At 38.3% G+C, this 72,089-nt stretch overlaps 1 protein-coding gene across 1 annotated transcript; it reads left to right on the top strand.

Moving 5' to 3' along the window:
• The first annotated feature begins 51,425 nt into the window (after positions 1-51,425).
• On the top strand, positions 51,426-56,797 carry LOC125863092 (uncharacterized). Its single transcript, XM_049543240.1, has 8 exons — positions 51,426-51,613; positions 51,820-52,220; positions 52,306-52,364; positions 53,700-53,759; positions 53,830-53,899; positions 54,659-54,728; positions 56,337-56,363; positions 56,575-56,797. The coding sequence occupies exons 2-8, from the start codon at positions 52,008-52,010 to the stop codon at positions 56,622-56,624; spliced, it is 549 nt and encodes a 182-aa protein (XP_049399197.1). The 5' UTR covers positions 51,426-51,613; positions 51,820-52,007; the 3' UTR covers positions 56,625-56,797.
• The last annotated feature ends 15,292 nt before the right edge of the window (positions 56,798-72,089 follow it).

Below are 72,089 nucleotides of genomic sequence, written 5' to 3'. Positions count from 1 at the left end.
AGCTGAGGCAAACCTCACCATTAGAGTATAAGTGTTAAATTGTGTCGTGCCACGACGTTAACTAAGGCGCTATTTGGGAGGCAACCCAAAAGCCCTAAATGGTTGTAATTTGTTATTTTTGAAATAAAGGTGTGTTGATTTTGTAGGATTGGGCATAAAAAGTTTGTGAAAAGTACAGGATGAATTACACAAATCCAATTGGCGAATTATCGACTAGAACGACAACCCCAACAAAGACCGTTGTTTGGATCCTCACCTTGACTGAGGGTCCTGTAAAACTAGGCGAGGTAGATAAATACTCGATGGATCACTGAGTAGTGGAGCAAATTCAACTAATGTCGCCGAATGGGTGAGATCTAGATAGTTTTTATAAAGCCACGGGTGTAGACTTTCAATCTCTTCCATATTCCCTCACTCTCGATTTTTGCAAAATCGCACCCACTTAGTATTTTCAAACTCTTCGCATCTTGTGAGTAATTTAGCTGCTTTAGTAGTGCTTGGATACTTACTAATCTGCTGCCTAGCATCACAGTCTTGACTTAATCTACCTAAAAGACATGGACAAACCCAAAGTCGCACGGAGAAACATGCCACCCCGAAATAAGGGTAAGAGGATTAAAATCAATAAAGGTGCAGTTGTATCAAAAGGCAAGGCTGCAAACCCTTCCGTAAATGGTAAAAAAGGGAGAAAAAAGGGCAAGGCACCGACATCACTAGAGAGAATCTCTGACAGCAAGGGCATTTATGACATTTATCTCACTGCTTCTGGGAGTAATGATGAACAACAAGAAATCCAAAGCACAGCCTCTAATGATGATGAGTTGATAATGGCACATAGAGCTGAGTTGCGTTCTAAAAAACTGAATGATCCATTTAGGATCCGGAAGACTCCGCTGACCACTCCTATTCCCCAGTCCCACAACAAGCAATAGTGTTGGCATCGCCAAAACAGGGTCCTCCTCCCAAGTTAATGAACAGATTGAAGACGGAAGGATTACGGACAATTCTTGAAGAAAAACATATCTCCACTAAGGGAGTGATTGATAGGTATCCAGATATTATGAGATGTTTGAAATCACATAACTTCCAGATTTTCACAAAGCCCCGTGGCCCGTGTGTTGCAACCTCGGTCAGAGAGTTCTATAGTGCATACAGTGCATTGATAACACATGGGAAGAAACTGGCAGCCAAATTTGAAACCGGTTAACTATGTAGTTGTGAGAGGAAAGAAAGTGCATTGCGCCCCTCCTGCTATAAATGTTGTTCTGGGGTGCACCGCGACACTTGAGGACAATAGTCAAATCACGATCAGAAAAACGTCACTGGAAAGTATGATGGCTTGGTTGGCCCCATTGATATCCGATGGTACACCAAAGTGGCTTGAAACTGGGGTAGTTATCGAAAAAAAGGACCTGAATGTGGTGGCAAGATATTGGTTTGGCTTCATCAGTAGCACAATTATGCCTTCACGGAATGAATCTATCATTCGCCACGCAAAAGTAGCCTGCCTAGGTTGTCTCATTAAAGGAACAACAATAAACATGGGTACAATCACTGCTTCATAAATACTCATGCGTGCAAGGCAGAGCCAGACCTCACTTTCATTCCAGTATTGATCACAGAATTATGCAAACAAGCTCGGGTACCTCGAGATGCCAAGAAAGGTCAGAGGATTGAAGTCGAGTACCTAAAGGATCAAGTAGAAAGGAAGAAGGCAGCATCGGTGGAGTTAGTAAACACAGAATCATCATTTGCAGAGGTATCTCTGCCTATTCCGGCCACTGGGCCTTCAGGCTTCCTTGGCAAAGGCTCCTGTTGCTGGATCCAGTGAAGCTAGCTTTTCTAGGGTCACTCCAGGCACTGATGCCCAGACAGATGGAGCGACCACTTCGATAGGATCCCCTCTTTACCTCTGATATATCGTGAGTTTACGATATTTTTAATACATTTAACTTAAGATTTGTGTGTATCTAGGGACTTTTTGTATTGGTTTTTATGTGTTTTTATCATGTTTTGCAGGAAATATGTTTAGGCGCTGAAGTAAAGAGACAGCTGAAAGAAATGTAGAAAAAGGCATCTACGGAAGTGATATACGGACCGTAGGTCCACTCTCCATAGATCAGCAGGCAAGGCATGAAATGCAAATCAAGGAAATCTAACTAAGTATGGAACCACAGTAGCCATTGACGGTTTGTAGATTGATCTACGGATCGTACTGTTGATCTGTAAAATAATACTGTAAGGGTTACAGTACCTGATGTTTGAAGATTCTAAGTGTGGAGCTATGGAGAGGAATTGACGAACCGTAGATTGATCTACGGTCTGTACTGGAGTTACGTCGTTTGCTTCAGATAAGGTGATTTTTGGAAGCTAAAATATTTTCTAAGACCTGCCTAACGGAAGGGACTCACGGACCCTAGATCCATTGATGGTTCGTGAGTCAGTCTCGTGGAATGAAGACGCGTGCCTGAAAAAACTTTCCTTATTTTGTTTCCCTTTTAGTTTAGGACTTGTTTTCTATAAATAGGGTATGTAAACCTCATTTTTGAGGGTTAGATTTTGGTACTTTTATTCTATTTCTTAACTTGGGAGAATAACTTGCAACCTTAGCTATTCATAATTTCCTAAGTTCGTTTTGAATATTTTGGTGTTGCAATTCAAGTTGAATTTCTGGGTTTATTATTCTTCTTACGTAAGTTTATAATTCTTTCATCTAAAACAATGAATTGTGTTCATATGAACATGGTTAACTAAACTCCACAACTAGGGTTGTGGGAACCATGAACAATTAACAAAGTATGAATAGTAAATAAGCAAGACTTGAATAGTGTTTTGTGTGCATTGATAATTCTTTCGTTTAGAAGTCTTTTTAACGAGTGCACGCGTTAGAACTCACCTTGTTGCTACTTGCCAGACTAAAGATGTAATCAACAAGAAAAGAATTATCAACATCGATTTAGTGTGATACTATCTAATAGTATAGTGTCGATTGGTGCGAAGTAATAACTAAGCCAAACATCAATGTGATGTCTAATAAGAGGTAAATGCAAGGGTTAGTAAATTATACACACGTAGCCGGACCATGTTGCGGGGTGAAATTCTCTAGATGCCGAACCAAGGATTTAGAGATACCTAACTTATCACTTTACATGTAGTACACTAGGAAAGGATTGCTATTATTAGGATTACTGTGTTATGAGCTTGTGGGGAACACGTATACCCTAGTTAATTCTCTTATCTTCATAACAACCAAAATTGACTTTTGTTTACTGATAACTTACTTAATTCTTACAATTTGTTTCACAAATTCCCCCATTTTTAATTACTTGTGTCTAGAAGTAATTTGACTAAACGAATATAATTGTTGGTTAAAGTGAAGTCTAAACCATTTTCCTCATGGGATCGACCCCAACCTACAAGTTGGGTTCTTTACTTGATAACGATCGATTATGCTTCTTTAGGGAGGTGTAATTTGAGTGTATCAAATTTTGGCGCCGCTGCAGGGGAATTTGGCTTTTAGAATTATTTTAACGACATTATTGAACTTTAGTCAAATATTTCCTAATTTTACTTTTTCTTTTTCTTTGTGTCTCTCAGGTTCTGACTCTAGTGTATGCCAAGTACACGGAGCTAGGGTGAACCACTTACGCTTTACGATTCAGAGTTGAACCGAACATTGTGAAGAATGAACAATCAAGGAGTTTAATTTAATCCTATCAGAGGCAACCTAGGTGATGAAATCAAGTCGCAACCTCCGAGGGTAGTTGGCGGAGACAACCAGGTTTAAGCTGAAAATCAACTAGGAGATGCAGTGAGGGTGCATGGTCCACCAGACCCACAATTGCATGACAACTATAGGGGCAATGCCAATATTGTTGACTCTGATGGACCTCTTGTCCTACCCACTATGCCTCCGGGGCATACATTTGTAGTGACCAGTACCTTGATGCAGATGCTTACAACGAGAGGCTTGTTCTCGGGATCCCTATAGGATGACCCACTTGCTCACATAGCCAAGCTAAGGGTGGTTTGCAAAACCTGTGTAGGTCAACCAGACTTAGATATGGATGTCATCGGATTGTGAGTGTTCCTTCTATCACTGATAGGCTATGCTGCTGTATGGTTCACTGAGCTCCTTTATCACTCAATCTATACATGGGACCAACCAAAGGATGTGTTCTTAGCAAGATATTATCCAGTGTCCAAGAAGCTCAATCACAAAGATAAGGTCAACAATTTTGTGGCATTACCTAGAGAGTCTGTGAGTAGCTCTTGGGATAGATTTACTGCGTTTGTAAGAGGTGTTCCAAATCACTGTATTAATGATGACTCACTGAAGGTGTATTTCTATCGAGGTCAGAATGACAACAAAAAAATAGTGCTTGATATTATTGTAAGAGGATCATATGGTGAATGCACGTAGGCACAAATTGCAGAAAAGGTGGAGAAGATCTCTCGCAACAATAAAGCATGGAGCACTAGGAGGTCGGATACTGGGAGAAACACATTTGTCGTTCAATCTACAAATAATCAGTATGCGGATGAGATTTGTGAGGAGATGGCTCAGATGAGGACCGAGTTAGGGTTGGTATTGAAGCATTTGAGCAGAGGTGCAAAAAATGTAAATGCTGTGAACTACTTGACTAGAACTCCACCACCAGTTGAAGAGTGTTACTATGAAGAGGATGCTTATGCGGTGAATGATTAGATGGGGTGTTTCTGACCAAACTCCCAAGGATCCAACATGGAAAGTTGGCGCCAAGGTCAAGGAAACCAAGGTCGAAACTATGGCAATTACAACCGAGAGGGTCAATATGTCCGGGATGGGAACTTCAATCGCGACAACAACTACAACCGAAATAACTATGGCAACAGAAACGATCGGGTTGGACCTTATGTTCTTCCTCAAAATCAGGAATCTGGTACTAGGGAAGCTAGAGGCAATATGGCGTATATTGAAGATATGATGCAGAAGATGATGAGAAGATTTGATGCAACTGATGAGAATGTGAAGGAGATAAGAAACGACTTGTCTAGTACTGGTCAAAAGGTTGATGCCCATGCAATGTCAATAAAGCATCTAGAGTAGCAGATGAATCAGCTGCTAACTACAGTGAACCCACGTCAACCTAGCACTCTTCCTAGCAACACCATCCAGAATCCTAAGAATGATAGTCATTGTATGGCAGTTACTACTCGAGGGGGTAAGCAAACCATTGATCCACCTTTGTCGTCTGTTGTGGATGGTGAAATTAGAAAAGAAGATGATGTGGTAGAAGTTAGAGAAGAGTCTGAGAATGTAACAGAGAAAGAAGCAGAGATATCTCAGAAAGTGGTCCCCATACCTAGACCTCCACTACCTTTTCCACAGAGGTTAGTGAAGAAGACTGAATATGCTAAATATCGCAGGATTATTACTATGTTGAAGCAGCTTTCCATCAACGTTCCTTTGATAGAAGCTTTTGAGAAAATGCCTGGGAATACGAAGTTTATGAAAGATATGGTGACAAAGAAAAGGTTGTGAGTTTTGAAGATGATGATAGATTGCAGCATTGTAGCACTATTGCTACAAGGTCTTTTGTGCAGAAAAAAAGAAGACCCTGGTGCTTTCACGATCCCATGTATTTTAGGGTTGTTACACTTTGCTAATGCATTGTGTGATCTTGGTGCTAGGATCAACCTCATGCCATTGTCTATTTATAAGAAGTTGGGGGATCCAAAGCCTACTACGATGCGGTTACTTATGGCCGATCGAACCGTGAAAAGGCCTATTGGTGTACTCCATGATGTGCTAGTGAAAGTGGAGTCGTTCATCTTTCCAGCGGATTATGTGATTCTTGACTGTGAGGTTAATTTTGAGGTTCCCATCATCCTTGGTAGACTATTCCTTTCCACAGGGCATGCATTGGTTGATATGGAGAAGGGGCAGATGAAGTTCAGACTTAGCAATGAAGAAGCAACTTTCAATAGATGTAGGTCCATGAAGCAGAGTAATGAGCTCCAAACGGTATCTGCTATAACTTACAGAATTGAGAGTGGAACAGAAGTGCAAATTGAAAAGCGATTCGGTGTTGAGGCACTAGCAGCAGTTATGATGAATTTTGATAGTGCCAATTGAAGAGTACGATGAGTTGGTAGCTACACTCAATAGGTGCGAATATAAGTCAAAACCAAAGAAGTATGAGTTAGACATGAAGAATCATGAGTCTCTACCCGCTAGACCATCTGTTGTGGAGGCACCAAAATTGGAGCTTAAGGCTCTACCACCGCATTTGAGGTATGTATTCTTGGGTAGAGATAATACTTTGCCGGTAATCATTGCGGCAGATTTAAATGCGAGACAAGTAGATGTTCAAGCGAGCTATTGGGTGGACTATTGCGGTTATTATTGGGAATCCTCTCGGTATTTCTTCCCACAAAATCTAACTCATGGTAGATCACAAACCTAGTATTGATCACCAAAGAAGATTAAATCCGCCTATGCAAGAGGTAGTTAAAAAGGATATCATCAAGTGGTTGGATGCTGGAGTAATCTATCCCATTGCAGATAGTAGTTGGGTATGTCTTGTTCAATGTGTGCCGAAGAAAAGTGTGATTATTTTGGTTCCTAATGAGAGAAACGAGCTTATTTCGATGCAGCCCGTGACTGGATAGAGAGTATGCATGGATAACCATAAGCTAAATGCTTGGACAGAAAAGGACAATTTCCCTATACTATTCACGGATCAGATGTTGGATAGACTAGTTGGTAAGGGTTGGTATTATTTTCTTGATGGTTATTCGGGCTACAATCATATTTCTATAGCTCCAGAGGACCAAGAGAAGACCATCTTCACTTGCCCTTATGGGACTTTCACCTTCAAACGGATGCCCTTTGGGTTATGCAATGCTCCAGCAACCTTCCAGCGTTATATGATGTCGATATTATCTGATATGGTGGAGGACACTATTGAAGTTTTCATGGATGATTTCTCTATGGTAGGTGACTTTTTTGACCGATGTCTGGATCATCTGGCTGAGGTGCTTAAAAGGTGTGAAGACTGCAATCTGGTGCTAAATTGGGAGAAGTGCCACTTTATGGTGAAAGAAGGGATAGTTCTAGGTCATCGGATTTCTGAGAAGGGCATTGAGGTTGATAGGGCAAAGGTAGAGGTAATTGAAAAGCTTCCACCACCTATCTTTGTAAAAGGTGTCCGAATTTTTCTTGGCCATGCAGGTTTCTATAGGAGGTTCATCAATGATTTCTCTAAAATTGCACATCCATTATGCAAACTGCTCGAAAAGGTGTATAAGTTTGATTTTGATGATTCTTGTCTGAGAGCATTTTGAGAGCAGAAGGAGAAGTTGGCTAATGCACCTATCATTATTTCACCGGATTGGGGACAACCGTTTGACGTAATATGCGATGCGAGTGGAGTGGCGCTTGGTGTAGTATTCGGACAGAGGCAAGAGAAAATTCTCCATCCTATTTACTATGCTACCAAAGCTCTAAATGTGGCCCAGAAGAATTATACTGTGACTGAACAAGAGCTTTTTGCGGTGGTTTTCGCATTCAAAAAATTTTGATCCTACCTGCTTGGTACTAACGTGATAGTGCATACTGACCATTTTGCATTGAGGTATTTGATGGCAAGAAGGATGCAAAAATGAGGATGATTATATGGGTATTGTTGCTGCAAGAGTTTGATTTTGTGGTAAAAGATAGAAAAGGGACCGAAAATCAAGTTGCCGATCACTTGTCCAGATTAGAGGAATAGGCTATGCTTAAGCTTGATGATAGGGGTGAAATTAATGATACTTTTCCAGATGAACAGGTATTGGCTGCTTCTCATGATCTGATTCCTTGGTTCGTAGACGTTGCTAATTATTTGACAAGCGATTTGGTGCCCTAAGACTTATCTTTTCACCAAAGGAAAAAGTTTATGTATGATGTGAAGAAATTATTTTGGGATGAGCCTTACTTGTATTATTCGTCATTGTTTGCCCGAGGTTGAGATGTTGAGTGTATTTGAAGCATGCCATTCATCGCCTATTGTTGGGCATCATAGTGGTATTCGGACTGCGCATAAAATTTTGCAGTGTGGGTACTGGCCTACCATCCACCAAGATGCTCATGTATTCGCCAAGTCTTGTGAGCGTTGCCAAAAAGAAAGAGGGATTTCCAAAAGTCAAGAGCTTCCTATGAATCCTATATTAGTGATAGAGTTATTTGATGTATAGGGCATTGATTTTATGGGTCCATTTGTGAGTTCACATGGGATGAAGTATATTCTTGTTGCAGTTGATTATGTATCGAAGTAGGTGGAAGTAGTTGCGCTCCTCAACAATGAAGTTAAAAGTGTCACCGCATTCTTGAAAAAGAATATCTTCTCCAGATTTGGTACACTGAGGGCGATTATCAGTGATGGAGGTTCCCACTTTTATAATAAGTTTTTCAAGGCACTACTTGAGAAATATGGTGTCTGCCACAAGGTAGCCATTCCTTACCATCCACAGACTAGCGGAAAAGTTGAAGTGTCTAATAGAGTGATCAAACAGATTTTGGCAAAGACTGTGAATGCTAATAGAACAGATTGGTCAAAGAAGCTTGATGATTCTCTATGGGCCTATCGCACTACATACAAGACCCCAATAGGTATGTCTCCTTACCAACTTGTTTATGGGAATTCTTGCCATTTACCGGTAGAGCTAGAGCATAAGGCTTTGTGGGCGATGAAGAAGCTAAATTTGGATTGGGGCGTCGCATCTAATCAAAGAATGAATGACTTGAATATGTTTGATGAGTTTCGCCTAAAAGCTTATGAAAGTGTAGCCTTGTACAAGGAGAAGATGAAGAGGCATCATGATCAAAGAATTGAAAAGCGAAAATTTGTTATGGGTGATCTTGTGCTTCTATTCAACTCTAGGTTGCGCTTGTTTCCGGGAAAACTCAAATCCAAATGGACCGGGCCATTTTTTCTCACAAAAGTGCTTCCCCATGAAGCGATTGAGCTTGAGAACAGTGAAGGAACGAGGTTCATGGTTAACGGGGAAAGGATCAAGATCTATCTGGGAAACGCAGAAAGTGTGCAAGAAGTTGTTGAGCCCTATCATCTTGATGAAGTCTGAGTGATCAAAAATCATGTGTCGTGCCACGACGTTAAATAAAGCACTGGTTGGGAGGAAACCAAAGATGTAAAATCTAGCCAACAATAGGTTCTTGTTTTCCGTTTAGTAATTTTCTTTGTTTAATTGCTTCTCTATACTTGTTTAGATAGTTGTTTTACTTTTGTTTTAGTGTTGGCTAGACATAGCATAGGATCCGTGTCTAAAAAGTGTCCAAAAATGTAAAAAGAACGTGATAATGGTTGCTACATGTGCNCTTCTCTATACTTGTTTAGATAGTTGTTTTACTTTTGTTTTAGTGTTGGCTAGACATAGCATAGGATCTGTGTCTAAAAAGTGTCCAAAAATGTAAAATGAATGTGATAATGGTTGCTACATGTGCAGGGGCAAAAAGCAGAATCTGCAGGAAAAAGGTCTGGCGCAGCGGTCTATGAACCACATTGACGGTCCGTGGTTCAGTCCACGAATCATCAATAGTGTCAGTAGATCCCAGGTAAGGTTTCTGAATTTTTAAGTGCAAGTTTGATCTACGGTCCCCATCTATGGACCGTAGACGGGGTATCGTGGGTCCGAAACCATAAATGTTGCCTGACCCGACCCGGACCAATCCTATTTAAAATCCCCCAATTTTAAATCATTCCCACTTCCCTCCATTTATCACCAAACCGTTTCTAAACTTCCCAATTCCTTAAATCACTCTATAACTCCCCATTAAATCATCCCTTTCCTCTCCCCTTAAACCTAATTTTCTTTTCCTCTCCAACCTCCACTCATCCAAGAAATTCCCCAATCTCTCTCAAATTTTTTTCCAAAACTTCGGTGTTAGGTTTCGGCATAACGAAGTGATTAGTGTGGTCTTGCAAAGCTTAGTGTCATCACGCAATCACCCCACTTCTCATTGCTTGTAAGGTAATAGACTTTTCCCTCACATTGAATTTTGGTTCATAGATTAAGTACAGAAAGTTGGGAGTCGGGTCTTGACTTTGGGTAATTAAGTGTATGTAATTGCATGCTAAAAATTTAAGTACTAAAACCCTTGGGACGATAAATTGTGATTGTGTTGCCTTGATAGTGTGATAAACCTATCTAAATGCTAGTCTATATACAAGTTTTGACTTAGGGTTCCGAATCATCTATGAAATAATTATCAAATTGAGTAATTGGAACCCTTAGAATGATGAACTATGATTAAATATTGAAATGCATGGTTCGGCTAGGATACTGTTGAACATGGTCAAATATATGGGCTTCAAATTAAAAAATGTCTGAAACCTGGCACAGTCATGTCCACGAGACCCCGCCTACGGACCATAGATCAATCTACGGACTGTAGATCAATCTATCGATCATAGATTAGGTTCATGGTTGGATGCACTTGAAATTTCACTAAATGTGAAGCCACAGATGTGGACAACGGTCCGTAGATCAATCTACGAACCGTTCTGTACATCTGTGGTTTCCATTTGCGACCAATGTTGTTGGTCCTCTAATCCACGGAAGGGTTCCACGGACCGTAGATCAGTCTGCGAACCATAGGTCCCCTCCGTAGATGACCAATGTAGCCGTTGTTTGAATTTTCTTTTGGGTATTTGTTGTTGTTCATTTTTAGTTATAAAAATTTTTCGAGTGTGTTTGTAGTTAGTTTTGGTACTAATAACGGTTCCACAGGTACTATGGCAACCAAGAAGCTAGTCACCTATACAAAAATGGCAAGTCAAAATTTGTTGCCCCTAGCTTTAGGTTAATCGATGAAGACACGGACGCAAAAAAGGGTACAACATATGTTCCACTGGCCACGAGGACATTCCCTACTGCACCTCAGGCTACCCAAAATACGTCATGGTAGGTGGTCACCGACGTAGTCACTGTCTCCTAGTCTAATGAGGATAACATACTAATCGAGTAACCGATTTGTTCTGCCTCCGGTTTTGAGGCTGGTTCGGCTTCCGGTTCTGAGGCTTGTTCTACTTTCTGCTCAAAGTCTCCCTCTGCTTCCGGCTCTAAGCCCGCCCATGCTTCTAGCCCCCGTTTTGGATCCGCTATAAGCTCAGGATCACATGACAAAGCTACCTCGTTTGATGAGGCCACCAGTTCGGGAGAAGTCCAGGTGCAATGAAGTTATGACCCTGATCCGGTGGTTGCGGAACCAAAGAGATGGTGTGTTGAGGGGCAATGGCAAATCTACCGGGATGCCAGAATGTTGAATGAGAAATAGAAGATGGCCCATCTTATTACTGAAGAGCGCAGAGTCCTCACGGGGAGCTTACACACTATTCTCGACATCTACTCGCTTTTTCAGCTTCACAAATGCAACTGGATGGCTCGAGACCCTGGGACTTATATCGAGGAGATTGTGTGGGAGTTTTATGCCTCCAATGCTGCCACTCTGCAAGGTTCGATTGACAAGAGGTCCAAGACCACAGCCCAGGACCCTATCACTTCTACTATGGTCCGAGGCTTTCCACTGGACATATCACATGCAACCATCAGCCCATTCCTCTATGGCCCTGGTCCTGATCACACTTGGGCTCTCAACACGGCCGAATTTGATTACAGATGGGATGTTGTGACGAGTGGAGCCTTCACGTGTAATGTAGAGTAGAGGGTAGTCGTTATACTTTGGTTGGCTATATACAATGCTGCAGATGGCAAGCATGTGGAGTGGGTCACCGCACTATGGTTGGGTGTCCGTAAGGCCACATTAAATTTTGTGGCCAAGTTTTTCTTGTTGTTGTGTGTAATAGGGTGTCGCCTACAAAAGCTGACAACCAACTCACATAGGACAGAGCCTTCATGGTTGCAACATTAGTAGCAAGATTGGAGATTGATGAGAGGGAATACAAGACCTCCACTACTTACCCCTTTCCATGTTTAATTTTCTAATTATGCAGGGACTCCGGAGTGCCGATCTGGCACTGTCATAGGTTGATCCACCTTACGAGGACCATAGATGTTGGCCTGATTCGGGATGAGGCAAATGTGGCAGCACATCGAAGAGGGTCGCGGATCGATGTGCCATTGTGTACGGATTTAGTAGATGTTGCGGAGCAGATGCAGGGTGATGAGCCTGCCCCTCCAGCCCACACTAATGATGCCCCAGCTTCCTCTTCTCAGGCTGCTAGTCAGGCCCCCAGCTCATCTAAAGCCACCCCACCTTCTGGAGCCACTGTTATACCACTGGTTCGAGTCCAAAATTTTGAGGCTCCGATGGCCACCTTGCTGCACCATATTAAGCCCTGGATGCGAAAGTTGATTGCTGAGTCCGAAGAGGATGGAAGCGAAAACGAACCAAAAGGTCCAAATATTTCATAAGCGTCTCGATGCCTTCTAGTTGGGAGTTCTATAGAGGCCAGCTCCCACTACTGATATGTCCTCTTTTCGGACCGATCTAGCTAGTCTCCGGGGTAATGTTGACGCCATCCTAGCCACACCAGTTGTTGAACCATAGGTTGCACCCTCTGCATTAGGCGATGATACAATCCTGGGTGCACTATTCAGTGAGATGATTTGGAGGAGCAGCCAAAACCTGCACGTGCCCGCGGTAAAAGGCACTGATCTAGTCACAAAACTGAGCTCACTGAGGATGAAAACGATAGCGAAAGGTAGCGCAAGTAGGAGAAGAGGGCACAGAAAGCCTCCATAATTGATGAGAAGCTAAGGCCACAGAGGTCCAGTGAGATGATTGCTGGGGCGTCGAATTCCATGCCCATGGGGATTGATGTAAGTACCACTGTGGGTGCAACTAGACTGATAGATAGCACTACTGATGGTGATGTCCTTGTTGATGCGGGCACTATTGAGAGTGACCTGAGTGTTGATTTAGCGGGCTCTGGGAAACTGCACCCACCTGTTTATTGATGAGTCTTTGGCACTATGCGCCACAGGCTTGCTTCACCCAATCCATTATCTTTTATTGTTTTTATATACATTAGGGACAATCGCATCTATTTTTTTTTGGGGTGGGGTAAATGGATTGTGAGTGATAGGTGAAGTTTGAGTAACCCAACTCATAATCCTCTCTTGGGGTTTTCTTTCCCGTGGTCTTTTCCCTCGAGAGACTGTTTAATTTCTGTTGAATCGGCATGTGTTAGGATCGTTTGTGCAGAAGCATTAAAAATAATGAAGGATGATGGCATATGAAAAATAATACCCGGCCAAATTTTGTGATGTGTGCTAGAATTTGTAGGCTAAGATAAGTTGAATGTGTTGGCTCTGAGTATAACATGATAATGAATCAACATGATGGCATGACTTAAGCTAAAACTTGAACTGGGTAATCTGATAATCTGATAATGAAACTATGTGCCAGGAGTGTGTGAGAACAGTTTATTATCCAAACAATTTTGTGTCAATCTAGAACCCTCCCGGTTAGTCCTCCTAAGACAATCTACTCTAGAGCTAGGAAGTGATCATAGGCCCTAGTTCTGATAAGTCCACAAATTTCCTAAAAGAAGAATCAAACCAAATAAAATAAATGCTCCCTTTGATCCAAATGCATTGAGCCTAAATTAAGTCATTTCTTTCTAAAACCCTAACTCACCTTCCCATAATCTACTATGTTGGCCTCGGTCCCTCCTTGGACATGTGCACTTCGACTTAGGCCAAAGCCTAAGTTTAGGGTGGCTAATGTAAAAGTAACTTCAATCTTGGCCCTGATCCAACATCGGGTATTGTGCATCTCAACAAATGGAAAATCCATAAGTTGAGGGTGGCTATGTAAGAGGAAACCGAAAGAAAAATGGGTATGAAGAGAGTTTGATGTTGAAAAAACAAGGATGTGACTTGTTGAAAGCAAATGAAAAGAATAAAACGCAAGAAAAAAATGAAAGTGAAAAATAAAGAGCTACAACGTCTTAAGTCACATCCATGGTTGAAGAAAATCAAGGAAAAGATGGTAAAATGGTAGGATGTCAAAATTAGGGCTAAATGAGGTTGAACGCATAGTGTAATGTCAAGGAAGGCTGAAAGTCACTAAGAAGTACCCAAATGTNAACGTCTTAAGTCACATCCATGGTTGAAGAAAATCAAGGAAAAGATGGTAAAATGGTAGGATGTCAAAATTAGGGCTAAATGAAGTTGAACGCATAGTGTAATGTCAAGGAAGGCAGAAAGTCACTAAGAAGTACCCAAATGTACCACACCTGACCCTGGGCCTAGGTTACAAGCTAAGAATGTCCTATAATGATCCTAGAATCTAGTTTGGAGAGTCTAAGCAGTAAAAATAAAGGCAATCCTATGGTTTTAAGCACTAACTGTGCTTGAAGTTACTTCTGAGTGTGAGTGTTGAATGAATCCTTGTACTCACATTCATATTCATTGTGTGAAAAAGGGATTTCGTTTAAAGTAAGGGCACTCGTTACATTGTCGGAAAGTTGGTACCTTGGAGATAGTGAAACAGTGTATGTTGTGTGTTGGTTGGTCGATCTTTGTCATATTTTGATCCGCATGAATTAGCTTGTAGAGTCTAAGAGAACAGATTTTGCACCAAAAAAGAGAGTTGGGATGGAGAGCCATGTGATTGTTTGTGCTTAAATTACTTGCTTCTATACAAGTGTCGTTTAGAGTCTTAGTGTGTCGCTTGAGGACAAACAATGAATTTAAGTTGAGGGTGTTGATATACCGTGAGTTTACGGTATTTTTAATACATTTCACTTAAGAGTTGTGTGTGTCTAGGGACTTTTTGTATTGGTTTTTGTGTGTTTTTATCCTATTTTGCAGGAAAGATGTTTAGGCGCAGAAATAAAGAGGCAGCTGAAAGAAATGCAAAACAAGGCATCTACGGAGGTGATCTACGGACCGTAGGTCCATTGACGCTCCGTAGATGGTGACCGTAGATCATTAGGCAAGGCATAGAAGGCAAATCAGGGAAATCTGACCAAGTGTGGAACCACGTAGGCCATTGACGGTTCGTAGATTGATCTACGGACCGTACTGCTCATCCGTAGAATGATAATGTGAGGGTTATAGTACTTGATGTTTGAAGAATATAAATGTTGAGCTATGGAGAGGGATTGACAAACCATAGATTGATCTACGGTTCGTACTGGAGTTTCATCATTTGCTTTAGAGAAGCTGATTTTTGAAAGCTGAAATATTTTTTAAGTCCTTGCTGACGGAAGGGACTCACAGACCGTAGATCCATTGAGGGTCTGTGAGTCAGTCTCGTGGAATGAAGACGCGTGCCTGAACAAACTTTCCTTATTTTGTTTCCCTTTTAATTTAGGACTTGTTTTCTATTAATAAGGTATGTAAACCTCATTTTTGGGGGTTAGATTTTAGTACTTTTATTTTATTTCTTGACTTGGGAGAATAACTTGCAACTTTAGCAATTCTTAATTTCCTTAGTTCGTTTTGAAGATTTTGGTGTTGCAACTCAAGTTGAATTTCTACGTTTATTATTCTTCTTACGTAAGTTCATAATTCTTTCATCTAAAACAATGAATTGTGTTCATATGATTATGGGTAACTAAACTCCACAACTAGGGTTGTGGGAACCTTGAGCGATTAACAAAGTATGAATAGTAAATAAGCAATTCTGGAATAATGTTTTGCATGCATTGATAATTCTTTCGTTTAGAAGTCTTTTTAACGAGTGCACATGTTAGAACTCGCCTTGTTGCTACTTGCCGGACCAATCAGGTAATCAACAAGAAAAAAATTATCAACATAGATTTACTGTGATACTATCTAATAGTCTAGTGTCGATTGGTGCAAAGTAATAACTAAGCCAAACATTAATGTGAAGTCTAATATGAGGTAAAGGTAAGGGTTAGTAAATTATACACACGTAGCCAGACCAAGGTGCAGGGTGAAATTCTCTAGATGCCGAACCAAGGATTTAGAGATACCTCACTTATCACTTTGCATGTAGTACACTAGGAAATGATTGCTATCATTAGGATTACTGTGTTATGAGCTTGTGGGTAATAGATATACCTAGTTAATTCTCTCATCTTGATAACAACCAAAATTGACTTTTGTTTACTGATTACTTACTGAATTCTTACAATTTATTTCACAAATTCCCCCTCCCCCCCCTTTTAATTACTTGTTTCTGGAAGTAATTTGACTAAACGAATATAATTGTTGGTTAAAGTGAAGTCTAAACCATTTTTCTCGTGAGTTCGACCCCAACCTACAAGTTGGGTTCTTTACTTGATAACGATCGATTATGCTTCTTTAGGGAGGTGTATTTTGAGCGTATCAAGCTCCCTCTCTGTCTTTCTTTAATTGACTTGCTGGATACTTTCATTCGTATTTGAGGACAAATGCTTTGTTTGTGGTGGGGTGAGGTCCACACCTTTTGTGTGCTACTTTTGTTAGTATTTTATGCTTATATTTGGGCTGTTCTGTTTAAAATTGTGTTAATACTGCTTTTCTGTGGATATTTGAGCTTGAGGCACCTTTTATTTTTAAATTGCAATTGCCTAATGATTTTGACCTTTCCGAAAAAAATTAATTTTTCACACATTTTTGCCACCCTTTATATGTTGTTGAAAGTGGCTATCCTTGGCAAATTTGAGTGTCGATTTCAATCAATACTGATGACTTGAATAGTGCTTACAATCGAACGAACATAAATGTACGGCTACGATGAGGCCAAATGAAGTTGCATAGACAATATGTGAACTCTTTGCATCTCGTTGTGATTAGCCATTTATCAAATCGATTCTTTTGTGATAACCGTTGCACACTAGCGAAAGTGTGGAGTCTTGTTTGACTTAAGTGTCTATGCCTTGTGTGATAAGCATACTTGGAACCATGCATGACAACGCCTAGAGTTTGCCTTGTTGGTCTGGTTGACTAAGTAAGACTTTCTCTTGATATGATCTTAGGCAACTTCGAAGAATGTCAACCAATTTGACATATACCTCTTTTGTGACCTACCTTGTGAGTGTGTGAATCTCTCTTTAACACCCCTTGAACCTTAACCTTCTTTGGAAGAAACATAATGAAAACTAGACCTCTCTTAATCCATTACTTGTAATCCTCTTAAATTGTGGTTAATTGAATAGCCAACTTAGGCCAAAAGCCTAAGTTGGGGGTCTGGTGAAATGAAAAGGGAAAGTCAAGAAGTGCAAGGAAAGTCTCCTTTAACCCATGGTGTTGAGAAAGAGAAAAAAAAAGGAGCGAAAAATAAAGTTTTGGAATATAGTACCAAAGAAATAGGGTTCCGAACAATCCATGGGAAGCGAATAATAGGATGACCTATGATGAACTATTGAAAATGATGAAGGGAAAAGAAAGGAACTATTGAGAGCACCACATTTCATGAGGATAAAAGTCACTGAGCCTAAATGACCATACATTTGCACTCTGCCCCGTTACAAGCCTTGTTAAGACCTTTGTGATCTTGAGAAAGTCTAAACAAATGTTGATTGGAAAATAGGGGCAAACCTATGGGTGAAAGCATGCATTGTATTCATATTTGTTAATGTGAGCGTTGTATCTTATCCTGAACTGTATATTGATTATACCTTTGCGTGTGAAAATGGAATCATCATTTGTGTGAGGGCATTCGAAGGCTTTTGTTGAGTTTGAACTTGAATTTGAAGCAAGTATTGCAAGCTTGAGAATCTTTGGTAATGGTATGTCACAACTTGAATCTTTGTGTACACATTTGATCCTTTCATAAGTAAATTGAATCTTGTTGTGTACATTCATAATTGAGTCTTGTGTAGCACTGTTTGAGACATCCTTGTTGAACTGCTGAACTTGAGTTTTACTTGAGGACAGGCAAAAGTTTAAGTTGGGGGTATTGATGAGTCCACAAATTTGACTCATTTAGAGCTATATTTTAATAGAAATTGAGTCCTCAAATGCTCATTTTATCTCAATATCTGATGAAGACCTTTAAGTTTCAGGTATTTGGAGTTTGAAGAAAATAATGGGCACTACGTCGCAAAAAGGAACGAAAAGGCTGAAAAGAACGAAGAAATGAAGGCCTAAGGATCGCCGAGTCCACTTGGCAAGTCGCCGAAAGGTCTTTCTTCTCCTTTTGTTCAAGTGTGCTGAGCCCTGAAGGAAATGATCAAGTCGGCGGGAAAAAGGAGCAGTCGGCACATCACCAAGAAGTTCCACTAAGTAGCACCATGTCGCCCAATGACCTAGAGCACGACGATGCTGAAGGCTGGTGCAAGACGGCAAAGAACTACACCAAAGGGTTAATCACCGAGTTGATCAGCGAATTCAACTAAAGATGTCGAATGATCCGCTGCAGCACATATCTGTGAAAACTATAAATACTAGTTAGAGTTGTAGTTTTAAGGGTCGAACAATTATTATAATTTTCATATAGAATAGTACTTTTGATATTTTTGCTATAAGCCTGAGATGGTTTTGAAGACTTGAAGATCCAAAGGGTTTCATCTACAAGATTTGGGTTTGGGTCTCTTGGATTCTTCAATTTTGGCCTGTATCAAGACTTAATTCTTTATACCCAATTCAATGCAAGCTCAATTTGGTATAAATTTCTATCTCTTATACATAAATGGCTAAAATCCCCAATTCTTGGGGTGTGATTTAACGAATATTGGTTAAGATAATTGTTGGGTCTTGCTTGCTGACAGTTTAATCATAGTTTAATTGTGATTTCGTTTAGTGGTTATGAATGAACTTAATGAGGTTGTAGTTACAAATATAATCTCATATATGTGTTTTCGGCTTGCGAGAGAGAGAGGTCGTAAAACTAAGACCACCAAATTGATGGCCAATGCGAGTGGGTCGACATGAGGTTCAGCTCGAGAGAGTGAACCCTAGTCCCATGTCCACACACTTAGCTCGAGAAAGTGAGTGGGTTAAGGCGGAGGCTGTTCTTCATGCAGCAAGTGGGTGTCTGAGAGGAACCCGCTTGAAACGGGGTAAGTATCTTGAGAGAGAGCTTATCCCCCTTAAAGTCTAGCCTAGTCATAATTATTCTATGAATCTTCTATTGAAAGAATGTACCCAATAATCTAGCTTAACCCGTATTCCCGTCACATCCCAAGGTTCCGCTATCATTACTTAGAAACCCTCGTTTATTTTGTTGTTTTTACTTACTAGTGAAAAAAAAATCCATTGTTAATTGACAGTCTTGTGTCCGCCTTTAATTTACAATGTTTTTAATCGTAATGTCTTTAGCTATGACTAGTTAGAACTAAGTTTTATTTTTCTATTAATTCTCAAAACCACTCTCTTGGGAACGATCCCAACCCTTGGATGGGTTACTAAACTATTGTACGATCATAGACACTTGCATCGGAGGTTGTGTCTTGATTACGCAAACATCATCCATTCACGGACCGTAGGTCCCAAGCGTAGGTCATGCCTGTAACACTGTCCAAGTTCAGCCAAGGTGAGCGTAATTAGGTAATTTCCTAGATTAGTTAGTTAAGTGTGAAGTCATTTTATATTGTTTATTTAGACCTATAATAGACATTTTAAGCCTTTAACCACCTCATATACTTCATAAATCCCAAACCAAAAAATCCTAACCAACTTAACCCTCTCCAAAAATCTTCTCTCTAAAACTCCATAGAAGAAGAAGAACAAGAACAAGAAGAAGATCAAGTTAGGGCTTGAAGAAGAAATATTTTTTACTCGAATTTGTTGGATTTATTCACCTAAGGTATGGTAGTCTTTGATTCGTGGAATGCTTTCATCCATGAAGTCCTCAAACTCTCAATTTCAAAGTCGAAAGTTCTCCAAAACCTAGGGTTTCCACTCCAAGTCATGGATTCTTTCTAAAAACGTTTTCAATGATTTAATTATCTTATATTATGATTGAACTTCTGTTTTATGGTTGTTTTATGATAAAATCTCCCATGAATATATGAATTCTCCATAACCCTAATTTATGACTTTGTTATGTGTGTGAATTGTAGTAAGGTGAATACTATGAAATTGTTCTTGTATTAGTTTAGTTATTTGAATCATGTTATTATCAATGCCTAATTGTAGTAATTCTAGGTGTGTTGGTGAATTATGACCCATGGTCCTTGAAGGGCAAATTATGAGATTTTGTATAATCATGATGTATGTGTACATTCTTTGTGAGTACTTTGAAAGTAATGTGATCATCACTATAATGCAATTCTGGTGTTGTTGAAAGGCTATTTTCAATTAGACATTTCTGAATGATGATTACATGTTGTGAATGGTTTTCTCAATGTATAATATACATTGAATTGGTAGGTTTAGGTCATCCCCTTCATGTGTAATTAATAGTGATCTTGATTGATATACCTTGAATTGGTAGGCTTAGGGTGTAACACCCCGAAATTTAGTGAGTTCTAGGGCCTTTCGTAAGAGTTTTTGAGTGTTGTATGACGGTTAAAACCACAAGAAATGGTTCACATACTTAGAATAGGGGTGTTAGGGGTTAAACGTCCGGGTACGACTCCCCAAGGACCACCCAAGGGGTCCTTGAGGAGGACCCCAAAACAGGCCTCAAAACAAGCCCCAAAAACAGACTTTTTGTGACCTATGGATGGCCATTCAATGGCCAGTAGATCAGACAACGTCCCGTAGGTCATGGGCGTAGGTCAAGTCCTGAGTTTCCTGCAACATTTAGGCCTCATACACCAACCACGAGACCAAACCACGGACAGTAGTCCCATCCACGGTCTGTGGATGGGGTGGATGTGAGTCATGACAGTTTTCAACTTTTAGTTTTTAGTTAAGTGCTTAGGGGTTAAGTTGGTAATTAATTAGGGGTTAAGTAGGTCGGTTAGTTAGTTAATTTACCACCTATATAAGTATAATACACCCCTAAACTAATCACTTTAACTTATTCATCAAAAGACCCCAAATTACTCTCCAAAAAATCCTCTCTCTAGAAGAAGAAGAAGAAGAAAGGAAGTTGGAGCAGCAACTTACGGCGATTTTAACCATTGAATCAAGCTTTGTTTGGGTATTTGATTGAAGGTATGTAAAGCTTATTCATCCATGGGTTCTTCCACCCATGGAGCCCCCATAGTTTCCCCCCAATTGTGAACTCAAAACAACACAATTCTAGCTAGGGTTGTGATTACATTGTGGGTAGGGCTTGGGTGTGATTCCAATCTAGTGGATAGCACCCAATTATGATTGATTTAACTTTGTTTAGTGTTATAATTATGAATTCATGTGATTTATATAGTAAAACCTAATCTAAATTAATCAATGTGATCTTTGTGGATTGATGCCATTAGAGGTGAAATTGAAGGTCCATGAGTGATCTTCCTAAATCAATGTTGTGTGTAGTAATTGATCAATATTAGGAATACCTACACATGAATTAATCTAGACTCTATATTACATGATTAATCTTGACTTGTAAAGATGAAATTGAACCTTTAAGGCAATTTATGACTAAGATCACCTAGTATCAAAGAATGTGATTGAATGTCTTGTAATCTAGGTTCATAATATGCTTTCATGATGTAGAGTCACTGAGAATGAGGAGTCATAGTAATGAATGATGATCATTAGGGCTTAAGCAAGAAGCTAATATGATTAACTTTAGATCCTAAGGCTTTGAGTGTAAAACCTACATATAAGTCCAAGGCTAATGAATAGGATTGTGTTGAGAGACCTTTACCTACTTAATTCACCATATGAATCATAGATGGTAGGAAGTGATAGGATCACTAAGGTCATGATTATATCCTTGTCTAATGAAGAATTCTAGACATGATGCTAAACATGAATATGAACTTAACATGAAAGACTTCTCACATAGTAATGGTTCTAAGGTTGAAGGACTTCTCCTAACTAATTGAACCTAAGGCTAGAGGGCCTTTATAACTAGGTCATGGATGGTGATAGTTTCTCACACATGGTCTAATAGAGGTATTAGCATGGATTGGTTTTCAAGAACACCTTTCCATAAACTTAAGTCAAAGTAGAGACTTAATGATTATCTTGTGGAATTTATGCCTAGCACCAAGTGGATATTGAAATGAGATGGAGGTTCCCACCTAGTTGAGTTTGGGCTTTCATGGAGGTTCCCACTTAGTTTAGTTTGGGCTTCCCACATGGGATCTCCCACCTAGAAGAGTATTGATTTCCTTAAGTATGTCTCATGAGATGGAAGCCTCACCTAGTGGATTTTGTGTTTCTAGGAGCAATCTTTGTATCCCATAACTACATGCCCCGTAGGAAAGTTAGCTAGTGGATCCGACTAAGCTAGCAAACCGGTCTTACCTTGTCAAGTGGACCAACCCTTAATGGTATGGGTAACACCATTGGAGATTATGTGATAACTCATATGTTTTCATGTCGGTTAAGGTTATATCCCAATTAAACAAGATTGGTAATGAACTAAGATTGTGCTCAATGTAGCATCTCCTAGAGTTCAAACCTCATGAACTAAGATCATGTACAATGTAGCATCTCCTAGAGTCCAATGAAAATAATGGTCTAAGATTATGCTTGAAGGAGCATCTCCTAGAGATTAACTAAGTGAACTAAGATGTACTTAATGTAGTATATCCTAGGATTCTAAGAAGTGAGGGACTAAGACAAGTTAGTAAAGGACCTCATAATGTTCAAAGTATAAATGGACTTAGATATGCTTGAGTAAGGCCTTATAGAGTCCATAATGATAAATGAACCTAGACATGCTAAAAGGAGTATCTCATAGGGTCCAACTTTATAATGAACTTAGATTATGCTTTAAGTAGAATATCCTAGAGTTCAAACATGATGAACTAAGATGTACCTAGTATAGTATCTCTTAGGATTCAAAACAAGAAGAAACTAAGATAGACTTAGTAAAGTGTCTCCTAGAGTTCCAGTGCTTTAAAAAGAGGGCTAGTCTGTAAGTTAAGGAACATGAGTATGATGACCTAAAGAAGTACTTAGTATGAGTAGTTGTATGGGATGCTACTCATGCCTTGCACAAGTATGACTGAAGGTTACCTTATGAGTGTTGTCTTACATGAGTGATGCTTGATGGATTGTTGCTATAGATGCCTTCCAAGATTGGATTGACTAGAAGTGATAATTCATTTGTCTACATGAAGTAAGGCAATAGTGATACCAAAGGACGGTGATTATGACTAGGATGAATTCAAGGTAGTGCTTAGTGTGAAGGGTAGTATGGGATGCCTTTTATGCATTGCACAAGTGTGCCTTGAGGTTAGTTAGCAGTATGGTACCCTTATGGTAGAAAGGTTTAAGACTTAACTATGCCTATAGACCATGATTAGGATGACCAAAAAAGGATACTTGGCTTTGGTGGTGTTATGGGATGCTATTCTTGCTTTGAACATGTATGCTTTTGAGGTTACTTGAGAATGGTTCTACTATGGTATTTGTGACCAAGAGTCAATTGTGTTTATATTGTTATGACTTATCTCCTATGCTCATTAACTATGTCTTATGTTGACTTGTGTTCATATGATGCTTATATTGGAGATTTTTCTATGACTATGATGATTCTTTTATTATCTCTTATGTTTTTGTCCTATATTGACTAACCATTTTGAGATGCTCTTATGATGTTGTGCTAGCTTTTATACTTGGTACATTTTGTACTAATGCGTATTGCCTACATTCTAATCAAATATAGGGTTGAGGAGATTGAGTTGCTTTTGGAGGCTAGGTTCCTAAGGTGCAAGAAGAGTAGAAGATTTTGGTGAGTCCTTATAAGCTTCGAGGACAAAACTCACATTACCTTTCGGTCTTTTATTTTCAAGCTAAGACTATTGTATAGGCTGTGTCCAAGAGTTTATTCCAAAAATTTGTATTAGATGGTTTGAGACAAAGTGTAGAAATTATTCCGTTTGCTTTTATGAAAAATGACTTTGATTGTAAAAGTTTTAAATTTTCCCGTATTTTCTATTATCATGTGTTAAGAATGTGCTAAGGTCTTGTATGCCACCCCTTCGGGGTCAACTACGCCATGTTATGTCTAAGGGGTACCCCCTAGGTTGTGACATAGGGCATCTTCTTCATGTCTGTAATTATGAACCTTTAATCGGTAGGTCAATGGCATCCCTTTCATAAATGACTAATAAAGTATTCTAAGGCTTTGTCTTGAATTGGTAGACCAGTGGTATCCCTTTCATGATGAGTCTATGAACTACTATAATGATGAACCTTGAATTGATAGACCAATGGTATCCCTTTCACGAGGATTTGATGAGCTATTTTAATGATGTACCTTGAATCGGTAGGCTAATGGCCCCCTTTCATGTGAATAATGTACCTTGAGTTGGTAGGCCAATGGCATCCCTCTTATGTGTAATATTGACAAAAGAGAATGAACTACTCTATGGGAATTTAATGCTTAGCACCGATTGGATATTGTGAGTGGAAGCTCTCCCTATGTTAGGTCGGGTTTCTAGTAACAACCTCCTTATCCCATAACTATATTTCCACATAGGTTACTATCTTGTGGATCCGCCTAAGATAAAATATTACCAGTTCTACCTTAGGCAAGTAGACCAACACTTTACGGTGTATGATAGACACCAGATTCCATGCTTTTCTCACATGGTCTTTGTCGTTTAGGGCTTATTCCCATCATGTGAGTTATCTACTATGGTTACTCAAGAAGTTCTATGAAGTGTGGGTAGGGGTATGGGACTTCATCCATGCATTGCACGAGTAGGCTTTGAGAGTGGTCATGGTGTGTTCCTCAAAAGCTATAATGTCTAATGAAATTAATATGCTTTTAATGATGTTGTTGAGAATATTGACATGAAGGTTAAATGAAATGATGATTGCTTAACTTGGATTGTTGCTATGAGTTGCTTACCTCTACATGACTTATTAAATGTGAATGTACCTTGTATTTAAGTATTAACTAAAGATGGGATCAAAGAATGGTAAACAAGACCATGGTGGCCTAAAAGGAATACTTACTATGAGTGGTATTATGGGATGTCATTCATACATTGCACAAGTATAACTTAGGGTTACCTAAGATATGATTTTATTATGTTATAATGATTTATATAGTAACACCCTGTATTCTACGTGTACGAGTTCTATTTATATGACGCTTATAAATTTTCCTTGTGGTATAGTTATGGACTCAGTTCCTATGCGACTAGTGACAATAGAATAGGTTTATAGTGAACTGCCCGTAGATTTTGATGCGACCCGATTAAGTTGACGTCGATGGAACTATTTAAACATGAGATCATAAGGTGGAATTAGGGTCTAAAGTTTAAATTGACATAGTGTATATAAGTTTTAAGTTAAGTTAAAGGTATTAAGGTCTAAAAATGGAATAAAATATTGAGGTGCTTGCCTGACTTAACTAAGCTAATAGGTGACAAGTAGGTGCATCACCTACTTGACTTATTGACCAGCCCAAAGAACCAAGCAGGTGCATCACCTACTTTGACTTATTGACTAGCTCAAAGGACCAAGTAGGTGCATCACCTATTTTGAATTATTGACTAGACCAAAGGACCAAGTAGGTGCATCACCTACTAAGACTTTTTTGACCATGTTATTGGGCCAAGTACACTACCACCTACTTGCATTAATCTGGCCCAAGTTGACTGGAAGAATAAGGGGAAAATGGACAGCCAAGGCCCAATCTTTCCAACCCCACAAGAAATACTTTGAATAGAAAAGTAGTGCATCACCTACTTAAATGTGTGGCCTAAATTAAAGACACATGTTGGTTGCAAATGAAGTACAACAAAGGTAGCAAAAGGCCCAATGTTCTTAAGTCCAAAAATGCCCAAGTGACAAGTCCAAGTAGGTGGGTCACCTACTTGACAAATTATGGCCCAAAATGAGTGAGAAAATTGACCAAAACAGGTCTCTGTAAAAGGATTGATATAAGATGTTTCCAACCATTTTTACTTTGACAAAAAAAATCTGATTTCTAGAGCTTTATCTCTTCTCTCTCTTAGATTCATAAAGCAACCATTAAATACCATTAGGGTTATTGAATATTAGGTAGTTCAAGCTATTGGAAGGTATAATTTAAGACACGTTAAGGAGGACAACCTTTACCTTGAATAATCCAAGTCTTAGCAAGTGGTATTTATGTCCAGCAAGGTAAGCTACTGCAATTTCTCCCTCTTGTGCTTCAGTTAATTAGGACACTTGGTATGTGTTAGTGAGTTGGAAACTGTTACTTTTACATGGTGTAATTTTGGGGAGGATGTTCTGGTGATTAGTGCATGTTGGGACAACCATGGAGGGGAGTCCTCTTTAAATTCAATTATGAGCTTGTTTGAGCACTTTAAAAGTAATGCTAGCTCTTCAAGTGCTGGTGATCAGAAACCATGATTCATATTGCTTATGTTACATTATTATGTTTAAGGAATGTTTTATGTATGTTATGATAAGGAATGTGACTAGAAGTGCGGGGGAGTTATGAAGACGTTAAAGGACTTAAATATTGTAGGAAGTTTTGGGGAGGACCTGATACGAAGGTTATACAATATATAGATGTGATTAAAGGGATGGCCGGCCTATATATATTTGAACGAAAATGTCGTGTCGTCCAGCGGAGCCTCATGCTTACTGCATGGTTACTATTTGGGTGAGACCAAGTAGCTCAAATTGATTGATTAGCTACTAATACTAGTCTTACAACTTATTTTATTGTAGATTAGTAATCTGAAGAGAGGGAGCTTAAGTAAAACGTTTTGAATTGCATAGCAGGGTATGTAAGGCTATTCGGTTTCCTATTTCTTTGACATGAATCCAACACTTGCATTACAAAAAGTAAACTTTCTAAGTGCCTTTGGTAGTGACTGATCCATAGTTGCAGTTCCTACTCCCTAGAGCATTAATGTGAGCACTCTAATATGAGTTTGTTACTAAATGTACGTGCTTACTCTACCAAGTATTAGCATGCAAGGTTTAAACTTATTTAATCGTCAAAGTACCCTTGGCACGTATTTACCTTATATAAATCAAAATGATCCTAGATTACACATGGTAGATATTTTTATATGATGGATATAGAATCTGTCCATATCATGCCAACTTGCTTCAATTATCTATATATATGGCATCTTGTCACATGTTCATATGTTCCCTTTATTGGTTATTACTCCCATTGTGTTAGACTATAATGTTACCTCACAAGATCCCTATTTGCTCTATTGTACATATTATATGTACTTACTTGGAATATGTATCCGTCCTTAAGTTGAATCTGCCCACGTTTTCCCTTGGTTCCACTTTCATGTATTCCTTGCATTTGATATTAGTTAGTGAGTATTTGGCTACCATATAGAGTTCAAATCACGTTGATGAATCTTAAAGTCTTCACGTGATATGTGCTTTAATTGGAGATGTCAAAATGCTTATTGAGTCATATAAGCTCCTAAGTATTACATGTTCATGTCACATTTGCTTCCCATGTCATTCTTATTGTCGTAAGTCCATATTCATATTTCTTCTACCACTGGTCCATAGTTCCAAATCTCTGCAATGACTATGACCACCAAAACAGCAATCTCAAAAGATTATGAACATCAAAACAACAATCTGAAAGATTACGGAATCTAAGTGAAGCATTTTGTATAATTATGGGTGGCAGCCCAGGAGAAAATATCTAGCATGGGTCGATCTCAATTGGTGTAGAAAGGTGGCAGCTCAGGGGCAAAAGCCTAGCATGGGCCGATCACAATTGGTAGGGAAGTGTGGCAGCTCAGGGGCGAAAGCCCAGCATGGTCCAATCCCAATTTGTGGAATTATGAGGACAACATCCTAGGGTTTAAATGTCTAGCATGGGTCATCCTATTCTACCGCTGATCAGCTGATCATTTGTATCATATATCTTATAAATATTATAATGCACAGAAAAGTAGAGAAAAGAATGTAACATACACGATTCCACGTGTATAAGCAAAGCTGGTCTCTAATCCTTATCTATTGGTATTTGGTTTCACTTGAGCTCTCATTTTACATATGGTTGTATTATGCCTTACATATTCAGTACATTCTTTCATATTGACGTCCCTTATTGAGGACGCTGCATTTCATGCTGCTGGTAGATGCACTCAACTAGTAGATCTCCCTAATAGAAGCAAATGACTCAGCGTTTGTTGGTGAGCTCTAGGTTGATTCGGGGCTTTGTCGAGTCTTTACTATGATTTCATAGTGGTACCATCATGGACTCCAGTAGAGACTTTGTAGACATTGTAAATATATCATTTGTATTCATAGTTTCACTTGTCACATGTATCGGTTCAGCTAGTCAACATGTGTTGTATATGAAGCTTCTCATCAGTAAATCTATCCGTATAGTAGTTTACTTTCTCATCATAGGTAACTTGTAATGCATGTGTTCATATGGTACTTGTCCGGCTCACCTAGGGTTGGGGTGCCAAACTATCAGCTTAACCTATCATTCGAGGATGAATGATCATAAGGGGGGGAGGATGTAACACCCCGTATTCTACATGTACTAGTTCTATTTATATGACGCTTATAAATTTGCCTTGTGATATAGTTATGGACTCAGTTCCTATGCGACTAGTGACAATAGAAAAGGTTTAAAGTGAACTGCCCATACATTTTGATGCAACCCGATTAAGTTGACGTCGATGAAAGTATTTAAACTTGAGATCATAAGGTGGTATTTGATTCTAAAGTTTAAATTGACGTAGTGTATATAAGTTTTAAACTAAGTTAAAGGTATTAAGGTCTAGAAATGAAATAAAATATTGAGGTGCTTTCTTGACTTAACTAAGCAAGTGAAATAACCCAAAAGGTTCTTAAAAATGTGCTTCGGAAGTTACCGGAAACTTGTTTAGCTATATCAAATAAATCCATTTTGTTTTTCGAAAATCCGACTTCGTATTCTTGTTTAGGGGGTCAAATTGAGTGGGAGATGGGTCTAACCCAAATTTTAGAGCAACCGTATCAAAATCCGAAATTTCCAAGTGAAGCCTTTTTCGAGGGTCTACTTTGGAGGGTCATATCTCCTAGCACACAAATAATTGGGTGGCCCATAACATATCCAAGGAAAGCCCTTTGAGTTAGCTACCTAACGCACTTCATTTCACCTCATTCGGAGTTCGGACGAAGAAGTTATGCCCATTTTCGTAAAATCTGTCCGGCAGGAAATGCAATTTCCAGTGAGCGTTTTTACTGTTCACCCACCTATTTTTTTTTTCTAAGTGTTAGACCATTTTTCCAAAGGGCATATGTTATTTCCTATATACCATTAGTTCAATTTCCATCTCTAAAACATTTCCCAAAATACCTCTTCCATACTTAGACACATTTTCTCTCAAGATTCTCTCAAGAACCCTAATCCAAAACCTTCCTCAAGATTGAAGAGACTCTTGCTCCAAGTTCCAAGCTTCCATTGAAGACACTCTTAAGCCCTTCATAAGAACTCAAGGTATGTGGTGTTGAACTCATGGGTCCTTCCACCCATAGTGCCTAGACTCTATTCTACTCACTAATTCATGGTTTAAGTTAAGATTCATAAATTAGTCTTGTTCTTTGTAATAATTTCCTGCACATTGAATTTTAAACATGAAAAGTGATTGTTTTGAGCATGTTGTGACTCTAGAACTTGAATCTAAATTTGGAATGGATGTGGAGATTTTCATGTGGTATTGTGGGTGTTAAAAGGTGTTGTTGTAGGTTGTTCACTGGTTTGGCTGCATAATTACTACCCTATTTTCCATGCTCTTTGATTCCATTACATGCCTTCAAGGTGTTTGACAAAATGTCCAACTATGGAGAATTGATGAATCGATGCTTTAAAGCTTGAGTTATGAGATGTATGGCAATCCAGAGATGTGTTGATGACAAACTAAGCTTGTGTATATGTTCATTCCATACGTGAGATTGCATTAGAGCCTAATGGGAATTTCCTATATAAAGTGTTGCATGACCATGCCCGGTCCGGGGGAAAAGAACCGGACAACCATGTGAGAGGTTTATATCTCACCACCTAGGATGCTTGGGGTGTGACCAACATCAACCATGTGAGAGGTTTATATCTCACCACCTAGGATGCTTGGGGTGTGACCAACATCAACCATGTGAGGGGTTTATACCTTGCCACCAGGGTGTCCGGGTGTGAATGGCATCCCCCATCCTAAGTTGGGGTTATAGATTGGTTGGATCATGCATACACATATGATATCTACTATTAGTATAGATTTACTTAAACATGTTTTGACTTCACTTTGATCATACATCCTCATATTGTTATTCATAATGCCTATGAAACTATTTCTTGTATTTCGATTGTGTCCTTGTCTATTGTTGTGTTGCACCCCGCATACTTAGTACATTCCAAGTACTAACGCATATTTTGCCTACATGATGTCACCATGTAGGGACCGGAGCTACTCTTCATCCTTCTCTCCATTCACGTGGTTAGTACGGTGCTTATCCGAGTTTGTTGGTGAGTCCTCAATGATTCGAGGGCTATGTTATGTTTCTTACTCCTATGTTTTGAGACTTTAGCTTGCAATTGTATTTTGACTATGAGGGGAGCCGGTAGTATGTCATGGCCCCCGTCCTATCTGTGTATGTAGAGGTGTGCGTTGGACAAGAATTTTGTAAATGAGCTTGACTCTTGTTCTATAATGTCATTTTGAAATGGTTTGCCCTTAGTCCCTATTTCCCGTTAATTAATGTTGAATGTGCTTCCGCGACCGATGAAGTGTGATGACAAGTTTGAGAGGCTTGTTTGGGGTTCCTTCGGGTTCCTCATTCGCCATGTCACGTCTAGGCCCTAGGCTTGGGTCGTGACAGCAAGTAGGTGACAAATAGGTGCATCACCTACTTGACTTATTGACCAGCCCAAAGGACCAACCAGGTGCATCACCTACTTTGACTTATTCACCAGCCCAAAGGACCAAGTAGGTGCATCACCTATTTTGACTTATTGACCAGCCCAAAGGACCAAGTAGGTGCATCACCAACTAAGACTCTTTTGACCATGTTATTGGGCCAAGTACACTACCACCTACTTGTATTAATCTGGCCCAAGTTGATTAGAAGAATAAGGGGAAAATGGACAGCCAAGGCCCAATCTTTCCAAGCCCACAAGAAATAATTTGAATGGAAAAGTAGGTGCATCACCTACTTAAATGTGTGGCCTAAATTAAAGATACATGTTTGCTACAAATGAAGTACAATAAAGGTGGCAAAAGGCCCAAGTGAAAAGTGCAAGTAGGTGGGTCACCTTCTTGACAAATTATGGCCCAAAATGAGTGAGAAAGTCGGCCAAAGCAGGTCCCTTTAAAAGAATTGATATCAGATTTTTCCAACCATTTTTACTTTGACAAAAAAAATCTGATTTCTAGTGCGTTCTCTCTTCTCTCTCTTCGATTCATACAGCAGCCATTAAATACCATTAGGGTTATTGATTATTAGGTAGTTCAAGCTAGTGGAAGGTATAATATAAGACAAGTTAAGGAGGACAACCTTTACCTTAAAGAATCCAAGTCTTAGCAAGTGGTAGTTCTGTCCAGCAAGGTAAGCTACTGCAATTTTCTCCCTCTTGTGGTTGAGTTAATTAGGACACTTTGTATGTTTTAGTGAGTTGGATATTGTTACTTTTACATAGTGTAATATTGGGGAGGATGTTCTAGTGATTAGTGCATGTTGGGATAGCCATGGAGGGGAGTCCTCTTTAAATTCAATTATGAGCTTGTTTGAGCACTTTAAAAGTAATGTTACCTCTTTAAGTGATGGTGATAAGAAACCATGATTCATAGTGCTTTTGTTACATTATTATGTTTAAGGATTGTTTTATGTATGTTATGATACTGGATGTGACTGGATGTGCGGGGTAGTAATGAAGACTTTAAAGTACTTAAATATTGAAGGGAGTTTTGAGGAGGACCTGATACGAAGGTTGTACAATATATAGACACGATTAAAGGGAAAGGGAAGGAAAGAAAACAATGGCTAGATAAATTGCATGCTTACTACTTGGTTATTATTTGGGTGAGAGCAAGTAGCTCGAATTGATTGATTAGCTACTAATACTAGTCTTACAACTTATTTTATTGTAGATTAGTAATCTGAAGAGAAGGAGTGTAAGTCATACGTTTTGAATTGTATAGCAAGGTATGTAAGGCTATTCGATTTCCTATTTCTTTGGCATAAATCCAACACTTGCACTACAAAAAGTAAGCTTTCTAAGTGCCTTTGGTAGTGGCTGATCCATAGTTGCAGCTCCTACTCCCTAGAGCATTAAAGTGAGCACTCTAATATGAGTTTGTTACTAAATGTACGTGCTTACTCTACCAAGTATTAGCATGCAAGGTTTAAACTTGTTTCATCGTCAAAGTACCCTTGGCACGTATTTCCCTTATATAAATCAAAATGATCCTAGATTACACATGGTACATATTTTTATATGTTGGATATAGAATCTTCACATATCATGCCAACTTGCTTCAATTATCTATATATATGGCATCTTGTCATATGTTTATATGTTCCCTTTATTGGTTATTACTCCCATTGTGTTAGATTATAATGTTACCTCACAAGATCACTACTTGCTCTATTGTATATTTTATATGGACTTACTTGGAATATGTATCTGTCTTTAAGTTGAATCTGCCCACATTCTCCCTTGGTTCCACTTTCATGTATACCTTGTGTTTGATATTAGTTAGTGAGTATTCGGCTACCATATAGAGTTCAAATCTCTTGATATGTGCTTCAATTTGAGATGTCAAAATGCTTACTGAGTCATATAAGCTCCTAAGTATTACACGTTCATGTCACATTTGCTTCCCATGTCATTGTTATTGTCGTAAGTCCATATTCATATGTCTTCTACTACTGGTCCATAGTTCCAAATCTCAGCAATGACTATGACCACCAAAACAGCAATCTCAAAAAAGTTATGAGCATCAAAACAACAATCTTAATGATTAAAGAATCTAAGTGAAGCAATCTGTATAATTATGGGTGGCAGCCCAGGGGAAAATGCCTAGCATGGGTCGATCCCAATTGGTTAAAAGGGTGGTAGCTCAGGGGCAAAAGCCTAGCATGGGCCGATCCCAATTGATATGGAACAGTGGCAGCTCAGGGGCAAAAGCCCAGCATGGTCCAATCCCAATTTGTGGAATTATGAGGACATCATCCTAGGGGTTTAAATGTCTAGCATGGGTCATCATATTCTACCGCTGATCAGCTGGTCACTTGTATCATATGTCTTATAAATATTATAATGCATAGAAAAGTAGAGAAAAGAATGTAACATACACGATTCCACAAGTATTAGCTAAGGTGGTCTCTAATCCTTATCTATTGGTATTTGGTTTCACTTGAGCTCTCATTTTACATATGGTTGTATTTTGCCTTACATATTCAGTACATTCTATCGTACTGACGTCCCTTATTGGGGACGCTGCATTTCATGTTGTAGGTACATGTACTCTACTAATAGATCTCCCCAATAGAACCACATAATACTCCGCGGTTATTGGTGAGCTCCAGGTTGATTCGCGGTTTTGCCGCAGCTTTACTATGCGTATTTTCATAGTGGTACCGTCATGGATTCTACTAGAGGCTTTGTAGGCACTGTAAAGATATCATTTATATTTATAGTTTCACTTGTCACATGTATCGGTTCAGCTAGTCAAAATGTGTTGTATATGATGTTTCTCATTAGTAAATCTATCTACATAGTAGTTTACTTTATCATCATAGGTCTCTTGTAAAGCATGTGTTCATATGGTACTTGTCCGCCTCACCTAGGGTTGGGGTGTGACATATATGATGAACATGCTTGTGACTTGTGTTTTACTCTAAAAGTGCATGATGATTTTCAAACTTGGTAAATGCATACTTTTCAACTAAAATGTCCCTTTTAGGATGTTTTCAAGGATTTTTTGCATGGCTATCATACTTAGTGCATTTTTGTACTAACCCATATTTTCTACATTTTTCACAAAGTGTAGGTTTCCGCTCGTAAGGTGATCTTCTTTTGGATTCAAGCTTGGATCGACTATTCTCCTAGCTTATGGTGAGTCCTCAAGATTTGAGAACGTATGAGTTACTAGTAGTTTCTTTGTAGTCGTTTTATGTTTCGGACTATGTTGAAGGGTTGTAACCCTATATTTTATTCAAAGATTGTATTAGATGGCTATTTGAGACAAGTTAGACTTCCGTTTGCTTTTATAAAAGACTTTGATTGTTTGGATAAAAGTTTTTAAATTCCACATCATTTCTTATGTCTTATGTTATGATATGCTATGAGGCTTTTCAGAGTCTTGTACGCCATTTCACATCTAGGGGGTACTCCTGGGTCGTGACAAGAACCCATGATTTGGAGACAAACCCTAGCTTCTGGGGAATTTCTATCTTTGAAATTGGGGTTTTGAAGGGACTCCATGGATGAAGAGTTGTCATACCTTAGCAATGGAATCTAATGAAATTGAGTAGAAAACCTTGCTCCTTAAACCCTAGCCCCAACCTCCTTCTTCTTCTTCCTTGAGAGAATTTTTTGAGAGGAGATGAACTTTGGGAAACACTTGGGTGTTGTGAAAATATGACTTAGTTAAGGTGAATTTGACTTAAAAATGACTTGTATAGTGACCCTAAACTTAGAACTTAAACCTGAATTTCCCGAACCACCCCTCACTTAAAGTGAACTGCCAGGGACCACGTGGGGATCCACGACCGTGGTCCCCTTCGTGGACTTGAGGCAGGGGTTAGGAAACAAGTGCCTTCAGCCCACAAACCCAAGTCACCTCCACAAGAGGCTCCACGAGCCATGGTGCAAGCCACGAGCCGTAGTCCCTCTCGTGGGCCTTGAGGCAATGGCTTGCCAACATGCCTTGGCCTCTCAAGTGATGAAGGCATCACCACAAGCCTACCCACGAGCCATGATCTTCACGATTGGCCGTGAAGTGGCTTGTGAAAATGAGCCAATGTTGGGAAGCCTTAGGGAGGATAATTTCTCACCACCACGAGTGGCACCGTGAGGCGTGGTGGCAACTGCGGGTCGTGAAGACCCTCGTTGTCATGGCAGTGCCTTGGCAAAGGCTTGGCCAGCCTTGGCTCTTACCTTGGCCCTTGGCCTTTTGCCTTGGATTTTTCCCTCCTTCCTTGACTCTAACCTTAACGTTTAGCTCTAGTTTTAGCCTATTAATTTCAGGGGTGACACACGTTTATGCTCATATCTTCCTTTGTTCAACACAAACAACACAAACATAAAACAAATTAAGTCGATTCAACTATAACCAAAAAGATTACAATTCAACTTCAATAAAAGAATTTCAAACAACACCTCTCCCCGGTAGCGGCGCCATTTTGTTTAACGTTTCAAGCACACCTCAGCCAATTTTAAGTGCAAACGATCATTAACTAGTATAAAACCCAACAAAGAGTTGGGGTAGAACCCACAGGGAGTGGTACGTGTTTAAATTCAGTTATAACGTAGAAATGTGGTCTAATTAGTTATAGGAATAGAAATTATCGAAAAAGACATGCAAACAAGTCTAAAGGGGGTGACAACGAATGACAGATGAGGGGTTTTGGTTTGCAATTATCAGCTACAACACAATCAAAACTAAGATATAACATTATAAAGAGGAATTCTTGGGAAGTGATAGATTATAGGAAAATTTCACTATGTGGGTAATTGAAACTACTAATAAATAGCCAAATAACAGTGGGTAGGCTAGGTTATAGGTGAGATAGCTTTCTCTCAAACAACTATCACGAATCAAGTTAATTCTTTCGATCATCAACAAGCTTAGAAAATAAGAACAACCCACACCATAATTCATCTACTCTTTCAAGCAAGATAGGTAGAGTTGGGGTTAGGATCTACTCTTTCGAGCTAAACCCATATCAACCCAATAACTACAATCAACAATTGAAAGCTTAGATTCTAAAACCCCTTTTTCAAGCAAGCCTTGCATTTGCAACTATAACTCTTAGATTAAACCATAGCCATCAATTAAACCCATTTATATTAAGCATTTAAAATAGTAATAATCAATACCCATAAGCTAATTCAACCCACATTCACATAATCACATCCCAAGAATTGGGTTTTTATCTAAATATTATAAAAAGGTAAAAACAATTACCAACTCCATTAGCCATCAGCTGGGTAATAGTCTCCAAGCCTTTACAATGTTTTCCAAAGGTTAAATTCAAAGACCCACTTGATAACATTTAAGTTTGAGCCTCAAAAAGTTTCAAAGTCTACACTGGAACTCTAAAACTCAAAAGAAAACTATACTCCATGATCTAATGCCCATAAATTTATAGTTCAAAACTCAATTTATAGTTGCCCAAAATTTGGCCTGAAAAGGCCATTAGGCGAGATAAGTCGGACTCGCCGAGTGGTTTGGTGATCCACCCTTTGCTCTCTTCTATCACCATTTTGCATTGGTTCTCAGCATCCCCAAGTCCTATAACTTTGGGCAATCCATTGCATCATCACGAAACCGATTGGCGATTCGCCGACTGCCCATTTACGTTGCCGATTTGGATTCTTCCACAGGGCTGGCACACTGGAACTTTAGACGACCTGAAGAGACACTCGGCGGCTCACCATGTGGTCTTGGCGATCACCATGATCACTTTTTCTCCACTTCTTCAGCTTGTTTTGCTCCTTTTTGCCTAGTAGTGTCCTTGCCCTGCTCTGTAACTCGTATACCTGAAAATCAATGCTTTAACATAAGTTTATAGCATAAATTAGGCATTTGAGGACATTTAAACCATCAAAACAAAGCCCTAAATGAGTCAAAATCTCAGACTCATAAACTTGAGGGAGGTCTATTGGTGGAATCGGATGAAGAAGGATATTGTAAAATTTGTAGCTAAGTGTTCTAACTATCAACAAGTAAAAGTTGAGCATCAGAATCCGGGAGGTTTTTCCCAAGATATTAGAATTCCTACTTGGAAGTAAAAAGATTTGAAAATGGACTTCATTGTTGGTTTACCCCGCATGCGGCGACAACATGATTCGCTTGAGGTTATAGTAGATCGAGCGGTGAAATTAGCTCATTTCATTCCCGTCAAGGTTTCTTATTCGGCGGAGGACTATGCTAAGCTGTACTTGAAATAAATGGTTAGGTTTCATGGAGTTCCCTTTTCCATTATCTCCGATCGTGGTACCCAATTAACTTTTCAGTTTTGGAAATCTTTCCAAAAGTGGCTTGGTACTCGTGTTTAGCTTAGTACGGCCTTTCATCCACGAACCAATGGGCAAGAGGAGTGTACTATCAAAACTTTGGAAGATATATGTTAAGAGATAGTATAATTGACTTTAAGGGTAATTGGGATGATCATTTGCCTTTGATTGAATTTGCGTACAATAATAGCTATCACTCAAGCATTGGTAAGGCTCTATTTGAGGCTCTATATGGTAGGAGGTGTAGATTTTCTATAGATTGGTTTGAAGTGAGTGAAGTTGCGTTGATAGGTCTCGAGTTCGTACATGAGGCTATAGAGAAAGTTTGGCTTATTATAGAATGGTTGAAAATGGCTCAAAGTTTGCAAAGGTCCTATGCCGATGTTAGAAAATGAGATGAGTTTGATGTGAATAATTGGTTATACTTGAAGATTTACCCATGAAGGGTATGATGAGATTTGGAAAGAAAGGGAAACTTAGTCCCCATTATGTGGGCCCATATCAGATTTTAAGGCGTATTGGTAAAGTTGCTTATGAACTTGATTTGCCTAAACTTGGCATCGGTGTATCCGGTTTTTCATGTCTTCTTGTTGAAGAAATCCATTGGTGATCCGACATCAATAGTACAATTGGAGAGTCATGGTATTAAGGGCAGTCTTTCTTATGAAGAGGTTTTGGTTGATATTCTGGACTGGCAAGTAGGAATTGAGGAATAAAGAAACAACTTCTGTAAAGGTTCTTTGGAGGAATCAGTTAGTTGAGAGTACTACTTGGGAGGACAAGGCTAATATGATGCCCCTTTATATTTATCTCTTCCCACCATTCCTATTCTAGCTTGAGGTATTCGATTCCTTCTTGTTTACTCTTTTGATTTCATGTGTCTTAGATATTCCCATGATTCCTCATTTATGCATGTTCATGGAAAACTTTATTTTTTGAGAAAATGAGTTAGCTTGATTGATTTCTTGAGTATATGTTGCATATAGACCTTATGAAATGATGTTTTGAATATGCTTTAGCTTGGAATTAATGGTTCCTCTTCGGATATGTGCATTTATATGATTGCATGCATTAGGGTTATTAGATCTAGTTCTTACCCTCCTTATGATGTCTTAAGTTCTATTTGAGGATGAATGTTCCCATAGGAGAGATATTGTAACACCTCATATTCGAAATGAAGGAAAAAAATTATTGCTTTCTTAGATTTGGTGCAAGTACAAACGGAACCACCGACGGTCAAACCACGAACTGTATGGCGAGTTTAACTAACTTAAAATGTTAAGTCCCAATATATTTTTTACGGTTAACGAGGAAGATCTATCGTTCAATGTACGAGTTGTAGGTATGTCTCCTAAGTGAGTCCAAAACATAGTGAAATTTTGAGAGTCAAAGTTGGGACCTACGATTGGTATGTACAATTCGTAAGTGGACCTTTGGACCGTACATGGGTCCCATCATTGGAGGTTCAAAAGTTTAGTCTCTGAACCCAACCAATGGTTGACCAGGACGGTCCGTAGTTGGACCTACGAACCATGGGTTCAACCATTGATATGGTCCGGCAGTTATTTCAAAGGGGATTTTGAGTCATTTCCTACTTATTCTAACCCAAAACTATGACATTTTAACCTCTACCCTAGGCCCTATATAAATATTTTTACCCCCAAATCACCCAATTCAATTCAATCTCCTAAATTCCTAAAAGTTGATAAAGTTCATCCTCTCAAATATTTCTCTCTCCAGGGAAGAGAAGAAAAAGAAGAAGAAGAGTTAGGGTTTCCATTCAAGTCTCAATTCCCACCATAGATTTAGGGCTTTTAACTCAAAGGTATAATAGTCTTCACCTATGAAGATCTTTCCTCCATAGGGTTTCTAAAACCCCAAATTTTTGTAAGGATAGATTCCCCAATCAAATTAGGGTTTTATTCAATTGCCATGGGTTCCTTTCAATGTTTATCCATTTGATTGTTTTATGTCTTCTTATGCATGAATGGAAGTAATTGCATGTTTTAAGTTGAATCCCCCATGAACCCATGCATGACCCATGAATTCCAAATTATGTTGATATAATGTGGGTTTTGAACTATAAAAGATGAATTTATGAAGATATGCTTCTTTTTTTATGAAATTGATAACAATGATTTAAGGTCGCTTTGGGAGTAAAGTTGTTGTTGTTGTTGTTGTGAAAGGATATCTCACATACTACTCAATACATGAATCTTAAAGGGTTTCTCACATAAAGGATTCATCAAGTTAAAAGGTTTTCTCAACTAAATTTTGAATCAAGATTTAGGAGCTATTCTAATAAAACCTAGCTTGGATTGGCTACTTGATGTGCCTTCCATTATTAATACAAGTGTCGATTACCCATGTCTCTTAGTGATAAGAAAAGTTAAGACTAATGACTTTTCTATGGGATTTATGCTTAGAACCGAGTGGAAAAGAAGCGATTACCCATGTCCCATAAACTATGTGTCACCATAAGTTTGTCTTATATAGACTAAATGATGGTAGATCCACTTAAGCTAGAGTTTATGGTTCTTACCTTGGCAAGTAAGGACATCTCTTTTCCGTATGGTATAAACACTGGATTCCATATTATAGCTCACATGGTCTATATGCCGGTTAATGGCTACTTCCCATAATAATGAAATAAGGTTACTTCTAGAAGTATATCTCGTTTGTTTAAAGATGATTTAACTTGCATTTACAAAGATCACAATTATGTTTTCCAACCTTTTATCTTATGTTTGAATTTGATCATTGCATGTCATGAAAAGTCCTTTTAGCATGATTTCATGAACTCATATGCATTTCTATCATACTTGGTACAATCTATGTACTATCACATACTCTTTCCAACGTTGTTTCGCTAATGTAGGGTCCACCGCTCCTATTATGCACCCTCGTGGCTAGTGATTACCTTAGTAGCTTCTGAAGATTGGTGAGTCCTCATATTCCAAGCACCATACTCTTTATTGTTTATTTTCTTAACTTTCACATATTGTATGTGATGTATGGATTGCGTCCCAATCACTCTTTGATGTAATAGATGGCTTTGAGACTATGTAAGACTTTCACTACGATTTTGTCAAATTATTTATGATATAAACTGTATTTTGAACTATTTCTATTCTATTATCTTGTATAATGTATGCTAAGTGTCTTATGTAGGGCCTCTCAGGATCTTATACGCCATGTCACGTCTAGGGTGTACATTGGGTCGTGATGCACCAAGTCTTCAATGATCAATTAATCTACTAGCAACAAGCGGGAGAAGAGAAGCGTCAGATCCTACATTATTAAATAATGTAGGCACAAGTATGCATTATTACATGAAATATACTTAGTATGAGGGAAATGCACAAAAACATAAACGTGACAGTATGAGAACATTTAAGCATGATATATGGCCAAAAAATATCTTTGTAAAACCTTTAAAGATAAATCATAAATAATGAAATGGTCAATGCATCTTAAAACATAATGAAAGCTTTTCATAAAATCGATGAAAGTAACTTAGTTCGTTTTGTGGGATGTTTACCATTAACTGACATAGACCATGTGAGCTATAATATGGAATCTGGTGTCTTGCTGCCACACCAAAAAGAGATGTCCTACTTGCCAAGGTAAGGACGCTAAACTTCTAGATTAGGTGGATCCACTAGCTATGTCACTTAAGACCAATCCTACGGGGGAACGTAGTTAGGGACACAAAGATTGCTATTAGAGACCTGACCTCTACTAACAGGAGAGCCTTCATCTCAATATCCTCTCGGTTCTAAGTAAAATTCCAATGAAATTATTCATAAAAATATTCATACCATCATATTTGGAAAGGCGCCATTTAACTACTAATTCTATCATAAAGTCATTATAAATTACCTTCTTTAAACCACAATTCAATATATATGAGAATATCTTTCACAACCATGATTTCATACTATGTGAGAGAACCTTTAACAACCATGATTTCATACTATGTGAGAAAAGAGAGACTTGAAGCTTGAACCCTAGATTTTTCTTCCTTGAAGCTTGAGATGATTTGGAGAGAATGAATTTTGATGGAATTTGGGGTTTTGAGAGAATGAAAGAGTTTTGGGTAGATTTAGGAGTTGAAGGGTATTTATAGGTCTTAAAATTAGGGTCAAAACCACATAGTATAGGTAATAAATGAATAGAAAAAGACCCAAATACCCTAAATAATTAATTGTCGGAAGTGATATATAGTTTGTCTACGGTTCGTACTACTCAATCGCAAAACCAACTTCAGAAATCCAAACTTCATTCATTTCCCACGAGATCTTCCTACGGTCCATTCAACTTCCTATAGCTCGTAGAGCCTACTCATAGAATCCAATTTTAAGCACAAAAATTCACCAAGTCTGAGACCCTTCTACAAAACTCATTTACGACCCGTAGTCCAAACAATGACCCATTCTATTTACTCGTAGGTCCAATATTAGGGATTCAACATTTCCAAAAACTCAACTCAACTCTAAGACTTTATTCCTTTGGCCTGTATGACTTCCTACGGTCCACAGATAGGACTATAGTTCCTGTACCAATACCAAAATCTAAACTTCTCCCTTTTTAATCTAATTTCCAATTTCTGAGGTGTTACACTCAGTATTTTTTAGCGAGGTCCTGCCCTTTTGGCAACTCAACATTCACACTTGGCGAATCACCTCTCGCACTTGGCGAGTTTCAGCTTTGTCTTTTTCTTTGTATTTCTATGTTTTGGCTTCTTTTTGCATATAATTATCCTTTCTCCGTCCTTAAGACTTCATAGATGCAATTAAACAATTTAGGATTAAAAAATGGACATAAAATGGCATTGAGGACACTATTTGGTGAGATAAAAACCTTAAATGAGTCAAAAAATTTCCGACTCATCAACACCCCCAACTTAAACTTCTACTTGTCCTCAAGTAAATCAAGATATCAATTTGTTCAACAAATGTCTACAAAAAATGCTTCTTGAGAGCCAATATTCAAGGGATATCACAAGGCTTCTTCCAAAACATGTAATTTCCAATTATTAACCAAAAAACTTCAAGTGCTGACTAGTCATTATCAATCAAAGCGCATGCTCGCATCAAATGCATAGATGTGCTCAACAAAAGTACACAAGTGTCCTCACATCAAGAATGATTTCATGCTCTCACAAAGAGAATCAAGAACTAGATTTTAGGAATCAAAATGAGCTCTTACACTCCCAAATAAAAGAACATACATGCTTCAACCCATTGGTTTGCCCATATTTTCCAACCACATATCAATTGTCTTTGGCAAGATCATGAAGCTCTTTCAAGGTTTGTAATGGAAGGTAAAGGTATGATTATTTTTGGTTTAGTGACTCCACCTTCTTGAAGCATTTTTCCAATTTCACATGTATTACTTTTCTTTCATCATTTTTGTACTCACAACTAATCCTTATTCTTTTATCAACACTCCTTTTCTTGTTTATCTCATTCGACACACCATTTATTAAACCAAAAAATGTAAACAACCAAAGCATCATTCATAGAACAAGACTATTTCATTTCTTTTTCTCTTTTTTATTTCTTTTTCATTTTTATATGGAGGATTCCATCTTTTTGGCATGCAGGTACTAGGATGAGTTCTCATGATTTTCTCACTCGGGTTCTTTCGTCTTACCTTCTCTCCTAAGTTGCCTATTCATACAAACAAATGCTTCAAGAAGATTATGGGTGAGAAAGGGATGACATATTCCACAATCGATTTATGCTTTGAGGCTCATATTGTTTCCAAAGAAAAGGGTTAGGCTCAAATGGTGCCAAGCTTTGTTCACACTTTCACAAGGTGGTCACAAAAAGTTCCATATAAAGTAGTTGTCAATACAATTTCTTTTAAATTCATTAAAAACTGGTTCTCTAAAAAATGATGCCTAAGGTCATTTCTCACATTCACCAATACCAATTAATCAAACCAAACATGCAAGTTATAGGTATTCACAAAGCACACATTTCAAGTTAACCTTACCCCATATGGCACTCAAATACAATCATCGATCACAACTCTACAATCCAAGCTTGTGTGCATAGATCATTGCAAGTCTCACAGTTGATATTCAGTTAGTCACAACAAGATTTTAAAGTTCACGCAAGAACTATGCAACCTGAATTACCTCTTTGCACTACACAAGAACACTCTCATCAAAACCACTATTTAAGTCATCGATATTGTTCATGATTGACACTCAAATGTTCAAGATAAGCATGCAAGCTCTTTCAACGTCAATCAAAAACCAACTTTCGAGCAAATGAGAAAGAGAGAAACGAATCATCAACAATCAATAATTATACTACTAAACAAAATAAAGAAAATATGAATACAACCCAAAAGAAATCAAACCAATGTCTTAAATAACAAAATACAACAAATAGGGCTAGGAACTAACGAGTACCCTCAACCTACCAAGAAGAAACAAGTAGTGTCGTCAATTGGAATAAAATAAAATAAAAACATAAGATAAAGAGAGGAGAAGGATCCCTCTATCAGGCTATACCTAGGGAGGACTTTCGTTGGATGGGGCAGCCTCCAGATGGGCATCAATACCCGGTGCATCAATAGGATGGGTAAGATCTGGAGGATGGGTCCCACTTGATACAATGGTAGAAGTGTCTCAAAGGGAGTTCTCTATAGCAACCTACAAAACTGTGTCCTCCAAGTCTGCCAATTCAACATAAGTGTCGACACTCTGTAGCTCAGTCCTAGAAAACTCATATTCATCAATCTCCAGAGTATCAGGGTCCTCATCAGCAACACTAGGTGCAACCTCAACTGAAGGCCCAACATCACTCACAATTGAGGTTAAGGGAGGCACAGTCATCGGAACATCATGTATAGTCACATCACCACATAACAAAGATATGTCCATGGAATTGAGATTATCAATATCTTTCCTCAAACCAACAATTTTAGCCTTTACGGTTATCAACTCCATAGAACTCCTCCCAACTTTCTCACAATCCTCAACCCGAGCGATGAAGGTATCAAGTCTAAGACCATAATCTTTCACCCAAGTCCATTGTCCCGCCATCTCAACCCGCATAGGAGCAAGGAAAGCGTCAATGGATGCAGAGATCAAAATTGGGACATCTCTCTCAAGATAAGAGGCATGCAAATCCACCTAAATGTGCAAGATTGCACATTTGGTAAAGCATGGCCTGAGTCAATAGAAGTAGGTATGTGGTAGTAGGTACAATAAAGGCAAAAAGTGTAGGGGGTACCTGAAGGCTCCATAGGAGGAGCAGAAGGTGCAGTGTCGACCCCTAAATTCTCCAATTCTATAACTGCGGTAGTGTCAACTAGTGTCGGTTTCCTTCTAGCTGCATCATCACTCAAGAAACCAGTCTCAATCCTCTACATGTCACTAGATTAGGCTGTAGTAACTCTAGATTAAGTTGCCTCAATAAATGGAACCCCATCTATATGAAATACGATAGTCATAAAGATGGGAAATGGCAATGAGGTTTGATGCCTTGCCCTAAAAGAATCTACGAAACAATGATAGATCCCAAATTCAATTGTTGTCTATAAACTATGCACCCCAACAAAGTAGCTTTGGCATGTCAGAGGATGGACTCATTATAGGACAACATCAATGTGCTCTAAATCTAAACCAAAACCGAGCCATGATATTGATATCCTTCTTTTCTAACTCAACTCTCTCCTCAATCCATGGAGGTGTATCATCAGAAAAGAGTGGGGAAAGCAACCCATTCAAACTATTTAACGACTATAGAAACTTATCCTCCAACTCACTACGATGTATCAAAACACAACCAAGGGCTTTATTTATCTCCATGACCCCACATCTAACAATTTTCCCACAAACCTCAGCAGTTGAGAATGACTCATAAATAACCCTTTTTCATTTCTTTAGTTGTAGACAAGCATAAGCCTCATAAAACTCCCTTAGCCAAGTAGGAACATAAGGATCTCAGGCTTAGGTGAATCTCTCTTAGCCATGGAACCAAATAGTATCTCACATAGTCGGGTATCTATCTACTACCTCATCGATCGAACAACTATTTTCTAATAATATAGTTTACAGCCTAGCAACCTTAAACCTATTCATATCACGAGCAGCAACTATCGAGAAAACTCGGGGAACCAAGTTGGCCAATGGATCATGTAGGTCTTTGGAGTGTATTTCGGTGTGCCTTCTCTCGGTAGCTTGAGCCTCTACATTTGTCCTATGGACTGGGTAGTAGAACCCTTAACTTCTTCTTTGTTTTCATCAATATCCATCCATGAGACATTACGAGGTTTAAAATTAGAAGTAGATCCTTCATCAGCATTGTCAACATGTTTCCTCTTTCAGGTGTTTCTCGGAGTTGCAGTAGCCTTCTTCTTGGCTCTTTCATACACATGCTTAGGTATGCGTTGAATAGGTTGTGCATGATCACAATGTTCATAAATGGTGATTCCCTTTTTCCTTCTCTGGGGTTGAGAATCATCCTGAGATTTACTTCGTACTAGGATGTTAGGACAAGCCATAACTGCATTAGACAACATAAGAACCATATATTGGGTGAAGGATTAGCTAAAAATCATTAAAAAATTTACCCAAAAAAAAACCGTCTCGAGGCTTACTAAATGAGTAGGTGACTCACTAAATAAGTTTGGCAAGCTCAGACGAGCTCACCAAAAGATTCAAAGATTTCCACAGGTTTCTCAAGACAAAAGGGCGAGCTTAGTTCACATTCGCCAATTCGTTGAAGACATTCGGCGAACTACAAGTAGCTCGCTAAAACATATAGGGAAATTGGCAAGATTTCATAACAAAAAGGCAATCTAAAATAGTAATAGCGATATGCCAAGTTACCTTGGTGAGTTTGACCAAGCTCACCGAACAGGTAAATCTCATCCTTTTAGCCCTACTTTCAAAATGTCAACAACAATCAAAGTTAACACAATTGACACAAAGCCCAGGCTACCTATAGCACAAAATCACCCCGAGTACTTAGAATTCTCCTCAATTCAATCACAAAACAACAAAATGACGATTTTTCCTTAAGAATAACGTCACCCAATCTATGAACACCTCCATTTAATCTTCTACCGTATCCAAAAAGATCGATAACATACATCGTTTGAAAGTTACCGGAGCATTACACAATCCAAAAGGTATCCTTTTAAATGCAAATGTACTATAGGGACATGTAAACACTATTTTCTCTTGGTCCTCCAAGGCAGTGAAGATTTGATTATACCCCGAGTATTCGTCCAAGAAGTAATACCAACCTCTATCGATCGAGCATATGGTCATTGAAAGGCATCAAAAAGTGATCTTTCTTACTCCAAGTGTTTATCTTACGATAGTCCATGCGCACTCGCCATCTGGTAATGGGTCTAGTAACAAGAAGCTCATTTTTTCATTTAGTTTGACTGTCATGCTCCCTTTTTTGGAACACATTGCACCGCCCCAGCCCATTTGCTATCCACAATAGGATACACAACGCCCACATCAAGCCACTTGATAATTTCTTTCTTTACGATCTCTTGCATATAAGGGTTCAACCTCCTTTGGTACTCTATACTCGACTTACAATCTTCAGATAGTTGGATTTTATGTGTGCAAATGCTGAGTGGAATCCGAACAATACCAAAAATCGACCGACCCAAAGTGTTGATGAACTTGTTTAGCACCCCACTCAAGTCCAAAACTTTCCTATCCAACAAATCATTGGCTACAATCACCAGTAAGGTATTTTCACTTCTCAAAAATATATAATGAAGGTGAGAGGGAAAAGCTTTTAACTCTAACTTTGGTGGCTCTTCAACCGATGTCTTGGCCGAAAGATTTTCTCGATTCTTCAAATAAATATCTAGCTTTTTGAGATTGTATGAGAAAGAACCTGAACCCATAAGAGTTGCCACAACTTCCTCATAATCATAAATCTCTTCATCATCAAAATTAAGCAAAACAACGGCCAATGATTCATCAATATTAGAAATCTCATATTAACTTGGTACAACCTCATCAATGACATCCACACACGACACGACATCCATATCACTAAGGTGTTTCTTAGACTTTCACATATTAATATTAACATCTTCATTGTTCACCTGGAACTTCAATAATCCACTTTCAACATCAACTAAGGCCCTCCCGGTAGCCAAGAAAGGCCTACCTAGAATAATTGGGATCTCCACATCAATCACAATCCAACACAAAAAAATCAGCGAGGAAAATAAATTTATCCACCTTTACCAAGATATCATAAAGCACACCTATCGGTCCTTTGATAGACCGATCCTCCATCAATAGTCACATTGTTGAGCATCTAGACCAATATTTTTAAAGATTGTTAGGGCATCAAATTGATACTTGCACCCAAAACACAAAGTGATTTAGTGAATTGATATACCCCAATACTACAAGGTATGGTGAAAGCTCCCGGATCATCTTTCTTTATAATCACATTACTTGACATTATGACACTATAATTGTGAGAGACTTCAACAGTCTCAAATTCCATTCTTATCTTTTTGGTGACCAAATCTTTCGTGAATTTATCATAACCCGACATTTAAAGCAAAGCATCAACTAAGGGAATGTTTACCAACCAGCTCTTGAACATGCTTAAGAATTTTTTAAACTTAGCATCACACTCTTTCTTCTTCAAACATTGAGGAAAATAAGGGGTAACTTTTATTGGAACTTGAACATTCACACACCTTTACTGGTGGAGTAGCCACAACACCCCCAAATTAGCATCATAATCACTATTGAGATTATCACTATTAGCATTCTTAGCAACAACCTCTGGCTCATCAATACGTGCTTCCACCTGTGACTCATCATCGTCAATCACCTTCTTAGTGCAATCTCCTTCATTCATAGAATTATTATTCAATACTCTACCACTTCGGTTAATAATTGCCAAGACATAAGCATTATTCTTTGGGTTTGCGACTATGTCACTAGGTAAACCACGCTTTGGTCGAGGGTTCCAATGAGTCCAGATTAGACTCATTTGAGCCTCAAGTTGCTTTATAGAGATCGATTGTGAGGTGACAGTTGGTTCAAGGATGAGAAATATGTCTTCATCTCTTTGAGTAACTTTTCCGAACCTTCGATCTTGTTAAGAATCCTTTCAATCATATCTTCTCTTAGGAAACTCTTCGGATCAACTTGTGGTTCCTTGGGTATTGGTCGGTCATGTGGTGGCACATACCGATCCCACCAACCTTCACACTCTCTCTAGTTGGATTTTCAATCGTGCCAATCTTTATCTCTCCAACCGCCTTCACGGTTTTTAGTCCAACATTGATTCTCGCCCGACCTCTGATAGATCGAACAAGAACCTCCCCCTTGATTGTTTAGAAATTGTACCTCTTCGTTATACATAACCTCAAATTTTTCTTCTTCCGAACAAAATCCATAACATGTTCCAACCGCATTCACCTTCTTGAAACTACAACCCATCACATGTTTCGATAAAAGATCTAACTACATCATAATTTTTTCCACGTTTTCATCACGTTCTTGGTCCTTCTCCACTTTCTCTTTAGTCATACAAATAGTAAGGGACAATACTTGATCTTTCCTTGTGTGCCAACAATAATTGATCATTGTCAACTCATCAAGCAAAGTAGAAGCCACTATAAATGGATGTCTCATAATTCCACCACGAATGAGTTGGTCGGCAGCCCCTTTATTCACTGTATAAAGACTTCGATAAAAAATTTGCAAAAGCATTTGTTTGCAACAAATTTTAAAAGTGATAGAAAATAAATGGCAATCACAAATAAAATACGAAGAACCATTATTTTATTTATCAAGATTGTGAGTACAATTTTGTTTTAAAAGTGATAGAAAATAAATGGCAATCACAAATAAAATACGAAGAACCATTATATTATTTATCAAGATTGTGAGTACAATTTTGTTCCTCTCTTGATTTTTCTTTCATAAGATTTATCCATGATTCGAGGGTCGTTAATGGCATATTTCTCGAACCAGTATGATTTGGATTTGACCTCTTTATGAATATTCTATTAATTTGTGAAATACTCGAGATTCCTTTTAAGGGAATATAGTACCATTTATATAGGCATGAACTAGGGTTTAGGATTGAGTACCCTCCAAGAATCCTAATTGGAATTGAACACACTTTTTAGAGTCCCAATTCGAATTGAACACATCTTGTAGAGTCCCACACAATTTCAATGTCTATGTCCTCTACTTCTAGGCTTGTTAGAGTGTAGACTTGAAGAAACTCAAAGTCGAGACTTGAAGAAACTCAAAGATGAGACTCGAAGTACTCATTCTTCCACCTCTGCATTTTTGTGACTTCAGATTTGCATATTTGATTCGTGAAGGAAGAGATAAATAACAGATTTAATCCCACTAGGCGTGCCAATTTGTTTGCAAACATTTTTAAAGTGATGAAAAATAAATTGCAATAACAAGTAAAATATGAAGAAATATAATTTTATTGATCAAGATTGTGAGTACAATTCGGTTCCTCCCTTGATTCTTCTCTCATAAGATTTATCCATGATTTGAGGGTTGTTAGTGGCGTCTTTCTCAAACTGGGATGGTTTGGATTTGATCTCTTTATGATTACTACATGATTTGTGGAATATTCGAGATGCCTTTAAAGGGAATATAGTACCCTTTATATAGACATGAACTAGGGTTTAGACTTGAGTAGCTTCCAAGAATCCTAATTAAAATTGAATACACCTTGTAGAGTCCCAGCTCGAATTGACCACATCTTGTACAGTCCCACAAAATTTCAATGTTTAAAAAGTCTTATTTGTGAATCCATGAGTAGAACATTACAACAGCTTCTTCTGAAACCTCAACCATGTTTCCTGAATTTGCTCATCGTCAACCCGACAAAAGTTTTGAAATCCATCTTGAAGCTTCCATATTTTAGACAGAGGAAAGAATCTCTCAAGAAATGCCTCCGTTAACTCCTTTGATAAAGCAATTGAATCTCTTGGAAACTTTGTTAACCACTTTGTAGCTTCACCCGTCAAGGAAAATGGGAACAGTCGCGACCGGATGGATTCTTATGGTGCATTTTTTGAATGTGTGGCTCAAATACATCCATAAAGTTTTGGAGATGGTCATGCGAGTATTAATTAGCCAACCTTCCAAATAACCCCTTCATTTGGAGCAATTACAACATAGTACTTGTAACATGAAATATCACATTACCCACAATAGGGGATAAGCGGATAGCACCAACGCTACCCAAATCATTCAAATCGCCACCATAACCCATTTGGCCATGGTGGCGCATCCTCACTACCATTGACTCTCATGCCATCACTTGTAAAGATAACAACCAGTCAAACAATGTCAAAAGTATTCAACTACAAAAAACTAGTTCACAAAATCACTTTAATAAAAGACTCCCAATAGCAGCAACACTATTTTGATAATGCTCAAGTGTACGTTTTACGAATCAACATACGAGATCTTCAATCATAAAGAACCCAATCAAATAGGCTGGGGTTGAATTCCATAGGGAGTGGCATACACTAGAGTTCAATTAAGAAGTAAAATTCGTGAGCTAATCTCTTGTAGATTTGTAGAATCAATGTTTAACATAAATTTAAGCCTTAGAGATTTCAAATTAACAAATTAGATTTTAGTGATAGTGATAGAAATAAAGCAAGACGGATGTAACATCTCTACTTGTATAAATAGAGAGCCATTAGGCACATCTAAGGCAAGACTTTCTCAATGGAAAGTAATTGAAAAGTGAGAGAATAATTCTAGAAGTGTGCATAATTGACTATCAATTCCGAATATGGGTAAATGTGATTGCTCAACAACGTTAATTCCTAATGGGTAGGCTAGATCAGCCAACAAATCAATAAGCATTTCTCGACCACAAATTGTCTATCATAGGAGTTTTCTCAAACCTCATATTCATGCTATACAAACCAATCTAATAACTTAACATAAACTTCTTTTTAATCAAATAAAAAAATTCAAATATTATTTTCTATCAAAAGATAATATTACTATGTTGACATGGAGTCTTATTGATATGATGTTTAATTTCATATGCACGTACAAACAATCTTAATCATTTCTGTGTTTCGATCTTGAGACAACATCTTAAAATTCAGATGTGTTAATCTTAATGAAAAGAAATAACGGATATAAGTTCTTTAAAGGGGTGTATGAAATATTATAATAATGTAAAAATATAAATTTATGTTGGGCAAAAAGTAAATTAAATTAAGTTGAAGTTCAGCACAAAATAAGTAGGGCAATGGGGAATATTGGGGACTGAAACCCGAGAGTGAGCTTTAACAACGCATTGGCTCTTTTCTTTTTCCAAATTCCAACCGAACCAGTAGCAGTAGGGCCATTCTTAAAGCCTCAAACTTTTTTCCCTCTCGCCGTTGTTGTACACCGGAGGTTCTGGGCACTCACGTACAACTGAGAGTAGCGATCTCTGCAGTTTGCAGGTATGAAATCTCGGAATTCAAACACTGTTTCATCTTCTGGTTTACCGATTTTTCCCAAGTATTTTACTTGTATTTGTGAGAATCAATAGGACGCCCATTGATGTAGATCTGTGAAGAGTTTTTAACTTAATTAAAGATTAATCTCTGTGTGTGTATGGAAGAAAATGTGTTTACTTTGCTAATCATTTTTCTTTATCATTTTCCAGTTTGGTTGGGCATAAAAGTCAATTTTCAGGCAGAAAAGAACACATTTCTTCTCTCTCCAGGATACTAGAGGTTGACCTCGCACGCACTTTGGAGTTGTCAACTTCACTGGTGATTTATTTATTTGGGTAAGTGGGGTGCAAGGACAGACGTATTGTTCATCAGCTTCATACCTGTCTCAATTTTGAATATGATTGACATGGCATGGCTTAGCGCCATGTTTCTTGGAGCAGGATGCTTTGCTTTGGGTTATATTATTGGGATGCGACATTCTTCTCCCACTTTTCTCTCAAACAGAGCATCTGGTGTTACTGAAACTATAATTGATGGGAAAAAGAGAAAAGGGGCCAACCAACCTCTTGAAGTAGAAAGGCTGGCTGACATCCTTGAAGATTTTAAAATGGTTTCTCTCAATATTTATGCTAGTGCATAATGATAGTACATTTTACAAGATTAAGGATGAATCATTATTGTGTTACTGTGTGCAGGTTTTGGTCGTCAGGAATGACTTGAAGATGGGGAAAGGGAAAATAGCTGCACAATGCAGGTAATTGAGTAATTCTTTCCTTATCCATTTTAATTGCCTTTGCTGGTTTATAGGTATCTTTATAAGTTACTTATATAGCGGTCAATGTAAGTGCATAAACAACAATAACATACCCGTTGTAATCCCACAAGTGAGGTTTGGGGAAGCTGGTGTGTGCGTAGACCTGACCTTGTGAAGGTAAAGAGACTCTTTCCGCAACAACCTCGCTCAATTAAAGCATATCACAGCATGTTTGGGAAAGTGAATACAATACTGAAAAAACCTGAATAAATCGGAAACAAACAATATCAACAACAAATAATATGCTAACTGAAGTAGAGGCAACAAGTAATGATTAAAATTAAAGAATAAGACAACAGGGTAGTAATAATAATAATACTGGTAAGAAACTTACTCAACTGCCTACTAATCTTCTACCCTCTTTCTCTAAATCCTCCTATTTATGGTCATGTCCTTGGCAAGGAGAAGGAGCGTCATACCATGTCTAATCACCTCTTTCTAATATTTCTTTGCCCTGCCTCTACATCTCCTCATACTTATCATAGCCATGCTTTCACACCTTCTCACTGGAGCATCCAGTACATGTACGAACCATCTCAACTTTTCTTTCCTCATCTTGTCCACCACAAAGGCCACTCCTAACTTGTCTTAGTTATCGTCGTTCATAATTCTATCTCTCTTCGTATGCCCACACATCCATGTCAACATTTCATCCTTTGGAAGTGCAAGTGTTTGACCGGCCTATGTTCCAGCCCATACAATATAACTGATCTAATAACCACTTTATTAAACATAACTTTAAAGTTTGGTGGAACCTTCTTATCACACAAGACGCAAGATTCGAGGCTCCATTTAATCCACCCTGCTCTAATACGATGTGTAGCATCATCGTCAATCTCTCCATTTCCTTGGATTCAAGAGTCAAAAAGATAATTTGATCTTTGAATCAAAGACAATTATAGCCTATTTGACCAAGCTTCTAAAATCAGTTTATTTTGAAAATTGCTTTTCAAAAAAGTACTTTTGTTGAGAGGAGCTTGTGTTTGACTTGTGAATTTAAAAAACACTTTTGAGCTACAATTAGTGTCCAATCAAACTTTCTAGAAGTGCTTCTAAGTGTAATTTTCTCAAAAACACTTTTCTAAAAAGTACTTTTGGGGAAAACTCTTCCTGAAATGTCAGCACCCTTAGTTTTGTTGTATTTTTTAAAGTTTCTATAGTTTTTTTTTTTTAATTTTTCTACGTACCGTGTACAAATTGGTGTTCCTACATTTGTTGGCTATATTCAACTAATGTTTTCTAACTTTTGGTTGAACTGTTTTGTTGGTTGGTTAGTCATGCAACTCTGGGTCTCTACAAGAAGCTTCATAATAGGGCACCAAAGGCTTTAAATAGGTAATTTTAAGACACATTTCAAGTTTTGTTGATATAGTAAGTGTTAGTCATGCTGATATTTGTCTAGCAGATGGGAGATGTGTGGACAGGTGAAGGTGGTGGTGAAGATTGAAAGTGAAGATGATATGTTGGTTTTGCAAGTATGTATCGTTTACATATCGTCTCAGTTTTGTAGGACATATCATGTCCCAATAAGTGTTATGTTTTTTCTTGAAATATATGTGGTTTACTCCGCAGGGTTGCTTGGTTGTAGTATATTTATGATTATTATTTTCCAATCTTGTAGTCATTGTAGCTTTGTTTTTTGTCATGGGCTTTTGCCTTGTTTGTTGATTTTGGTGGTCTAGGTTTTTTCTTCACTTTTGATGGGTATCTGTGATTGCACTTTTGTAGAAACAGTATTTTGGTTTCCAAAAACCAGGAGAAATACAAAAACGAAATTGCCATCCCTAATGCTTAGAATGTTCTCCTTCACTTTGATCTGCTCATGTGGTACTGCTTCAAAAGATCTCATGCTTGGCTTGGTGCTTGAGACAAAGTTCCCATCCCTGACGCTGAGACTTCCCTCCTCTACTTTGATATGATATGCTTATGTGCTACTGCTGTAAAATATCTCATGCTTGGATAGGTGCCAGAAAGTTTTGTTTTCTGGGAGATAAAGAGGACATGGAAATCCTATCGTTGGGGACATGGAATGCTCATTTCATTATTTCAAAGAGTGGATTTTTTACCTCTTTTTTCTTTAATGTAATCCTCAATAATTGATTCCAGTCTGTACCCCTACAAGTGGTCTTCTATTTCTATTCTTTGGTTTAGTCCTAATTGTTTTAATTTGCCGTGTATAACTATGCATGCTATTCTGGTTGGTCATTCTATGAATATTTCTCATTTGATCACAGGAAAGAGCAAAATCAATTAATATACCAACACACATTACAATTGATGCTGGGAGAACCCAAATTGCACCAAGTAAGTGAGATATTTTCATGATTTTTTTTTAGTTGGAATTGATAGTAGCTTTCAATCATGCCGACATTATCATTCATGGAATCCATAGTAGCTTTTCAGTCATGCCCGCACGATCATATTTGGAATGTGATCAATAATGATGACCTATTGCATGAGGCTTTATCATCGCATGTTTCAGAACACCACCTTTAATTCCCTCAATTCCTAGTGCGACACTGGTATTCTCAAAGTATAAGATCAGATGACTCTGTAGAAACTTAAACATTAAGCGGATCTATTTTTTATGCCTGCTTCTATGTATGATTCAGAAAGATTATGTTTGACTTTTATTGGAGAGTTTCTTCAGCTCCATTTCCACGTTGCCTGTCTTCTTTCTTGTTGGTCTTTTTTCCTTTCTATTCCACAAGAAAGTTGTTTACCACCAAAATAGTGCTAAGGATTATTATTGTTTCCCGATACCAATGACTACAAAATCCGTAAGTTGAATGTCACTATTGCTGCTGCCAGTAAACTATTGCCTCCTTTCTTGACATGTTGACACGTGTCTTTGCTTTACTATCAGTCTTGTTTTCCATCTCTTTACACACATGAGGACTGGTGGTTAAATAAAAGATGTTGTCTTGATTTCATTTCATATGTGGTCTATCCTAAAGGAGCTTGTTACTTGCTATCCAGAATAACTTAAACCTGAAAGGTTGAAAATAGATGGTTTGTTTCAGTTGGTGGTAGAGGGGCAAGCTCATTGTTGATGGAGTTTTGACCCACGCAAAGTTGGCCCTTGGGAATTTCTTGGTTTCAGAAGAAATTTGAAATGAAGATGGTTGTTACAGTTTCCAATTGCGTGTTATATGGTATCTCTAGCCCTCTACCAAACATTGTAGCTTCCTAGATGTGTTTAAGGCAGCGTGACTTCATCTTCTCATGGTGAATATAAGCTTGTGTTTGTTGGTAAAGTCAGTGTATTCTTGCCTAAATTAATTGGCAAGGCACAGATTTTTGTACTAGATATCTTTCCTTTTCAAGCAACGTCTTACTTATACAAAAGTACTAACATTAGGTCGTAAATAGACTGACATGTTACATGCGTAGACCTTAGGACTATTGGGAGCAGTCATAATAACTTGAATACAACTCTGGAATGCATATATGTTTGTTCTTTGTTAAATGCCTGTTAGAGCGTTAAGGGCATTTGTGATCATTTACTGCCTAGATAATAAGATTTTACTTGCCAATGAAATGATGCTGAAGACCTTAGGACCGACCACTAGACCGCAGGAATACAGGTATATTGACAAAGAGAAGAATATCACGCAGACACTAATTCCTTACTCTTCTGTTTTCCAATTGAATGATGCTGAAGTTTGTCCAAAATCAGGCACCTTCTGTTCAAAGCTCCTTGCTGTATGTACTGTCTTAAAAAATTAACATTTCTATCTACTCTAATATAATCAATCAGGCTTGGGAAAGATTAATGTAATTTTGAACGACTGCATAGTATGAAATTTTTAATAGTTTGAATTTTGTTTCACCATTACACTACCTCGTCTACTATGGATTTTACTGCAGCAAAGTTGCTTACTGACTCTTTCCTGTGTTTATTATTTGCAGACTCGAGGACAGTGATGGCTATACTTGGTAGGTTTCCCAATCCCTAATAATAACCCACTTGGGGTACTAAACTATTTGGAGTTCCAATATATGGCTCATCCCCGTAATCAATAGTAGTCACTAGTATATTGGGCAGAAAGCCATGTTTACTTTACCAGCCACGCCCACGCCCACGCCCACGACAATCAATTATTGTTAGATTTTATCATCTGATTGTGTTGTGTCCATGTATGTGCAGGACCGGCTGACATGGTTGACAATGTAACTGGGGGATTGAAACTTTTGTAGTCACTTAATTCTAACGTTTTAAGGGCCTGCCTCTGCAGTATGGAACAAGAATGAGAAAACACCATTAGAGGGAAGTTGGGAATTCAGCTATCACCCATGATAATGAAAACATTTGTTTTAATCTCTATAACATTTCTATCATGCAATGCAGTTTTAATGCTCTACTTTTTTCCATCTAAACTGCCTAGCCACATAAATTTACTCTGTTTAACACTTTAATTTACAATATATAAATCTACTATGTTTTATTTACAAAAAAAAAAAACCACCAACAATTTAGTTTTGACACGATTTTTTTAGGGATTGGTAACTTGATATTTTACTTTTTGGATTCGCAGACGTGGTAGGGTACTTTTTTTAGGTAAAAAAAATATCAATATTCAATGTTATAGATCCATTTTCTTTAGAGTTAACTATCCACTGTTCTTTTGTAAGAATGTTGGTTTCTTCTCCTCTTTAATAACACTATGATTTCAAATTTGTGATTTTAAAGTTTGCTTATTTGATTTTATAAACTTGTATAATGAGCCCGAGATTTAAGGAGTGTTATAGTCATTCTAATAGCCCCGTTGTTTTATCAAGCTGAATGTATACTCCCTCCATCTCCGATAAGTAATAAAAGTTGCTAAAAACCCTCCTAATGTTTACACCCAAATAGACAAAAAGGAAGGGAAAGGCGAAAGAGGTAGTAGTGAATTATTGTGTTGGTAACTTTTGTTCTTACTTGTCTATTAATAAATTAATTAAATGGTCTATTCAGTTGTGAATATGTTGATAGTATGATGTTGAATGTTACACCATAACAATAATTTACAGCAACATTATATCTTATATGTACCACAATGTATACTCTACTCTTTTTTATTTCAATATACTTGCTGTATTACAAATATCTATTTACCAATACCACAAACTATTTACATGCACACCATAATATATATTTGGTACTAACGATTTGTTACACCAAATTGATAGTTTAAATCAACATTATATCCTATATACACAACAATGTACACCATTATTTATTTCAATATACATATAGAAAAAAAAAATACTCCCTAACTTGAATGTTAAATTACTATAATACTCCAACTTAAAAAACCCAATGTATCATTCTATATTTTATATTATATTTATTTGTTCTGTATTATATTAAAAGCTACACCATTTCACATTGATGGTTAGTAACTTTTTCAAAAGGTTGTGACTTTCTCGATGAGTTATGACATTTCCGAAAAGTACTTTTCTGAAGGATTGTGACTTATATGATAAGACACGATAATCACCTTTTCATACAATCCTTTGTTGTCTATAAATAGAGAGGGTTTCTCAAACTTTTAAACTACAAGTTTTGCAAGCTTTCTGCTCTTCTGCTTAAAACAAGGAAGATTGTGAGAGTTGTTGAATTATGCAATTACAATATTTTTTTCTGGGTAAACTAGATAGATCAACAATAATTGATGCAACAAGGAGAATATAATACTCAACTTCAAACGAGAAGACTATCTAGATAATTAATGTATACTCATTTTCATAGCCATAAATATACTTTTGCAGCAACTTCTGTTTGACATGAAGTTCAATAATATTATGTTGCAAAAACTACAACTTGGTGTTCAAGCTGTGCAAAGTCTCAAACTGTTAAAGAAAAATGATTTGATCAAAAACTTATTTGAAGAGTTTAAACTAGATTTAATAGGTATTCCTCCATTTTCAATTAATTTACTGTACTTTTAGTTTTATTCAGTTTAATACAAAATGTTCTTTTTTCTTGGAGGGTGGATGTGTAACAACCCGTATTATGCATATGCTTGTTCTATTCTTGTGATACTTGACATAGCCTTATAGTATAGGTGAGGGACCATGTTTCTTATATGATTAGCGTTGGTTTAAACTAGATCGGAAGGTGATGTGATGCCTTGCACGTTTCAGCATGTGTACTGCAAGTTAACTCTAACGGGAGTATTTAAACTCGAGACAGAAAGGTGGTAATTGAGCTTAAAGTTGAAAGTTAAGTGCTAAGTTAAAGCAAAAGGGATTAATATTTATAAAATGAAATAAAATAATCGAGCTGCTTGCTTGACTTAATTAAGCTAGTAGGTGACAAGTAGGTGCATCACTTACTTTGACTTATTGACCAGCCCAAAGGACCAAGTAGATGCATCACTTACTAAGACTCTTTTTTGACCATGTAATTGGGCCAAGTGCACTACCACCTACTTGCATTAATCTGGCCCAAGTTGAGTAGAAGAATAACGGGAAAATGGACAGCAACGCCCAATAGTCTTAAGTCCAAAAAGGCCCAAGTGAAAAGTCCAAGTAGGTGGATCACCTACTTGCATTAATTATGGCCCAAATTGACAAGAATAGAGGGATAATTGGAAGTAAGGCCCAACAAGTGTTGAAGTCCCCAAAGGCCCAAGTTAAAAGGCAAAGTAGGTGGGTCACCTACTTGACAATATATGGCCCAAAATTGGCCAAGAAAGTCGGCCATTACACCTCCCTTTTAAAGGGATAAAAATCAGATCTTTTGCTCCATTTTTAACTTGCAAAATTTTAGATTTCTTAAGTTTCTCTCTTGGCTTAAATCAACAGTCCTAAAACACCTTGGGGTTCTTGAGTATTGTCCCCCTTTTCAAGTAAAAGTTTGAAGGAGAGTTTCAGATCTTGAAGTACAGGTTTAAAGGATAAATTTCAGAAACTAAGGTAAGATTACTGCCTATTCTTGCCTCTCTTTAAATACAGGTTTGGGGTGGAGAATTTTGTATATATCTATCAAGAACTAATGGATGGTGATAAATCCTTGAATCAATATTCTCCTATGAAGTTGTATTGATGTATAGAAAAAGGGTGTGGTGGTTCACCATTTGTGTAAGGTTTGTATGGGACTACTTTCCATCAAGTGTTTAGCTACTGTTTTTTTGAGGGCCTTAATGTGGTTAGCTGCTAACATCAACTTAATCATGACTCATATTGTAGATTAGCACCCAAGATGGGAGGCTGACTCGTGACAGTTATATTGGTCAGAAAATAAGGTATGTAGGGCTATTCGATTCCATATTCCTTGGCATGAAATTTGATAATTGCGATTAATATCAATAAGTGAATTTCCTAAGTTCTATTCCTAGTAAAGGAAACATAGTGGCAGCGTACGATCTCCAAATAGCTAACAATATTCCCCCCTCTCCTTAGTGTATAAAATTGCTTCATTATATGTTTACTACTCTATACTTGTGTAATTATCCTCTTATGTGTTGGTATAGAAATGGTATTTGTAAAAGCAAGTTTGGAGAATCCTGCTCTTAGTCAGTTGAAGTCAATTGTGTCATTTAAGCTCACAAGTAATGCATTGATGTTACATAGTTCCTTATGTCATTGTTACTGCCTTGAAGTCATGTCTTCTACTACTGGTCCGGAGTTCCAAATATCAAAAGTGATTATGACCACCAAAACAACAATCTCAAAGATTAAAGAATCAAAGTGAAACAATTTGTATAATTAAGGGTGGTAGCTCAGGGGCGAAAGCCTAGCATGGGCCGATCCCAATTGGTATGGAAGGGTGGCAACTCAGGGGCGAAAGCCTAGCATGAGCCAATCCCAATTTGTGTAATTATGAGGACCGCATCCCAGGGGTTAAAATGCCTAGCATGGGTCTTCCTCTTCTACCACTGATCAGCTGGTCATTCGTATCACATGCCTTATAAAGATCATAACACACAGAAAGGTAAAGACAAGAATGTAATATACACGATCCCACAAGAGTTGACAAATGTGGTCTTCTGTTNGTCATTCGTATCACATGCCTTATAAAGATCATAACACACAGAAAGGTAAAGACAAGAATGTAATATACACGATCCCACAAGAGTTGACAAAGGTGGTCTTCTGTTCTGATTTATGCACACATATATTGATACTTGGTTTCATTAGAACTCTTATTTTATATATGTTATTGCCTTACATATTCAGTACATTTTTTCGTACTAACGTTCCTCGCTGGGGACGCTGCATTCCATGCTGCAGGTACTCCAGCTGGTAGACCTCTTCAATAGGAGCATACGACACCCAACTACTTTTGGTGAGCTCCAGATTGATTCGGAGCTTTACTGAGTCCTTGGTAGATTCATTTTGGTATTGTATCATAGTTATGGGTAAGGCGGGGTCTGTCTTGACCTACTCTAAGGTTTTCTATCTTTAGAGGCTTTGTAGACTTATGTATATGGTTCAGTTGTGTCTTAACAGGTTGTGGCCTCAACGACCAAGTCTTGTATATAAGTTGTGGACCTACTTATGTTGGTTCGTAGTGCTGCATCCTATGTGAACTTGTCACAAGATTGTCATAGTTATATGCATTGTAAGTACAAGTTACGTGTTGGTTCTCTCGGGCCTTTAGGGCATCGGGTGCCTGTCCTTCTTAATGGGATTTGAGGTTTGACAAAAGTGGTATCAGAGTAGGTCATCCTAGGGAGTCTACAAAGCCGTGTCTGTGTAGAGTCTTGCTTATGGATGTGTTGTACACCACATTTATAAACAGGAGGCTATGGGACATGTAGGAGTTGTCTCATTTCTTTCATTTCTTAGATCGTGAGATAGAACCAGTGTTGTAGGCAAATCATATCTAATTTCTAAATTGTTTTATCATAGCAAGGATGCCGGTTACGAGAAGGATTAAAAGTACTGGTAAGCGAGTAGATGTGGCTACCCAAGAAGGGACTAGCCAACCACCACCTAGTCAAACTGTTCAAGGTGAGGCACAAAATGAGTTACTATCATAGACTTCCCCGGCACCTCCATCTCCAGAAGATATAAGGAGGGAAGTTGAACCTCAAGAACCCCCTATTAATGCTATCGAGAAAGGTTTGAGGAATGCAGTCCAATTATTGACTCATATAGTTGCTGGCCACGGCCAAAGGCAAGAAGGTCCAGTTGCAGGTACTAGTGGTGTAGATAGAGCAATTGGCACGCGAATACGTGACTTCCTTAATTTGGACCCTCCATCATTCACCAGGTCAGATCCGAATGAAGATCCACAAGACTTTATAGATCAAATCAAATGCACTTTGGATGTTATACATGTAAGTGATAAAGACGCACTTGAGCTAGCACATAAAGATTAAAGGGTGTGGCTATATTGTGGTATGAAGCTTGAAAGCAATCTAGGGGAACATATGAACCTTTAGCTACCTAGAAAGAGTTCAAAAAATCATTCCTTTACCATTATCTGCCATTGGAGATCTGACAGGCCCGTGTGGATCAGTTCTTAAATCTCCACCAAGGAAGTATGAGTGTGAGAGAGTACAGTCTCAAATTTAATTCCTTGGTCAGGTATGCTCCTAATGTAGTAGCTACTATGGGGGATAGAGTTCATCGATATGTGGATAGCTTAGATTCATATCTGGTTAGAGACTGTACCATTGCTTCGTTTAATAAAGATATGGATATAGCAAGGATGCAAGCTTTTGCGTATAAGTTGAAGGATCAAAGGCAAAAAAGAAGGACACAAGAGTCAGAAACAGGGCATTCTAAGAGGGCCAGATCCATGGGGCAGTTTACACCAACCCAAAGTGAGTTTAGGCCTCAGTTCTTTAACAGACCGCCTAGGCCATCATCTTTCTACTCTATAACTAGTGCTCCACCATGGTTTCAAGGGTTTAGGGGCAATCCGTTTGGGCAAAGAAGTGAAAACCAAGGTTCACAAATAGCAGGTCATTAAGAGCTGGGAAGTATGAGCTAATCAAGGCCTCCTCGACAGCCTGGTAAACAATGTGGAAGGAATCATCTAGGTGCATGTAGGTTTGGGACATATGTTTGTTTTTGGTGTGGTATACCGGGTTCTAAGATGAGAAATTGCCCTCATAGGGGTGTGGGTGGTGTGGCAACCTACTAGATCAGTTGTTGCATCATCATCATCAACACCTTCTTTGGGTAGGGGACAAATGCCTACTAGTTGTGGTAGAGGAGCTAGGGGAGCAGCTAGTTCTAGTGTTGTTCAAAATCGCACATATGCTCTAGGGGGTCGACAAAATTTAGAAGCCTCGCCGGATGTGGTTACAGGTACATTGTCCATCTTTTCACATATTGTATATGCATTAATTGATCTGGGGTCTACACTATCATATGTTACTCCATTGATTGCTGAAAAGTTCAAAAGTACCCCAGAATTATTAGTGAAGCCATTTGAAGTGTCTACACCGATTGGTGAGTCTATTATAGCTAGAGGGGTTTATCATAATTGCGTTGTAACTATTTGTGATCGTGATACATTGGCTGACCTTGTTGAGCTAGAAATGGTAGATTTTGATGTTATAATGGGTATGGATTGGTTACCTTCTTGTTATGCTACGGTAGATTGCCGAACTAAGATTGTCATTTCCATTTTCCAAAAAAGGCAGTCCTTGAATGGTAAGGTAATATTGGGGCACCAAGAGGTAAATTTATTTCTTATCTTAAGGCAAAGAAGATGATGTCCAAAGGATACATATGTCATCTAGTGAGAGTGAAAAATATAGATGCGGAGCCACCAACTCTTCAATCCATTTCGGTAGTGAATGAGTTTCCTGATGTATTTCCTAAAGATCTTCCAGGTTTGCCTCCAGAACGAGAAGTAAAGTTTGGTATTGATGTGATTCCAGATACTTAACCTATCTCCATTCCTCCGTATAGAATGGCCCCGGCAGAATTACGGGAGTTGAAGGAGCAATTAAAAGACTTATTAGAAAAAGGATTCATAAGGCCTAGTATGTACCCATAGGGAGCACCAGTTTTATTTGTACGCAAGAAAGATGGTTCGTTAAGAATGTGTATCGACTACCAGCAGTTGAACAAGGTAACCATTAAGAACAAATATCCCCTCCCTAGAATTGATGATTTGTTTGATCAGTTACAAGGTGCTAGGTATTTTTCAAAAATCGATCTGAGGTCGAGTTATCACCAAGTGAGGGTCAAAGCCAAAGATATACCCAAGACAGCTTTTACACGATATGGTCATTTTGAGTTTTTAGTCATGTCATTTGGGCTAACAAATGCACCAACAACTTTTATGGATTTGATTAATAGGGAGTTTAAGCCATTTTTAGATGTGTTCGTGATAGTACTCATAGATGACATTTTGGTGTATTCAAGGTCGGAAGAGGACCAGGCTAATCACCTACGGCAGGTTTACAAATTCTTCGTGATCGTAAGTTGTATGCAAAGTTATCTAAATGTGAGTTCTGGTTAAAATCTGTGGCATTCTTAGGTCATATTGTATCCGATGAAGGAATAAGGGTTGATAACCAGAAGATAGAAGCCGTGAAAAACTGGCCAAGACCTACAACGCCTACGAAGATCCGTAGTTTTCTTGGATTGGCAGGTTATTACAGAAGGTTCGTTGAGGGATTCTCTTCCATTGTTGCACCCTTAACAAAGCTAACACACAAAGAAACCAAGTTTAAGTGGAGTGAATGAATGTGAAAGAAGCTTCCAAGAGTTGAAGAATAAATTAACTTCTACTCCTGTATTGGTACTTCCAGAAGGCACATAAGGCTATGTAGTGTATTGCGATGCATCGGGAGTGGTCTTAGGTTGTGTATTGATGCAGCATGGTAAAGTAATAGTTTATGGCTCAAGTCAGCTGCGGCCACTGGGAAAAATTATCCAACCCATGATCTAGAGCTAGCAGAAGTTGTGTTTGCTTTGAAGATATTGCGCCACTACTTGTATGGAGTTCATGTTGACATATACACTGATCACAAGAGTTTGCAATATATCTTTGAGCAAAAGGATCTAAATCTGAAGCAGCGAAGATGGCTGGAGCTATTAAAAGATTATGACATTGATATCTTGTATCATCCCGGTAAAGCCAATATAGTAGCTGATGCTTTAAGCCATAAAATAATGGCAAGAACTTATGTGCAGTCTATGGAAAGACAAGGAATAACTAAGGATCTATGCCAACTAGCTAGCTTAGGGGTTCGCCTTCTTGAATCTCCAGATGAAGGGGTTATTGTGCAAAATGCGACAGAATCCTCACTAGTAGTGGAAGTGAAAGAGAAGCAGTACACTGATCCTATTCTATTACAGCTTAAGGAGAATGTACAACAAGGTATGACAAAGGCATTTGAGCTTACGCAAGAGGGAGTACTTCGATGTCAAGACAGATTGTGTGTACCTAATGTAGATGAATTAAGAAAGAGGATTATGATGGAAGCACATCATTCAAGATATTCTGTCCATCCGGGGTCAACCAAAATGTATCATGACTTGAAAGAAATGTATTGGTGGGGTTACATGAAAAAGAACATTGCAGAACTCGTGGCTCAATGTCCAAATTGTCAACAAGTAAAAGTAGTGCACCAAAAGCCCGGAGGTTATATGCAGTGTATAGAACTTCCAATTCGGAAGTGGGACATGATCAACATGGATTTTGTCACTGGTTTGCCTCGCTCATTTCGGAAGTTTGACTCCATATGTGTAATAGTTGACAGAATTACCAAATCAGTACACTTCTTGTGGTGAAGACTACTTATATAGTTGAAGTGTATGCAAGGTTGTATATTAAAGAGATAGTTTGGCTACATGGATAACAGTAGAAACATCATCTTTCACGCCTTTCAACATTTTTTCTGACCCTTCAACTTTGTTGAGGATACGTGAGAGCATATCCTCAAACTTACCACCTTTCGAATCCTTGGGCTTTCTTCGCTCAAGAGGGGGAAAGTATCTGTCCTTTCTTTTGCATTGGACTTCAATCTCCACTATCTTTTTGGCCAACTCATTCATCTGAGTCATCAGTGTAGCCAACATGAAGTCCTTCTCTACTTCTTGGTTTGCTTCAGCCATGTGATCAAGCAGATGGGCTGCTATCGCATAGGGCTGATGTGTAATACCACCCGAAATGAGTCGGTCAACCGATGTTTAGTTTCTGGGACCAAGGCTTTTGTAGAAGCTGTCCAGAAGGACTATATAGGGAATTTCTTGAGTGGGGCATCAGATCAGAATCGATTTAAACCTTGCCCATGCCTCATGAATCCGTTCATCTTCCAATTGTTTGAAAGTTCAAATACGATCCTTGAATATCATTATGTGTAATTGAGGAAACTCTATTTGCCACGATTACTGCTTGACATACTCACCTCCTCTGTTTCAAAGCTCAAACAAGAAAAATACAAAACTAAAAATTTGATAAGTAAACTACAACTAATAAGAACAAAAATTCTACTAATCTAAGAAATCCCAAACAACACTCCCCGACAGCAACGCCATTTTGATGTTTGCGTAATCAAGACACAACTTCCAATGCAAGTGTCTACAATCGTACAATAGTTTCGTAACCCAACCAAGGGTTGGGATCGTTCCCAAGGGAGTGGTTTTGAGAATTAATAGAAAAATAAAATTTAGTTCTCATTAGTCGTAGCTAAGGACATTATCGATTAAAAACATTGTAAATTAAAGTGGGACACAAGAGTGTCAATTAACAATGGGGGGGAGGGAGGGGGTTTGACACAAGTAAGTAAAAAAAGCAAAATAAACAAGGATTTCTAAGTAATGAGAGTGGACTCTTGGGATGTAATGGGAATATGGGTTAAGCTAGATTATTGGGTACATGAAGAATCCAAGAGACCCAAATCCAAATCTTGAAGATGAAACCCTTTGGATCTTCAAGTCTTCAAAACCCTCTCAAACTTAGAGCAAAAATATCAAAAAGTACTATTCTATATGAAAATTATAATAATTGTTCGACTCTTAAAACTACACTTCTAACTAGTATTTATAGTTTTTAAAGATTGTGCTACAGCGGATCATTTGGCGTCGTTAGTTTGAAAAGCCGATCAACTCGGCGATTCGACCTTTGGTGTAGTTCATCGCCGTCTTGCACCAGCCTTCATCATCGTCATGCTCTGGGTCATTGGGCGACATAGTACTGCTTTGCGGAACTTTTCGGGGATGCACCGACTGCTCCCTTTTTCCGCCGACTTGATCCTTTCCTTCAGGGATCAGCACACTGGAACAAAAGGCAAAGTAAGACCCTTTGGCAACTTGTCAAGTGGACTGGACGATCCTCATGCCTTCATTTCTTCTTTCTTTTCAGCCTTTTTGTTCCTTTTTATGACGTATTGTCCATGCTTTCCTTCAAACTTCAAATACCTAAAACTTAAGGGTTTTCATCAGATATGGAGATAAAATAAGCATTTGAGGACACAATTTCTATTAAAATATAGCCCTAAATGTGTTCAATTTGTGGACTCATCACCGAGTCACAACCCAAGGTAGACACTGAAAAAGGCTCTAATACCACTTCAGGGAGTATTTCAAATTTCATAGCCACTTAAGGTGTAACAAATGACAAATGGCACTGGGGTCTAACAATGCATAAACATCAATATAAAAGACTTGTAACATACCGGTCACCACATCCGGGGATCTCTCTTGGTCACCTCGGGATCGAAGAGCATAAAAGCAGTTTTTCTTAGGAGCATCGGAGTTTGAACCACTAGGAAGGGCTTGCTTGCCCTCTCTTCCATGAACCTTTAGCATAGGATAATCTCTCACCATATAACCACTCTTTCCACAATTAAAACACCCATCCATGCCAACAAGGCCCTTACTATCATTTCTTTTTGCTACACATGGCACAAGTAGGCCTTGTCATAGAAGATCCACCACTATTGCCTCCTTGAGGCTTAGGGTTAGGCACCCTATCCTTTTTAACTCGTGGAGCACTAGAGGAGCCTTGGTTGGAGAACCTTCTCTTGTACCTTGGTCGCCCTTGACCCTCAAACTTACCAATAAAAGAATTCCCATCATCAATCCTTGCTCTATTCACCTTCCTATTCTTCTTCCTAAGCTTTGTCTCCTCAACTTTTTGATCATACACCATTAGATGTGAGATGTATGTATTATCATGTAGCATTGCCGCACGACATACATCATCAATCAAGTCAGACACACAAAGCAACTCATCTCATCCCTAGTATTAGCCACTAAGGTCAGAGCATACTTAAACAACTTAGTGAATTTTAGAGAATATTCTTGAGCACTCATACCTCCTTGACGAAGGTTGATAAATTCCTCCACCTTTGCTTCCCTCTTCTATTGGGGGAAGAACCTATCAAGGAATGATTTCTTAAACACCTCCCAATCTATGGGACCCACTTCAACCGACCTATTACTCTTCCATTGAGTATACCATACTTGGGCAATATCCTTCAATTGATAAGAGGCTAGTTCTGATTTTTCAATAGAAGTCACCCCCATAGCATCAATTATCTTGTAGACCACTTCCACGAACTCTTGAATGTCTTCACCCACTTTGGAACCAAAGAACATAGGAGGGATCATTCTTGTGAAGTCTCTAAACCAAGAAGCCACGATGCTCACATTGGGGTTCACACAAACTCTAGCATCCCTATTGACTTGAGCCGTTGTGGCTTGAGAAAATATTTGGAGAGCTGACCTTATTTCCACATTTGTTAGAGCCCTCTAATCATTAGAAGCTTGAGGAACTTGAGGCTCTTGAGGACCTTGGGGAGGAACACCCTCATTCACAATCTCCTATTCCATCCTTCATGCAGTTCCCCTTCTTGTATTCATATCCAATAGACACAAGAGAAGGGTTAGGAAAAGGACTTTCGTCACGACCTGAGAGCACCCCCTAGTCGTAACACGGCGTACTCGAACCCGAAGGGGTCTTATACAAGCCTCATAGCATTCATTCATTGCATAAGTAATAGAAATAGTACGAAATTAAAAAAATTTATTCAAAAACCATACAATCTGTCATTTCAAAAGAATTTAAAAGCAAGCGGAAGTCTAACGTTTCACATGGCCATCTTAGACAAACTTATAACAATATAGGGTCACGACCCCTTACAATTGAAAACTACTAAATGTTTATTACAAGAAAAAAAGGAAACATAAAGGTCCTTGTCCTTGACATGTGAGGACATACCAAAATGAGGCCTTGAGAGAACTCTAATCCCAAGCTTCACTAGAGAATGGTATCACTTGTCGGAATCTACACTTGTAGTAAAAATAAAAAAATATGGGTTAGTACACAAAAATGTACTAAGTATGATGACCATGCAAAAACATGCTTAAAAAGGACATTTTGTTGGAAGTCATGCTTGTATGCCAATTTAGTAAAACTTCAAGAATATTCATACAAGAGGCATGATATAAGTCACAACCAACATACAAGTCACATATTCACATTTGAATACAATCACTTATATACCTTTACCTTCATCTTGAGCCTCCACCTCAAGCAACCCTCAAGCTACACCTTGTGCAATGTATGGGTAGCGTCCCGTACCACCACCCACACTAAGGCACCACCTTAAGGTCACCAAAAGTGAACTTACCATTCAATCTTTCCACATTTACACAATAAAGCATTTAAGAGACATAAACATAACATGAATCACATTATCACATTAAGACCAACATCCAAGACAACTCTAAGTCATACTTGTGCAATGTGCAAGTAGCATCCCATACTACTACTCACACTAAGTATTCATTTCAAGTCACCATAGACAAGACACATTAATTTACAATAATCAAGAATAGGAAGTAACTCAAAATACAATCCATGTATAGCATGCATCATATACATTATACATTTAAATCAACATTATTCATTAGCTTCATTTAGAGAACCTTCACACAATAGTCATTAAGACTTAGAGAACTCATTATAGCCCTCTTGAAGACTACTCTTTCCATGTATGGATATCATCCCATACTACTACCCACACTTCATAGAACTCTGATACGCTCAAATTACACCTCCTTACAGAAGTATAAGCGATCGTTATCAAGTAAAGAACCCAACTTGTAGATTGGGATCGATCCCACGAGGAAAATGGTTTAGACTTTACTTTTAACCAACAATTATATTCAATTAGTCAATTTATTTCCAGAAACAGGTAATAAAAGGGGGGTTGTGCTTGTGTGAAACAAATAGTAAGAACTTAATAAGTAATCAATAATCAAACTCAACTTTGGTTGTTATCAAGATAAGAGAAATAACTAGGGTATACGTGTTCCCCACAATCTCATTACACAGTAATCCTAGTAATAACAATCATTTTCTAGTGTATTACATGCAAAGTGATAAGTTAGGTATCTCTAAATCCTTGGTCCGGCATCTAGAGAATTTCACCCCGCACCTTGGTCCGGCTACGTGTGTATAATTTACTAACCCTTACCTTTACCTCATATTAGACATCATAATCGATGTTTGGCTTAGTTATTACTTCGCACCAATCGACACTAGCCTATTAGATAGTATCACACTAAATCTATGTTGATAATTCTTTTCTTGTTAATTACCTCCTTGGTCCGGCAAGTAGTAACAAGGTGAGTTCTAACGTTGGCCACCGTTAAAAAGACTTCTAAACGAAAGAATTATCAATGCATGCAAAATACTAGGCAAGAATTGCTTATTTACTATTAATACTTTGTTAATCGCTCATGGTTCCCACAACCCTAGTTGTGGATTTAGTTACTCATATTGGCAAGAACACAATTCATAATTGTAGATGAATAAATCATGAACTTACGTAAAGAGAATGATAAACCCAGAATTTTAACTTGAATTGCAAAGCCAAAATCTTCAAAACGAACTTGGGAAATCAATAATTGCTCGAGTTGCAAATTAATCTCCAAAGTTACAAAGTAAAACTAGAATAATAGTGTCTAACCCCCAAAAATGAGGTTTACATGTCCTATTTATAGAAAACAAATCCTAAATAAAAAAGGAAACAAATTAAGGAAAGTTTTGTTCAGGTACGCGTCTTCAATCCACGAGACCGGCTTACGGACCATTGATGGATCTATGGTCCGTAAGTCCCTTCCGTCAATCAGGACTTAGAAAATATTTCAGCTTCCAAAAATTAGCTTCTCTGAAGCAAACGACGGACCAGCAGTACGGACCCTAGATCGACCTATGGTCCGTCAATCCCCTCCGTAGCTCCATACTTAGAATCTTCAAAAATCAGGTACTGGAACCCTCGCAGTATCTCTCTACGGATCAACAGTACGGTCCGTAGATTAATCTACGGACCGTCATTGGGCACCGTGGTTCCACACTTGGTCAGATTTCCCTGATTTGTCCTCAATACTATGCCTGCTGATCTACGGTCATCACCTACGGACCGTGAATGGACCTACGGTCCGTAGATCACCTCCGTGAATGCCCTGTTTCTGCATTTCTTTCAGTTGTCTCTATACTTCCGCGCCTGAACACCTTTCATGCAAAACATGATAAAAAAACATAGAAACCAATATAAAAAGGCCCTATACACACATAACTTGTAAGTGAAATGTATTAGAAATATCGTAAACTCACGATATATCAACACCCTCAACTTAAATTCATTTTTTGTCCTCAAGCGACGCACTACAACTCTAAACGACACTTGTACAGAAGCAAGCATTTCTTAACTCAAGCAATCACATGGCTCTCTACCTCCTCATTGTTCGGGTGCACATTTGTTCTCTTAGACTCGACAAGCCAATTCATGTGGATCAAATCATGACACAGACCAACCAACTGACACACAACAGACACCTTCTCACTGACACCCAGGTACTAACTTTTCGACGATGTAACTAGTGCCCTTACTTCAAACGAAATCCCCTTTTTGCAAAAAATTAATGTCATTCATGGTACAGGGATTTATTCAACACTCACGCTTAGAAGTAATTTCAAATACAGTTAGTGCTTACTGCCATAAGCTTGCCCTTATTTTCACTGCTTAGACTCTCCAAACTAGACTCTAGGATCACTATAGGACTTTATTGTCTTGTAACGTAGGCTCAGGGTCAGGTGTGGTCCATTTGGGTACTGCTTAGTGACTTTATTTCTCTTTTCACTTTTAACAAGTCACATCCTTTCCTCACGTTTCCCCCCCCCCCCCCTCTTTTTTTTATATATATATTTTTCCACTCTTTTCATACCCATTTTTCTTTCAGTTTCCTCTTTCATAGCCACCCTCAACTTATGGATTTTCCGTTAGTTGAGGTGCACAATACCCGATGTCAGGTTAGGGCCAAGATTGAAGTTACTTTTTTACATTAGCCACCCTCAACTTAGGCTTTTGGCCTAAGTCAAAGTGCACATGTCAAAGGAGGGACCGAGGCCAACATAGTAGATTATGGGAAAGTGAGTTCGGGGTTTTAGAAAGAAATAATTTATTTTTAGGCTCAAAGTTGGATCAAAGGGGACAATTATTTCATTTGGTTGAATCCTTCTAGGCAATTTGTGGATTTTTCAGAACAATGGCATATGATCACTTCCTATCCTCTAGATTGAATTGTCTTAGCAGGACTAACCGGGCAAGTTCTAGTTTTGCACAAAACCGTTTGAACAGTCAATGATTCTCACCCACTCTTGGCACATAGTTTCATTATCAGATTACCCAGTTCAAGTTTCAGGTCTAGTCATGTCATCAAGTTGATTGTTACTATGTCATACTCAGA

The sequence above is a fragment of the Solanum stenotomum genome, chromosome 4 (genome assembly GCF_019186545.1).
Source record: "Solanum stenotomum isolate F172 chromosome 4, ASM1918654v1, whole genome shotgun sequence".
Classification (NCBI taxonomy): Eukaryota; Viridiplantae; Streptophyta; class Magnoliopsida; order Solanales; family Solanaceae; genus Solanum; species Solanum stenotomum.
This window is presented reverse-complemented; position numbering and strand designations above follow the sequence as displayed.

Excerpts from the sequence above, each read along its gene's own strand:
- LOC125863092 (XM_049543240.1), top strand. The coding sequence starts at position 52,008 with ATGATTGACATGGCATGGCTTAGCGCCATGTTTCTTGGAGCAGGATGC. Across the intron at positions 52,221-52,305 it reads TCCTTGAAGATTTTAAAATG|GTTTTGGTCGTCAGGAATGA; the intron begins GTTTCTCTCAAT and ends TACTGTGTGCAG. Across the intron at positions 52,365-53,699 it reads AAAATAGCTGCACAATGCAG|TCATGCAACTCTGGGTCTCT; the intron begins GTAATTGAGTAA and ends TTGGTTGGTTAG.